This window comes from Acomys russatus, chromosome 8 (genome assembly GCF_903995435.1).
Source record: "Acomys russatus chromosome 8, mAcoRus1.1, whole genome shotgun sequence".
NCBI classification, from domain to species: Eukaryota; Metazoa; Chordata; class Mammalia; order Rodentia; family Muridae; genus Acomys; species Acomys russatus.
Window position 1 is genome coordinate 71,044,223 of NC_067144.1, and position 71,360 is coordinate 71,115,582.

Here is a 71,360-nt window from a genome sequence, read left to right on the forward strand (position 1 = left end):
TGTTGAGACTCCTGGCCCAGAGATTCTATAACTTTTCCTTCTTTCTCATCCTGAATTTTCTTTCCCCACCTTCAGCCCCTGAACCCCTTACCACAGTACTGAGACCCAAACACAGACCATGAGTTAGAAAGTCTATCAGAGCCCGGGAGATGCCCAGATTCATAGCATCCTCAGGGGCTGGGGAAGTGAGAGACATCACCGTCTGGTGAACACCCCCCCAAAATCTCCAGTAAGAGCTCACCTGGTTCCTTTTGCTCTCATCCTTATGCTTCTGAAACCCCCAGAAGTGGGAAGGCATCGGGATCACCTTCCCCCACCCCGATTCTTCCCTTTAGGGTTTATACCTTTTCTGTTGAACCAAAGGCACAGGTGAGTCTATTCTACCCAGTACCAGAGGTGCTTCATTTGTCGTCTCCAAGGTGAAGTAAGGTAAGGCGGGAATTTGATACCGACCTGTGTGACTGTGATTTAAATGGCCCTGAAACTTGAAGCTGTTCCAGAAAACGCCAAAGTGGCCAGGAAAATCAGTCTTTTCATTAAAATCCACCAAAACCACAGAAAGGCTATCATTGGCTAGGTTCCCAGGCCACCTAAACTGGCTGGGAGGTGGGGAGACAAACTCCGCCCAAGCTCTGAGTGGCTAGATTTGCCTCTGGGATCTTCTGGTCAACCCCCGAGTCCGCAAAGGATTCAAGAGGCAAGCTGCGTTCCTTAGCCCTACACCCTACACGGGATTGGGGTCCCGGTGCGAAGCACAAAGGCTAGAGTCCAAAGACTTTAAGCTAGGTAGAAGGGACATAGAGTCTTGGGGCCCGCTGGACTTCGCATCAATCAAAACCTTCGCGTCCAGAGCCGGGAGTCGGGGGTCCTCTCGCAGGGGCCACTGCAGCCCCTGCTCCTCGCCCCTGAGCAGCGTCGAAGAAGCGTGTTTCACCATGGCTGAAGCCACGGAGCCCCAAGAGGTCGCTCCGGGTCTCCAGGGACACCCCGAAGGTGCGGCGATTGAGGGACCAGGAGAACCTGAGGCTGCGGACCTGGAGGGGAGGGAAATAAGCGAGGGAGCCGCAGAAGCGCCCGGGGACCAGGGGGCGGGCGCAGAGGCCACAGCCTCCGGGAAGGAGGAAGGAGGCTGTACGCAGGACGGAGGGACCGGGGGAGCGCAGGCGCCGGACCCGCAGGCCAGCCCGGGGGCAGAGACGCCGAGCGCCCTGGGAGCTCAGGGTGAAGCTGAGGCTGCGGAGCGCGACTCTGAGGGCGCTACGGTCTCGCCAGGAGCAGAGGAGGCTCCAGGCGCCCAGCAGGTGCCAGAGATGAACTCGGGGCTAGATTCTCAGCACGAGACCCCCGAGGTCCCCGGGGGCGATCACAGGGAGCCGGAGGACCCCACGGCCTCAGAGGCGGGGGAAGGGGCAGAATCGGGTCTGGAAGCGCAGGGAGGCAGCGCACTAGGGTCGCAGATCATTACAGAAGCCCAGGGACCTGCAGGGGACAGTGTGGACACAGAGGCACCCGCAGGAGGGGCACAGGAGTCAGAAGGTGAGCCCCAGGGTGGAAGGGAAAGCAACCCTCAGCCCCAGGCTGAGGTGATTGAAGTCGCAGCCGCCGAGATAGGTGGGCACGATCCCGGGGAGCTAGCGGACGCTCCGGCCCCAAATGCCATGGGGGAAGCGGGACCCCCGGGAAAAGACGGGTCCCAGGAAGCAGCTACCGAGGAAGTGAGGGTAGATGCGGGCGAGAATGGGGACCAGGGCGGGCTCCAGGAGGAGACAGGAGAGGAAGAAGTGAGGCCAGAACCTCGGTTAGAGGGATCCTGTGAGGAGGAGGTCCAGGAGAAGCCTCTCGCCGGCAGCCTCGACGAAGAGGAAGCCAAATCCACCCGGCACGAGGAGTCCCTGTCGGAGCTCAGCAACCACGCAGCTGAGGAGCCCAGCGCCCAGGGTGGAGAAGAGCTGGAAAGAGTGAATGGGCGCAGGGAGAATGGCCCAGCATTGGAGGAGGGAGACCCGGGACAGGAGCACGACATTACCCTCTTTGTCAAGGTAAGTCTCGCCTGCACAGTCCTAGGACTGCCTTGTTATTTTAGGTCTAGGCCAATGCAGAACCAGCCAGAAGCAACAGCTAGATTTCAGAAGAATTAGGGCTGTGAACGCAGTTCAGTGGCAGGGCGGTTGCCCAGCACGTGGGAGAAGTCCACCCTCTTTACCGCAAAAAGTCTACACCATGCACCTGCCCTGTAAGGTTTGGAAGCCAGAGGTTGCTGGTGACACTCCTCTGTCCCTTGTTCTGAGCATCCTAACTGGCCCTTCTAGTCCCAAGGTTATTAAAGAATTAGGAGGAAAACAAAAAGTGACCAGCCTTACTGGTGTTCCCAAAAGATTTCTGCCAAAGGAGGCTTTAATCCTTGAAGTGAAAAAAATGTGAACAGGTAGGTTCAGTGTGAGAATCCCGAACTTAACTCCCAGAGGCCCAGTGTGGTCCAACATTTTCAGCTGGAGCTGAGAATGTGCGTTCAGGAGGACTAGAAGATCTTATGTGCTGCCCTATTTATTGAACGTTTTAAGATTTACTTAGGAAGAATTCAAGATGCTGGAGGCTCAGGAGCCATTTGTCTGTGTAGGTGTTCCTGGCCTCCCTTAGTCAAGAAGAAAGCCACGGTTTCATTTTTGAAAGACTCCTTAGACACACGAGGAGGAAGTTTTGAGTGTAAACAGGCGTTTTTACAAGGCTTACAAAAAAAAAAAAAAAAAAAAAAAAAAAAAAAAAAAAAGTGGACAAAGTCCAGCAGTGGCTCACACCAAGGCTTTGTTTTAAAAAAAGGGGGGGGGGAGTTCTTCCTGGGGACCTTTGGTCAGACCCCAGGAGGCTAGAGATAATTAGATGAAGAATGTGTTATGTGTTGGACCCTAATCCTTCAGAAATACTTCCAAGCTTATAGGAGCCACTTAGGTCTAAACCCCCTTGGCTGAGATTTTAATAAGCAAAAAGAAAAATGTTCCCAGGAGATTAACATCAGGATTTAAGCAAGTGTCTGGGTGGCTAGGACCTCCCTGTGTTTAACAGTGAGATGGTTCTCCGCTCTGGCACTTTTTAAGGACCCTATGAGAATACGAAAAGATAATGGAGTCCAGCTTCAAGCAGGCACAGCCCTAGGCTCCTCCTGCAGGAGCTGGGTGGCTCTGGGCTCTTCTCATGGGGGGTGGGGGGCGGGTTTGCACTGCTGTAGTCACAAGGCTGTGTGAGTCCAGCCAACCTGCTTGGCTTGCAGTTAAGAAGTGAACTGCAGCTTTCTGACTGTTCCCCTGCCCCATGCCTGACCCTCTTTAGTCTGTTTATTAAAGAGTTGCAGGTAAATCCAACTTCCTGGCCCAGGCACGAGCCAGGGAAATGATGAGACTTTTGAGTGAGACACTGGCCGCGGGGGTCTGGATCAAACCCTGGCGTTGCCACTTTGTTGCCACTAATTGTTTAATTTCACAATAGCATGGCCTTCTCCTGGAGGATTTTATGAAATCTCAAGACTAGATCATGTCAAGCCCCTGGAGTTATAGAGTCAGTTAGGGTGCTCTCTGCCGCCTCTGGCCCCTCCTTCTCCTTCAAGATAACAAACAGATCTCCCAACAGTGAGGTCAGGCAGCTTCTTAGGGCCACTTAAGGCCCGCCTCACTTTGATAAGGCATCTTGGTTTCTGCTGATTCAACTACCCATTCTCTGTGAAAAACAAAGAAGGAACAAAGACCCAGAAGCAGCAAACACGCAACAAGAAAGCTAAAACCCGCTGTTTCACCACGTCTTCTAGATTTGGAACATTGTGTTGGGAAAGCCGGGATGTTAGGTCAGATTTCCATCTTGTTACTGGTTCAGCCTCACCTGGGTTCTTCCGGGGCCTGCTTGCAGGTGGACTCTAGCCCACGTGCCCACACACTGACCAGCTGAAAGGCACGTGCTCGTGGTGGTTTTCCCGGCGCCCAGCTGACCTGTTGAGTCCCTGGACTTGTTATTTGAAGTCTGGCTTTCAGCAACCATCACGTTCTTCCAAGCCCTTTTCCCTTTTACTGTTTTTCTTATTTTCAACAAATAAATAAATTAGCTATACTATTTTACATATTTCTACATAAATTTATTTATTTATTATAATATGCTTTATATTATAACATAAGGTATCATGGATGCCAAATGGCATGCATGAATAGTAACCATAGCCTTAATTCAGCTTGTGATTTGGGCCATTTGGTAGATTGTGTCACTCATAATTATGAGATTCATCATGTTATTAATTTGTCATTTGTCTTAGTCTATGAATCTACAGAGATTTTTTTTTTCTTGTAAAGGAGCTAGGTCCATGTGCAGCAGGTCAAGGAAGACCCCCTTGAGTTTTGTGTCTCAACTTAATGGCTAATCATTAACTGATCATCTTTATTTTTCTTCCCTTAAAGAAGTATTAAGTAGATCACCAGATTATAGGCTGATCCCCAAATATATTTAGTAAGAGAGATGTTTTTCTTCTTTACTCAGGACTGGGAAAGGTAGCTTCACAATGGCACATGGTGGGGGTGGAGGTTAGGCAACAAGCAACTTAATACCCACAGTGGTTTAATTACCAGGGGAGTCTGGATCACAACACTGTTTCCTCAAATGCAGCCTGTGTTCTCTGAGGCAAGGTTAAGGCTAGGGGAGTCTGAGATATGCCTTTTCTGACAAATTTTACATGATTTAAAAAATCCTCCACCTGACCAGTGACTGACTCTTGGCTGGAGCCTAAGGATTTTAAGTTGTAACAGTTCACATTTAACTAGAGCATACAGGTATAACTGAGCCTGTGGGCTTGCATAGGCTATCAGATCTGGATTTTATTTTTTAAGTGAATCAAATTCAATGGAATAAAGAAAAACTCAAAGAAGACATGACTTTTTGGCTATGTCATCAGAAGTACCCAAAAATAAATAAGTTAATTAGAAGGCTGTAAAGTGTGGGTATATTACACAGCTGGACAGGACTATGCCAGGACCTGCTTCTTAAGAGACTACTGGTCGACCAGTAGGCTGTTGCTCCCTGAGCACATTCTCCCTGGAGAGAACATGTTGAGACCTGTTCTGTGGGGCTTTGTCTCTAGGGAGCCTCCAGGGGAGATGTTATTTTTCCAACAGTGTGAGTACTATGTGCTCTGAAGAGAAATGAGCAAGGATGCGCCCATATAATTTCAGTGCCCCCAAACAATGGTTTTCCCTGTTTGTTTTCTGATTATCTTATAAAACTGTATTGAAAAGGACAGACATAAAATCAGCAGTGTTGCTTAGCTGAGTGATAAAGAGGACGTGAGATTTTGCTCCCCTCCTGCAACTAGACACAGTGTGCATATGCGTACAGTGGTGGGCTGCAGGAGATGGCCAGCCACGCCCCTCACTAATCTGAACGAAGACAGGGACTACTTGTTTTGACCCTCCAACCTTGCCCTGCAGTGGGTTCAACCCCTCACCCCTCCCCCATTAAGTTCCTGCTCTCAGTGACAACGGGTAAATGCTCAGGTTGATAATGGCTGATGGTTTCAAGGTGACTAAGAGTGAGAAGCAAGCTCTACACACAATCCTACCCCCTAGGCCCCAGTCCAGCATTCCTTGGAAGAGAAATAAAGCTGTATTCCTCCTTGAGGGCATCTTGGCATTAGGGCTATGGATGCTGGGACTTGAGGTTCAGGCATACATTTTTTTTTCTACACCACCCGGTGCGCACATGCTGATGCTCTTGTCCCAAAGCCTTATGGGAGGAGTTGTGTCTCCTGCCCTTCAGCATGAGTCCTCCTCCTCACTTGAGGTCTCCTAGGGCCCAGATTTCACACATACACCCTTTCGCAGTGAGGCATGCTCAGCTGCCCCATCTCTGGGAGCCTCTGAAGACAAGAGACACATGCCACACTAAATCTTCTTAGTGTTTCTCCCTTTCATTCTAGTTGCACAGACAAGACCTAAGGATTGAAAGACCATATAAATCCCAAACTGTGGTCAAGCTGTGGGTGCAGGTGATGCGCTGGACCCCAGGAAAGTCGCTTAACTTGGGGTGCACAAAGTACTGTATTTGGGCACCGGGCTAGAATCAGAGAACATGCCAGTGCATGTTTTAGAAGCTCTAAGAGAAAGACATGAAGTCACTCTAACAAAATACTAGATGCTGTGCTATTTATAAAGCATAAAGGTTTATTTGGTTCATGGTTCTTGTGGCTGGGAGGTCCGAAAGCATGGTATTTGCTTCTGTTTGGCTGTCATAACACGTCAGAGGTGTCGCTGCACGGTCAAGAACCGATCTAGCTAAAGTCTCTCTCTACTTCACCAGTGTTGTCATGACTACCCCACCCTCATTTAACCCTCACTGCTTCGAAGGTTCCCTTCTCCACCTACTACCAACATGTGAATCTGGAGACTAAAAACTCAGCACTTGAAATTTGGGGGTCACGTTGATATGTAGAAAACAGCAAGTCCAAGACGGTCCTTGTCCTCTCAGAACTTATTATATAACATGGAGGACAGATACCCAGCAAGGCTATACACTATGCAGGCGATGTAGCTTGGAGGACAGGCACTAAACAGGTGCTAGACGCTATGATGCAGCATGGGGGTTGGGTACTAAGGCTATATGTTATGCAGATGATATAGCTTGGAGGGCGGATACTAAGCACCGCTATATACTATCCAGATGGCACATCGCCCCTGGGCTGGAGGCTGACATGTAAAAGACTTGTTAGTTGTTGCTTTCCCTCTCTCAGCCCTTAGCACATCACTAAGCACATGATGACACACAGGGAATGCTGGTGTGAGGGGAAGGAGGTGCGAGGCTGGAAGGAGAGGTGCAGGACCGGAAGACACAGCTGTCCCTACTAAACAGCTACCTATTTCATTATGTTTGGATAGACACGACCATTTCTGCTCCACAGGTAACAGGCACCCTGGTAATCCCCAGGACAAATTCCTCAAGTTTTTCTAAAGTGAGCAGCTGGGTCGATCCTGCAAAATTGGGGCAGAGCTGACCGTGGCCACTGATGTTGACGCTCCAAGAGGAGTGTCATCCGTTGCAGCTATAAGGGGCTAAAAACAGGCTCCTTTTTTTCCTTATACACGAAATGGGATGCGGCAGTTGCCACTGTCACCAAAGAGTCTGATACTCCATGTCCCTTCTCCCTTTGTTGTAGAAAGATGGCCTCTTCCACCTGCATCAGACCTTCACCAGAGAGGTCAGACACAAGGTTGGCAGCCTTCTCCTCAGGCCCATTCCTTATTTCTTTTACCCGGAAGCAGATTTCCCCTCTGTCCTGTTGGCTAAAGCTATCTAATGGGCCCCTCCCGCTCCAGACCTTACCGAGGAGGCTCAGGGCCGTGAGGTAACAAGTTGGTTTAGTATCTGTACATCTGAAACCTAAGACTAGCTGATTCACTTCTAGGTGGTTGAAAATATCAAAAGAAGAAGATATTCTAGGGCCTGTGAGAAGCAGGTGAAGGAGGGGTTCAGCACCCATAAAGGTTTCCAGAGCTGGCTATCATATTCCCACATTCCCTGTTTATAGCTAGTACTTAGTGAGAACAGAATTGCGTAGATCTCAAAGCCTAAAATATTAACTGTTGTGTCCTTTAAGAAGACATTTGCTGGCTCCTAGCAACACCAACTCTGGGACAGTGCCTGAGGCAGACACGTTGCTGTCTACACAAAGCTGGGCTTTGGTTCAGACAGAGAAAATAGACTAGCCTGTGCATAATAAAGGACCCCAGTTTCTACCAGAGTGAGCAGGAAATGCTTAAGACACCAAGCATCTTCTGTAGTGTTAGAAATTCATTTTCTGTGCAGAGTCCATAGTTTTGATTTCAGTAACATCGAAATAAAATGGTAGTCTATGTGTATCGTCCATGAAATGTGCTCTGCATTTTTTGGAAAGATAAACATTAGTATAAGGATAAGTAAACATTAAATATGTAATATAATGAAAAACAAGCATGAGAATGAGCTTTCAAGCTTTTCACCCTAGGGATAACCATTACAGAGCATCCAGAGACAACTGTGCATACCAAATGTGCATGCAAAGCCTCTCAGTGTATTTGTTATTAATTGGTTCGTAGAATTATGCGAAGACTTAGAACTTTTAAGCTTAGAGTTTAAGTTCAGAGTTACTTGGGCACAGGAATTTTTGATGGAGGCAGAGAATCTCCTTCCAAGATGGTTGATCCACTTCCTCCTTCCAAGATGGCTGACTCACTTCCTCCTTCCAAGATGGCTGGCCCACTTCCTCCTTCCAAGATGGCTAACCCCACTGGCTTCTCCATGGGAGGTTCAGCTCTTCACCATGTGGGATTCTGTTGTTCCCTGTTAGTGTCTTCCAGCCTGGTGTGTGTAGATTTCTAGAACAGGAATCTCAGGATAATCAAAGAAAAGGCCACTGTGTTGTGGCTGAGGATGTAGCTCGTTAGGCATGCTCACAGCCCTGGCTTTGATCGGTATCCCCACGTAAAGTAAATTGTGTGTGGTGACATACGCTTGTAATTCCAGTACTTGGGAGGCAGAGGCAGAGGACAGAAGTTCAAGGTCATCCTCCATTTTATACCAAGTTCCAGACCAGCTGGTGATATACCAAGAGTAACTTTTACGTTATTTTACTCATCGTCCTAGAGTTGGCAAGTTCACTTTTCAGAGAGAGTGGTGCTAGGCATCACCTTTTAAAGGGAAAGTTACAGTATTTGTGGATCTATGTTACAAATGTCAACTCTAGCCTTATTGTCTCTTACAAAAACTTGTCACCAGAAATAAATTGTTCACTTTGTTTTCATGTGCTAACATTTTCTTAGAAATCATTCTTTATGCTTAGTGCTCTGGTGGTGGTGTCCTCTAGAATCAATCCTTCATGCACGGATATGTAGAATGTAATAGCCCTTAATAATGTTCCTCCTCACAGATGCCCTGTGTCCCGTGGGCACTCTGCTTTCCCCAAGGCCTTCCCCACTCAGGTCCGGAGTTATCAAACACTTTGCATCTGAAAGGTGGAAAATGATGGCATTGCCGTTTAACCAAGGCTCTCTTTTGGATGCAGATGGCTGCGGATGTCTGCGGGCGCTTTCCTGTCTGAAACCTCCAGCCTCCTGCTTCCTGGGGCTGATTCTTATAGGTCCTTTGTCTGATTTTGGTCTTATTCTTTCTGATTTTTGTCCTAAAGGAATTAGACCTTTGTCTGTCTCCTATGTTCTTTTGAGGGGTTGTGTTGGCTGTGGTGCTGGGGTGACTCATTCTCTTGGTAATTTCTTGTCATTGGTGCTTAGTAATCAGAGTGTAGGCTGGGGCTGTACGCTGGCTTGCTGTCTCTCACTTCATTTGCTGTGATATTTAAATGGCCTCTGGTGTGTTGTGTTCATAACTTCCTAAAAGCCGATGTGTTCCCTCTTGCACCCCTGCATTCCCCTTTTGGCTTTAATTATTGGAAACTTTTGACAAGCAGAGGGGGAGGGGTTGGGGCGGTGGGTGTGGGGAAGCAGGGTCATCCTGCTGAGGGCTTGAGGTTTGCGCTTTGCTGTCCTTCTTCTGGACAGCGGACTGCAGCTCAGCAGGAAGAGTTCACTGTGTCTTTTCACCGGGGTCCTGAGCCTTGTCCCCAGCAGGACTGCTATGGCATCTCAGGCTGCAGAAGGGCGAAGGGATGGGATGAGGAATCAGAGCAGGACAACTGTCGTTCCCATCCTGGCCTGAGGCACGCACAGTGTTCTGTCTGATGTGACCCTGGAGAAATGGGCAGGGTACTGGGTGCGTCACAGCCATCGTGTGCAGGGACAAAGGTGTTATTGGTCTGCAGATGTGGAAAAGTAATCCTTTTTCTGGTGCCTTTGGTGTCAGGACCTCAGCGGTGAGTTCAAAGAAAGCTGGGAAGATGTAATCTCTCCCTCAGCTTTGTTTTCTTTGTTTGAGTTCCCAGCTGAAGGCCTTTCTTCTATTCTGAGTAATCAGTCGGGATTAAGTGTTAGGTTGCGGTCAATGGCTTCTTGGCATCATTTGGCCCTCCAAACAGAACTCAATCCTTAAGGAAACTCAAAAGTGGTAGCGATCAGATACAAGGGGCCAGTTTTTGTTCACGGACATTGTAACCTATCTATTATGAGTTGTAAGTGGCAGCCGTGATGGAAGATTTGCTGTAGCTACTGGGGTTGCTAAGGTGGCTATGTAGCTCTTCCTGCCACTAGACTTAAGGACCCGACTCTACCGCTCTCAGGCACGGCTGACTGTGTCTGGTTTGTTCAAGCTCGTCAAGGACAGAGTCAAGGACTCTCATAGTATGGTGGACTAAATGTGACTCTGGATTCTGTGACGTGCAGGCCATGGACAAATAGGATTTGGTTTTCCTCCCTCTGAATTGGATTTGACCTTTATGACCCACATGATGACTGGTAGAATGTGATGCCTACCATGCTTGTGGTCCAGGTGCAGGCTTTGTTGTTTGTTTGTTTGTTTTTGGTTTCTTATTCAAGGAATTGAAACAAATGCTTGAACAGATTGCAAAAGTAGCAATGAAACTTTGTCACAGCAGACCACATAAGTGAGGGTACTCAAGGGCCACACTTACTGTTGGGGCTTCCCTTTATGGGGTTTAAGAGAAGCAGGAATTTGGTTGCTAAGGGGCATATTATGGGTAGTTCTGTAATTTGATTCATGGTCTTGGATTATGTAAACCTTTGCTTACGATACACGTGTCTTCCCAAGATGAGTCTGGTTTTAATCATATGCATGTCCAATTATGCATTAGCATAAGACAAATCAGCATAAAGCAAATAGGAGACCCCCCCAAAGGTTCACCCAGGTAGCGTAGTCTGCCTTGTTACACACACGCACACACACACACACACACACACACACACACACACACACACACACACCTCCAAGCCAGTCCAGGTTAGGTCAGCCCATTGTCTGTAGTTCCCATGGCTGTTTTAACAATGTTTTGAATAGAAACGGAGCATTACTGAGGGCCTGCCAAGGGAGCAACTTACTTCCAAAGTTAAAGCAAACATACATGTAGCTCGGTGCAGGTGTAGCTCAATTCAGGTGGGGAATCCTAGGTGGCTAACAGGCTTCCGGGCACATTCTTCACAGAGAGGTGTGTGCATTATGTACAGGCAAGGATCTAAGCCTGCTGCGTGCACATTACCGGGAGACGGCTGTATAATAGCCCAAGCCGAGTCCAGCCCCAGGTTGCTGTCTCCATGTTTGTTTTTCCCGTATGTGCCACATCCCTTCTGCTCAGTCACTGATGACATTGAGGTCACCAGGCTGGAGGCCCCCCATCAAGTTTTCCACCTGATGGTCCCAGCTGAGCCCAGCCTCACGACCATGTCCACAAGATGCCGGGCCCCCGTGTGACACTATGTTTCCATTCCCACAACTAGCCCATGCACCACTGAACACAGAGTGGCTTTATCACTGCTGCGTGGTGTGCGAGCATCAGCTGGAAAAGATGTGTGTAATTGACCTGAGAGGGCTGGGGAGAAGGCTGTGCAAGGCTGGCTACCCGAGTTGAACGTCTGGGTCCCACAAGGGGGCAGGAGAGAGCAGACTCCAGGGAACTGCGCATGCGCGCGCGTAGACACACACACACACACACACACACACACACACACACACACACACACACACACACACACACACACACACACACTATTTCTAAAATATCACAACATATAACAGAGCAATCACTTTAGATTGCTAATTCTGGGATAGTCAATCACGTGGCAATTGGCAATCGGTACATGTAAGCTCATATCGTTTTTTTTTAGGCTGGCTAAACATAGGCAGCTCAGAGGGAGGCCCAGATGTGTGTGTGTGTGTGTGTGTGTGTGTGTGTGTGTGTGTGTGTATGCACGTGCGCGCAGGGGATGGAGTGGGCAAGGGCAGTAGCAGGCAGGTGTGCTGGGAGGTGGCTCACTGTCACTCTCAGCCTTTCTGTTTGGTTTCTGCATATTTTCCCCCTGGAGTCAGTTTAGGGGTTGAAATACCCTGTCAGTCAAGAACGCAGAGCACAGGGTGTGTACCAGTGGGCTGGGGTGTTAAGCAGGCTTTTGGAACAAGGTGTTCCTTTGTTGTAATAATTCCTTGTGAGAATTTACAAGGAAATAAGCTCTTCATCTCCATGTAAAAGCTCCGGCTGGTCTTGGGCCATATTATTAACTAAGGATTAAAAATAGCCCTGCATTTTTCCAAGCTTAATTCATATAAGGGGGGAAATGTCATGGGACATTTGACTTGTTCATGGACTTCTCAGGACTTGATCTTCCTTACACACCAGCATCACCAAGCACTTGAAAGCTGAAAGCTGTGTGGTTAGGTAATTAAGCTATGTGGGTCAGCACCTTGATCTCGCTAATAATAAATTAATTGTTACAACAGTTGACAAGAATACATGCTGTAAACAGCTTTGAATATGTTTAGGATTAGGAGGCTGTTTGAAAAGGTCTGAGTTTCACAGTCTTGAAGTCTAAAGTGTATTTAGGAGTGTGGCAGGGGGAGCAGTGGTGAGTTCCGAATTAGAGAGAAGGGGGCTTTCGTCCTAATAGAGCAGAATTCCCAGGGAACCTGTGGATACATCTGACCAACAGTGAACAGACAATACACATGGCTCCCACCCTACAGGGCTGACAGCCTTGTTAACAGCTCACTGGGCAGACTTTTATTTGAGAGGGAAAACATAACACTCCATTTTTTTTTTTTCCTAAAATAAAATCATTTCACTTAGGATAGTTTCTTTTCCCTTTATGGTCTTGAGAGAAATCTGACCCATAATATTGGTGTGGTGGGATTGTCAAACAGGATGGCAAACAGTACGGAGGGTGTGGACTCAGACCACCACAGCCTGCCCCCTCAGGGTGGCCTGTGCCCACCCAGCTAGCTACTAGCTTTTTACTCTGCAAGGAGCCTCATCTCTGCCTCTGGGTTTGGTTGTTCCTTGCCATCCTAGTTGGTTTTCTTTTGCTGCACTAGAGGGACCCAGAGCTAACTGGTTTCTGTTAGTGCCCCTCCCCCAACAATCCCTCTTCCTAAAGAAGCCAGAGGCTTTCCAAGGTGCTCTGCAGACATCTTTCTGTGTCACACCTGTCCTCTCCTTTCTCAACTTCAGGGTGGCCTCCTCGGGTCACCCCAATGGTCTCATGCTGTCCCAGACTGAGAAGGGGCTAAGGCAGGGAACTCCTCATTTGCTGGCACAAACCGTGAAGGATGATGGGAGATGGATTATGCTGAAGCAAGCAAAGCTATAGTGGAGGGTCCAGGGAGGGAGAGGAGGGGGCTGGGTGGTGGGCCTGTCAACAATAATGCCACGGAGCCTGTCACCATCACTCTGCAAGAGAGAATCAGAGACAGATTCTGAGGTCCATGATGCCGGCGTCTCTCCAGAGCCCTTTACTTATGTCATGGCCCCTGCAATGGTGTCCTTGTCCCGTCCAGCAGTGGTGACTTTGGTTGGTGAATATTCTAGCTGGGCTCCCATGCTTCTACCTCACGTTGCCTGGTCCCCTCTTCAGAGGTTTACGCGAGTTGGACTACCTAGGCTCGGTAGGACCTCCTTGACCAATTCTGGGCATTGATGCAAAAGTTGTTTCTTTGGACCTTGTCAAAGAAAACCACTCTCTATAGGATTGCCTCCATGGAAATGGCCAATCTGTGAGCTCCACTCACTGCACTCATATTGGGTTACAGAGCCTTTGCTAGGGGCTTGTCTCCTCCTCCGGGGCATCCGTGGCTATTTCAGTGTGGGAGTGCTGAAGCCTTCAGGACTATAAACCTAGGGCACACCTTGCATTGGGTGATTAGCTTTTGGGTTTGAACTAGGGTCTTCGTGCTTGAGTCTTCAGTGCTTGGCTGACCGAACTGTCTCCCCATATCTCATATTTTCTGAGTATATTTGCTTTCCTTGAACCAACTTATGGATGAGATAGGGCAAAGCCATGCCCACTTCAGTTCTCTCTTCTTGTGACGCCCTATGAGGGCAGGCAGAGCTACCCGGAGGCTCCTGGAGACGGCAACCATGGGTTGGACACATGGGTGAGCAGAGTCCTGCTTGGGTGTGCTTCCCAGCTTCTGCGGTAAGAGCACAGCACTGTGGGATAACTGCCTGTGCAGCAGCCTCCTGAGTAAGATGCCATCCAATCACAGCCAGGTGTCCACCATATCCCATTTCCCTCTTGGAAAAGACTCCATGTCTTTCCCTGTGAGAATATCTGCTGTTAGTGTATTTCAAAATATTTGCAAGTTACTCTGTACATGAAGGGAGGTCTTCCCACTTTCTCCAAATTCCAGTTTTCTAAGACTTTTTAAAGAATAAAAATAAGTGGAAATAATGTCAATTCTTGGGAAGTAGACTCACCTAGGTTGGAGTCAGGATAGGAGACAGGTTTAGAAAACACCAGGCCTCTCACTGCATGGTGTCATGTCTGTTTGCATGTGGAAGTCAAGGTGACTCACTGCCCTGACACTAGGCAGCTATGATGGTTGTGTAGTGTGCAAGAAATTAGGGATCTGGATCTCTGGACACCAATCATGCTAGCTTGCTTTGAAGATGTGAGTCTTTGTATGGTTGTCTTCATGGCTGGGTTTTGGGCAATGGCGCCAAGCTGATCCCAGGCTGGGTAAAGGCTGGGGAATCCTGAGAGAGGGCCAACCCTTCTCCTCTTTTCCCAAGGATGAGGTGGGAAGGGGTCCAGTATCAGCCAAAGAAAGCATGTGACATCAAGACGACTTCCTTTTAGCTCAGCCAGTGTGTTGGCCTTGGCCAGCCGGTTGTGTTTCTCTTTGAGTAGCAAGCAGCTGATCCCACTGGGCCTTGGGCCAAGGCCTTTCTCCTTGTGTCCGTCAGGCAAGGCCAAAGTTGGAAATGGGGGAGGATTAAAGCTTCCAGATAATTCTGTATCATCTGAAGTATCCTGAAATGCTCCATTTGAACTGTCAACACCTATAGGGTGGTGCTGTCTTGGCTGACAAAGGACTCTGAAGTTTTGTGTATTGATCTGTCTGGCCCAGAACCCTTGAGATGTGCAAGGATTTAACTATTGAAAGATGTCAAGTGACACTTGACTGTTAATAGTGGAAGAACACCCCTTTGGGATGGAGTTCTAACAACATTTTGTAAAAATCATGACTGTAACTTCCTGCTTTGAAAGCCTACTGTCACCTTCTGGTATATTCTATATGACTTGACCTTACACGCACCTGTTTAGCCTGTCCCCTCTCACCACAGAGCTACAGCCTGGTTTGCTCCTCTTGGTTTAGTCAAACAGGCTTATTTTAAAGTCTCTGAATGTCAGGAGACCTGAGGAGGTTGACAGAGCCTGGGGTTCTGAAGCATGAAGCTAAGGTAGGCTTGACAAATTTGCACTGACTAGAACCCCACCTCACACTGACACTGACCAAGCTTGTGGTCCCATTGTGTCTTATGCTGTGACTTCTGACTTCTTTATAAATATTTTGTTGACACTCAGAGATGTTGTTGTTGTTGTTATTTTGCTGTTGTTGTTGTTGCTGTTGTTATCATCATCATCATCAAAGTTCTTCCACCAAGAAAGCCAAGTTCGGGATAAACTAATTACCCAATTGACTTGACATAGCTCTTGTTCTATCTGTTAAAACGAAACGAGACTAGTCAAAGAGCACAGCACTCATGAACCTCACCAAGAACTTCAATTTGGGAACAGACAAGCTTCACCTCTGGGGCTGCTGTGCCTGGTGTTGAATTGGTACATGGTCTCAAAATGCCACCGCACGATTTGAACAGAGATCTGACAAGTGTGTCTAGTGAGTGGAGCTTATAAAGAAGGGTCAAAAGTGTTCGCTGGGTTTCCCCGCTCCTCAGCATCTGTGAAGAGGGGCTGCCTGTATGAAGGTGCAGAGGGGTTCCTCAAATGGACCTGTTTGCTGTACGTATGAAGAAACCCACAGAGAGAGTCCCCCTCACAGGGCCACCAGCGTTCTCTAAGTCAGACCTGTGGAGAGCTGCCACTCTGAAGGACCATCAACTTTTTTTTTCTAGATAGTTCTCTGAGAGTTGGGCTTGCAAGCCAGGTTATAGACACATGTTTTAGGAAGACTTTTGAATCTTCTCACACATTTCATCATGTGAGTGGCCAATGCTTCCTACACAGACAGTTAACCACAGAGCACTGGTTTCTGCCATCTTTTCATATTAAAAAGAAAGTGACAGGGAACCTGCACTGGCCCCAGCCTCTATCACAGGATTCTTCTTTTAAGAGCCCTTAAGAGATTTCCGCCGGGCGTGGTGGCACACGCCTTTAATCCCAGCACTCAGGAGGCACAGTTGTGAGTTCGAGGCCAGCCTGGTCTACAAAGTGAGTCCAGGATGGCCAAGGCTACACAGAGAAACCCTGTCTCGAAAAACCAAAAAAATAAATAAAGAAAGGAAGAAAGAAAGAAAAAAGAGATTTCTGGTTTACAGAGGAACAAAAGTTGCTACAGAGTTGCCAGCTCCCAGCAGCAAAGAGCCTCATACATTGGCTGCTACCATCAACCTGAGCGAGCATCTTTTCCGGCTCCTGGACCCTTCCCCTTCGTTAATAAGTAGCTCTAGCCTCTAGTCTCTGTAGCACTTACAAACCTCACGAGGGAAATGAAGAGAGAGCAGGCATCCCCACCCCACCTCCACCCCCACCCCTACCCCGCCACCCAGGAAGCTAGTTGCCTCTGAAGAACTTGGGAAGGAGCAAGGAAATTCTGAGCAAATGGAGAAAGCTGGATCTGAAGGCACTCGGGGTTTCTTTTGCACATGGTTTGCTCTGCCCAGCAATATGGGGCTGTCCCTACTGTGCCCCTCACTTTATGCTTTCCCGGTCTCCAGCCTCTAATTTCAATGAGAGTTGAGAAATAACGGACAAACCGGAAATTGATGTTTTCATAATACATTGTGCATAATCTACCTGCTGGCTTCAAGTTAAGACCCATTTTTAATGCCCAGGTGTGTCTGGGATGGTGCTAGCACAGAGGACAGAAAGACGATGGTCTATTGGTAGCTTTCCGTAGAATATAGAAGGGTTGTTGGGTAAGGAGAGCATTTGTTCTAGTATTTCTAGACTTTATGGGTTTATTTAGTATCTTCTTATTCCCATTTTTCTGTGGTATGTGTATGCGTGCAGGTGTGCATGTGTGCGCATGCATGCATGTGTGTGTGTGTGTGTGTGTATGTGTGTGCCCTTGCCCACATTGTCTTGTGTGGAGGCTGGAGGTGGTCACCAGCTGTCTTCCTCCCTCCTCTCCACCTTAAGTTTTGAGAAGTCTATGTGCTCACTGAACTTAGAGGTCAATGACCCAGCTAGCCAGCAAGCAGCAGGGATGCGTCCAGCTCTGCCCCGTCTGCTGGGGACCTGAACTCAGGTCCTCATGCTCCCATAGCAAGCTGTTTACAGACTGATCCATCTCCCCAGCCATAGGATTCATTGTTTAACACTGAAATCCTATGTAGGAGGACACCTCTCAAGTTCTGGGGGGCATCTGGGTGCTTTAGCTACCTACAGGGGTTAAAACTTAGCTAAATTTTCATTCAGAACCTATTTCTTCAGAGCTGTGTTAAGATGTGATACACTTGAAAATATAGCATCTAGCCACTAGAGGACACCAATGCCCTCCTGAAGCTGTTTCTCAGGCTAGGTCTCCGAGGGCAGGCTGTGACTGCAGCTGGAAAACTTCATTTGCTTCCAGAGGCGTCATGGAGGAGAGAATCGGCCTCCTGTGCTGACACCAAAGCAGTTTGGAGCACTCTGGAGTTCACACAGAAGACCTGTCCTCTCAGCCTGGGACAAAGGGAGCTTTGCCTGCTTTCCCCTGCCCCCTGCAGCTGGTCCACACATCACTGGAATGGTTCCACAAAGGAAGTTTCTAGAAATAGGCTAAGCACCCGCTGTGTCACAGGTTGTCTCTTTCTGACTTACTTGTAGCTCAGCTGCCAAACTGTCACGGGCAATGGTTGAGCATTTCCTACTGGAAGCTCAGCTGAAGCTTCCTTTTGGTTCTATTATAACAGATCACCAGAGACAGAACACGATTCTGGTTTCGTATCTTACAGTCTCCTTGGCACTGAGGCTCCAGGGGACAGTCCAAATTCGTTCATTCTCAGCTGCTGGAGGCCACCTGCTCTTCTGGGCCCATGTTCCCCTCCTTCGGCATTAGAGCTGATCAACTTTGCAGGGTCAAAGCTTTCTAGAGCACAGCTAGGGGAAGGTGTCACTGTGGGAATGCGTATGAGTAGAGCCTTAGACCTCCATCTCATAAGGTATAACTTGGGTATCATTCATACAGACCTCTCTGCCTTGTAAGGTAATGTGCCCTGGGTGTCGGTTATTAAAATGTTGGCGCCTTCAAAAAGTGTCATTTTCCCCCCTGTCTATTGTACCAGAAAATAGTCTCCAGGCTTGTTTTCCCATGTTGTCAGTCAATGGTAGTGGGGCTGTGGCCAAGGGTAGACCTGTTTCAAAAGCCAGTTGGGGAGTATTTCCAAAGCTTCTTTTGGAATTGAGGATAGCAACCCACAGTTTCCTCGGATATAAAATGGAAAAGGCAGCCCGAAAAGTCTGGGGTTAAGAAATGACTTAGTTTAGTATCCAGCTTCCGTTGAAAACTCTTTATGGCCAAAGGGGATGCTCACCAGCTTTATCTGCCATTAAAAAAAAAAAAAAATGTGGCTGGCCACATGAAGTGTGCAGCACGGAGCTGTGGTGGTGTGGAAGGGAGCAGACTCCACAGGAATCTCCTTAGGAAACCTTGTCCCTGTCTGCCCTGTCAAGGCCACAGCCCACAGCTTTGTGGGTCTCCCTTCTCTTTGCTTGTGATTGCAGTCAGAGAGTGTGGGGGCTGTTAATCAAACAGGATTCCTTGCACTCTGGGTGGGGCTGCCCTCTTTCTGGCTTGTGGAAGTTTCCCATTGATGGCAAAGAGGTTATGAGTGGCAAAGGTGCCCAGCGGGGCAGCCAAGTGTCTCCCCCTCTTGGCTTCAGCACACAGGACGTGCCCAGCTAAGAGCCCCAACCCAGCTCCACCTTCCTTTCTAACCACACGGTCCTGTGCACTTCTCGCCTGCTTCTGATATTTTCTCATGCTCAAATCTGTGGTTCTTGCACACCACCTACAACCTTGTACAGGAGGGATGAGGAGAAGGATCTAGAAAGCTCTGCTCTTCACTGGAAGGCCTCCGATGACAGTGGAGGAAGGGGAGGGGGGCAGGAGCCTTCCCCATAGGAACTGGATACACACTAGCCTGGTCCACAGGTTCAAATCCTGCTGTGCGACCCTGGGCAGGTTCCTCTCTACTTGTCTGTGTCTTAACTCTCTCCCCTGTAAATGGAGATAGTAAAAGGATAGCTACACACCAAGGTCCTTGTGAAGATCAGTTGTAGTGATTTAAGCAACATATTTTGGACAGTGAACGGGACCGAATAAATGCTAAGTTACTCTCATGGTCATGGTCACATGATCATCACCATCGAAACAGTGTGACTGTTTTTTTTTTGGGGGGGGGTTCATAATCTCACCTGTGAAAGACAAGGGTGGCATGTGGGCTTCTTGGGACCTCAGGCTTACTGTCTTGAAAGAGGTATCTAACTATGCACCCTCTTGGAGGTGGGGCTGCAGCGCAGGTAATCTGTGTGGCTGATATAGACCCTGTTGAGCCTCAATTTCCTCAGAGGAGACACCCACCAGGGCCGCCTGTTTCTCACCTATTGCCGTCAGCATAGGGGACTCCTGGAAGCCAGTTCTACTCAGCCGAGACAGAGATTTATTTCTGGTTTGAATTCAGAGAGTTCCCCCCCACCCCCCGCCCCGTAGTGGTCCTCCTCTTCCCTAGGGGTGCTGTTGGCCACTACCCCACCAGGGCAGGAGGAGCAGAGGGTTAGGTGCGGAACTAGGAAGGCCATGAGCAGGGCAGAGATCACACACTCAGGGAACCACTCCAAGGAGCTAGGAGCTAGTTCAGCTTTAACTCTGGGAGACAAAGGCTACATAGCTCTTGGGGAGTGGGAGGGGCTTCCAGGACAGGTGTACATAATTGGTTGAAACCAGGCACTTTAAGGATGCTTGTTTTGCATTTGGCAGCGAGGTGGGGTGGGGGTGGGGGGGTGGGAGTGGGAGAACACAGCACCTAATTATCCTATAGGTGCAGGAAGGGGGCGAGCTAAGAGGGAGCTGTGTCAAGGGCCATATATGAAATGTGGTTAGGGGCATCTATGCCTAAAGGTACTCTCCAGATGGAGTCAGACAGAGAGGCTGATGCCTGGCAGGGGAGAGGCACCTAACGCTGAGCCCAGAGGGGCTATCCAGACCAAGAGGACTGCAGCCCAAACACTGCAGCCCAAACAGCACGGTCCTTCCAACACCCTGTGGAGGAGTGAAGAGAAATGGAGGCCTTTGTTGAGAGAGACTTTGGGCTTTGAGAGTTGGGAGGGCCTCGGTCCTAGCCTGCCTGGGCAATTGGCCAGGTGTTCTGAGATGGTGGGCTGTGACCACGCTGCGGGTGTGTCTGTTGTGTTCCGAGATGGGCTTTGGCCACCTGATGCCCGGCTGTGTTGGTCTAGCTCAGCAGAAGACTGGCCCAGAGCGAGATGGGCATGCATGGAGAGATGACTTTGGGTTAGCGTCTGTGCAGACTTGGGCTGTTTTCCAGGTCGCTAAGGTCCTGCACCCCATGTAGGTCTATACATCAGTCTGCTCACCCTCCATGGCTGCTGACGGGTTCCCTGCTGTGGGTCTGGGGCCACCTTCTCAGCATTCATTCTCAGCGGCGGAGATGTTCTGTGGGGGAGTTGGAGGCCTGCTCCTGCATGACCCAGAAGGACTTTGGTAACGCCTTCCCCTCTTCTAAAAATGACAGTCTGCCTAGGTGGTAGGGTGAGCCATTGTCTCCCGGCTTGCTTGGAACTTACAGGGGTGAGAGGCTAGCTTTAAGCTCACGATGGTCCCGGGGGGGTGGGGTGGGGGGCAAACTTGATGAGCTGACTCCTGTTTGGGTTGCTCTAGAACTAACCTAAGCCAGGAAATAGAGAAGTCTTTTAGGAGCATGCTCTTATGTCTCCTCATCATCCTTCCATGGTCAAGGTGTGCACATCTCTGCACGTGTCCCCACTGGACCCTTCATAAAAGGCCATGGTGGCTCTCAGACTTGATGCCGGCCCAGAGTCTTGTCTCTTTGCTTCCTGACTGAAGGTCTGCTTGTTTTGCTGTTAAGGACATTTGAATTTTCCCTCAGAGTAGGTTTAGGATGGGTGACTTGTTGAGAGAGAGAAAAATCCGTTTCCCTGAGGAGGACGTGGGCTGGCATGAAAATCACACTAATTGAGGCTTGTTAAAAAGTACCCTAAATTCCATAATTGTCTGTTCTGATGGGCTCGTGTTTGGGAGAGTAATGCTGCTGCTGCTGATAATGACAATAATAGCTCCCTTTATTGGGCGCCCAGGATGTTTAAGCATATCAGTCATTTTATCCCTGCACTCTCCCTCCCCCCTTTCTCCCCCTCTCTCCCTCCCCCTCTCCCTTCCCTCTCTCTCTCTCTCTCTCTCTCTCTCTCTCTCTCTCTCTGTGTTCCGGTACATGTATGTAGGTGAGCACATGTGTACATCTGTATGTAAGCTGCTATAGCTCAGGTGCTGCCCACATTGTGTTTTTCAAGTTCATTGGCCTGGAACTTTCCAAGTAGGCTGTTAGCCTGCCAGGGAGTCATAGGGGCCTCCATGTCTCCACTCCACGGCACTGGGATTAGAAGCATGTGCCGCCATGCCTGCTTTAAAAATACGTGGATTATAGAGGATCAGACTATATGGTCCCTGCACTCGCAAAACAAGCACTTCATACATTGAGAAAACAATGCTCAAAGTGCACAAATGAATTGACAAATCATTCAACAGAAGAGCGAGAGCCTTTCATTGCCCCCACCCCACCACCTCTTCCGACTCCTGTTATCATAGCTCAGAGAAACTTGCTTAGGAGCGGAAGTGTCAGACAAGGCAGACAGACAGCTCAGTGGCTGAAGTGCCTGGGATGCAAGCATGAGGACCTGACTTTGGATTCCCAGCATCCATGCAAAAATCTGGGCGAGTGGTCCACATCTGGAACATCGGCACTGTGGGATGGGGACAGAATAGTCCGGCATGCTCCGGATATTGGAGGTCCTGGGGCACAGAGGAGCTGGTCACCGCTGTGTTGCTGGCCACACCCTTCCCACTCACACCTTGGGGGGTCCCCTCAGCAGGTGCAGACCAGGGGCCAGCAGTGCTACCACATCCCCAAGGCCAGGACAGATACATTCAAAGGGAGGTATGCCTGCTTGGCTCTTGAGAGAGACCTGCCATCTAAGATAGCCCCAAATGCAACCCAAAAGGCAAACAGGAGACTGCTCTGGCTTTTCACGGTGTCCAGGTCTTTGTCAAAAATGAAAAACAAAACAAGATTAAAAAAAAAAAAACAAAAAAAAAAAACTCCAATTTCTCAAGCTGCTTAACTTGATTTAATCAGAAATGTGGACCTACAAAAACTTCCCCTGCAGGCTGAGAACCCTGCTAAGAAATTCCAGCCCAGAGTGCAATTAGCCAGAGAGAATTACCAACATTGGGAAATAAAACTCCGCATGGTGGAGCTTCCCAATTATGGGGACAGTGTCAGTTATTCACTCTGAATATATAGTTACTTATCCCTTCATCTTGCCTGGCTGATGATACAGGCAAGGCGGTCCACTCCCATTATTGCTCAATAATGGACCACGGAGATGGCGCATCTTCCCCTTTATTTTTGCTGGCACATCCTAGCACTGAAGCGCATTAAAGTAATAAAATTAAGCAAGGCGTCCCCGTCCCTCCCACCATGTTCCCGTAACCCCCTCATTTACAGCAGACTGAGATAGAAAGAAAGTTTTAGAGCAATTTAAGATGAGGCAATGCTGGGTATGTAAATCTTGTTTTATTGGCAGTTGGGGCAGCAAGCTGAGGTGCCCAGCAGCCTTTGGTTTCTGGCTGGGTTGGGATAGTCAGTGTCAAGGCCACATGGGGGAACGTGGGTAGTTAACCACGTCTTCATTGTCTTTACACTGTGAGCTCTGCGGCCGTGGCGGCCATTCTCTCATCTTCAGACCAGCTGCCTCAACAGCTGCAGATCTGTTAAGGAGCCTGATGCGCTTGAGGGGTTTTCAGAAGGATTTGGCCTGTGTCTGTGTGTGCATATGTTTAGGTGTATGCATGCACGCACAAGTGTGCTCGTGCATGAGTGCCCATGGAAGCCAGAGGTTGATGTGGTGTCCATTGGTTATCTTCTCGCCTTATCTTTTCCAAGCAGGGAGCTTCCTATGAGTGCTGGGGATCGCTCTCTGTCTCCATCTCTTCAGAGTGGGGCTACAAACATGGCCCACCATGTCCTGGGTTTCTTTTATCTGATTTTGGAGGTCAAACTCGGGTCTTCACAGATGTACAGCAGGCATTCTACTACCTGAACTATCTCCATGATAGTTAAACCCACATTTTTATAGGAGTGGAATGACAATTCCCATGCTGTTCCTAGATTCTTATCTCCACCAAAGGAAGCAACTGCCAGAGTTGAGGAAGTGATGAGGATAATTTTGAGGGAAAATGTGGGTGCGAGTGTAGGAGCATCAGAGAGACAGCAGGGCAGATCTGCCTGCGTAATCCAGTTCTCCAGATGCCGTAGTGGGAGGCAGTGAAGGCCAGAGACACTCCAGCGATGGAATGCATCGTCAGGGTTGTTATGAGAGCTCTGTCAGCGGACACACAATTATGGAACAGGAGACCCAAGGCTCCGAGGGTCTTTGTACCCAGCACAGTGAGCTATCACCAGACTCCAAAGGCCCAAGAGGCAACGGGAGAGAAGAGGGAACCATCACCCCACTCCATGGAACTTCTAGGCTTTGTTGTGCTTAGTGGAGCTATTATAAAAACAAGAGGTTTGAGCAAGTCAGGGCTGGCCAGATGGCACATCCCTCCCTGCACTCTGCTCTCCCTCATCCTCCTTTGCTAGGCCTGACTATGCCCAAACCTGCACCAGGTAAGACAGCATAGGACAGGGCTTATTAGGCAGGCAGCAGGGGCTTGGGGACTCTGTATAGCTCCTCTTTATACTATGGAACAGAAAGCAGGAGACCACGGCAGCAGGTGTGTGTGGGGGGGGGGGGCAGAGTGGTGTTTCAGGACCCACATGCCATGGAATTGTGACGAATACTACGATAGCTGTGTCACAACTGTTGCCCTTGTCAGCCACTGGGCCATCAGAAAACGTCACTGTTCTACCTTGGGTAGTTCCCAGATGTTTGCTTCCAGTAGGCAGAGTAGTACGTGAATGTGAGCACCAGGAAAGCAAGGCCTGGGCACGGGAGGGTTAGAGGCCCAGCCACTGAGCCCAGGCAGCTCTTTCTGCAAATCTGCCCCAACTAGTATGGCTAGTGCTTTTAGACACTGAGCCATCATTTCTCCTTGTAATCTACTCATGGCCTGTTGCTCACTTACTTTCCGTTAACAAGGCCTCCAGGTGACTCACCTCCAGCATACTCTTTGCCTTGTTCAGTTATTTTGCACCACCTTTTATTGTCTTCTGCCACACTAGATGCTTTCTGCCTCACTCCCTCCCTATACACGACAGCACTTTCTCCTCAATTTTCTTACGACTACACTTGGTATAGACCTCATGGGTGGAACGCGGCTGTGTTTTAGTCAGTAAAGAGTAATTGGATGGTCATGAGTGCTGGGGTGTGCATCAGTCTGTTGTCTGCTGCTATAACAAAGTGCCTGAGGCTGGAGAGAATCTAAAGGTTTGATTTAACTCACAGTATCAGAGGCTCACATGCATGACATTGGCTTAACGCTCAGCTTTGGCGGTGCTGGTCTGATAGCGGGCAGCATCACAGGACAGGGCCTTGGGCAGGAGGAATTACACAGCCAGGGGCTTGCAGGTAGTGCACATACCTGCAGTCCCAGCCCTGGAGAGATGGAAATGGCAGGACCAAGAGTTCAAGGTCATGTTTAAACTATGGATGAGTTTGAGACCAGCCTGAGCCACATGAGGTTCTGTCTCAAGACAACACACACACACACACACACACACACACACACACACACACACACACACTAGTGCTGATAATGGAACCTAGGCCCTGTGCAAGAGCAGCCAGTGCTCTTAACCACTGAGCCATCTCTCCAGCCCCAATGACCATTTTTTTCATTTAGTGTGTTTGTGTGCATGTGCATCACCCTGCATCACACCCATCTCTAACCTCTCATAGCCTCAGAGGGCCATCCTACAGTAACCCGGCCATTCGTGAAAACTCATAATGATGGTATGTGCGTGCACCATGACTGAAGACATGTGTGTGTGCACTGGGACTGATGACATGTGTGTGTGCACCATGACTGAAGACATGTGTGCATGTACCATGACTGATGACATCTACCACTTCCAGGCTGGGTCAGACGAAGATCTCTCTTTTTTTTTCTTCCTACTCTCAGGCTGGCTATGATGGCGAGAGCATTGGAAACTGCCCATTTTCTCAGCGTCTTTTTATGATCCTCTGGCTAAAGGGAGTTATATTCAATGTGACAACAGTGGACCTGAAAAGGTAAGACGAGGCTTCTGTGCCATTGCAATAACTGGGTCAAAGTCTCTGGACTCGGCAACACACCCTTTCATGTATAAAAGCATGCACGTGTATGCGGTCATGTGCACACGCGCGCGCACACACGCGCACACACACACACACACACACACATACATTGCTAGGAACCATGGGAGTATAATGGCCTGCCCATCCTCAGGAGGGATCCTAGAATGAAGTCAAAGGGCTGGACACGGAGCATGGTTCATCTAGAGCTCAGGGCTCCAGTGAGGAAGGAGTGGGAGTTGAGGCCAGGGAGAGCCTACCTTCCCTTCCAGAAGCCTGCCTACCTGAGCACTGCTCCCGGCTGATAACACTGGAGAGCTCCCAGCTCTGCTGCCAGCCACCCATCATTGGCTAGTGCATCTCTTGGCTTTAGTCTCCAGCAAGCCACCTTATTCATTCAAGAACATGCTGGAATTCTCGAGAATTGAAATTCCTTAGCCATGGCAAAGGCATGGCTAAACCTGGGCCATGACGACAAATCCCAAGACCACCCACGCAGACTGCTCTTCCCTCCTGTATAGGAAGCCTGCAGACCTTCAGAACTTGGCTCCTGGGACGAACCCTCCTTTCATGACGTTTGACGGTGAAGTCAAGACGGACGTGAATAAAATTGAGGAGTTCTTAGAGGAGATGTTAGTCCCCCCAAGGTAGGACTTCTAAAACCGATACTCAAAGTTTGGGGGTGCTTTTCTCCTTGGTCATGTATGGTGTGTCACAGAAAACAGCCAGGTTAGACACCTTGGGCTAAGATGGACTCTGCTTCGGGTCTGGCTTTCATTTCTGTTGCTGTGATAAAAAACATCCTGACCAAAAAAAAAAAAAGCAACTTAGAGGAGAAAAATGGTTATTTATCTCAGAGTTCCAAGTTGTGGTGCATGATTGCAGGGAATCATGTAAGACAGATTCTTATGTGTGGGGTAGGAATGTAAGGCAGACAGCCACACCACATCCCAACCAAGAACGGAAAGAAATGTGTGATGACACTTGCTACTGTTATCTCTGTCCTGCATAGTGCTGGACCCACTTCCTAAGGAATGGTAGCACCCACAGTGGACTGGATGTTCCTGTATCAATTAACAATCAAGTCACACCCATGGGCCGATTTGATCTAGACAGTTCCTCAATTTGGTCTCTTCTCTCAGATTATTCTAGGCTGTGGCAAGTTGACGGTTAAAACCAACCATCACAGCGTCTCTTCTTTGTATCATAGCTTGACAATGAGGGTGGTATGGCAGGAGGGATGGAGGAGGCTTCATTGCCCCTTGGGATAACTGTTTCTCATGTCTGCCCTGGAAGAACCTCCAGGAACCTTCTAGTCAAACACCTTCATTGAATTAGGGAAGGAATTAGGTCAGGGACATCTGGTTGACCTGCCTTGCCAGTACTAGATCCAATGCAGTTCTCCCAAATCATATTTTCACTCAACCTTGAGATTCATTGATTACTAAACCAGTCTAGAGGAGCCCCTCATCTTAATATCTGCCCAGACAAAGACCTTTTCCTCTACTGCATTATCCTAACCAGCCACTGCTTTTTTTGTGACCCTCTAATTTTGAACTCTTCAAGGTACCCTAAGCTGGGAACCCAACACCCAGAATCCAACTCAGCAGGAAATGATGTTTTTGCCAAATTCTCAGCATTTATTAAAAACACCAAGAAGGATTCAAATGAGAGTAAGTACTCCTGTTTTAGGTTCTCTTCCCACCGGGTCATCCCTATGGCTGCGGGGAGATGCTGGGCATCTGGGCTCATTTCACAGAGGGTACAGCTGGGAGTCTGGGGACAAGAATAAATACTCGCAGCCGGGCGTGGTGGTGCATGCCTTTAATCCCAGCACACGGGAGGCAGAGGCAGGCGGATTGCTGTGAGTTCGAGGCCAGCCTGGTCTACAAAGTGAGTCCAGGATGGCCAAGACTACACAGAGAAACCTTGTCTCAAAAAACCAAAAACCAAAACAAAACAAAACAAACAAAAAAAGAATAAATACTCGTGCCTTTGGCTTTCCACGTGACTTTGGAGAGATTGCTTCTAGAGTTTGGGAATCCGAAGTACAGCACTATTAAGGGGAAACATCCAGCTGTTTCCACCTGCAACGTGGGGGGTTGTTTAAATGGTGCCGCTGTCACTCTCTAACCTATCCTAGGATTCTCATAAATGCTTAGAAGAGTGGGTGAGTTTGGGCTGCATGGGTGGCTCAGCACTTAAGAGCACACACCGCTCTTGCAGAGGAGGACTGGAGTTTGGTTCTCATTCTCTATACTAGGTCTCTGAGGGCACATGTGCTACGCATATACACAGACACAAGTAAAAAGTAAATGAAAAACATCCTTAAAAACCTGATGAGTCCTAGAAGTCGCACATAGCTGTGTAGACGGCACTGGGAGGCCGAGTCCCATCTGCAACTGCGTCTTTCTGGCCTTTCTCCTGCTCCCTGGCTGTGTCTCAGCGAGGAAGCGCATCGGGTCCTCCCCTCAGCGAGGAAGCGCGTCGGGTTCTCCCCTTCCAAGGCAGCCACTTGCGTGGCTTACCTCAGGCTTCTCCTGCCTTTGTGTTTTAGTTTATGAAAAGAACCTGCTACGGGCCCTGAAGAAGCTGGACAGTTATTTAAACAGCCCACTGCCAGATGAAATAGATGCCTACAGCACGGAGGACATCACGGTCTCCCGGAGGAAGTTCCTGGATGGGGATGAGCTCACCCTGGCCGACTGTAACCTCTTACCCAAGCTCCACATCATCAAGGTTTGCCCTGCTCCCGACACCTAGGCTGGATGCACAACGGAGGCTTTGTGGGGGTCTGTTCTCACACTGGGGGGCCAGACAGTGGAACAGGGCCGGGACATAGACTGGAACTCAGGACAGCTGAGCTGCAGTGTCAGACAGGGAACCACGCTCCGGGTGTTCTCATGAAATACCCACGGACGTGCTCGTGGTCCTGCGTCTTCAGACATGTTCTCATCCTAGAGAAAAGTTATGTGCAACAGCCCAGGGTGTCCTCGGCACTGACCACATGTAGCTTGAAGATGACACCTGTGATAATCCCAGGGACAAACAAGGATGTTCTAGGGACAATAAAGGAGTGTCCTATCAACTCTTAATATGGCTACCCCACCCCTGCCTCTGCCACCTCCCGACAGCTAAGAACAGCCGATGTAGCTCCTTGACCTTTTTTTGGTGGCTGGTGCCCTATTTTCCTAGGTGGCTACCTGTAGTAGAAGGGTCGTGGTCACATACAGCTAGAACCGTTGCAGGGAGTATGGTTTTTTTTTTTTTTTTAAATGTTTTAATTTCAATTTTTAAATTTCAGTTTTCTGATTGGTCACCTGACCTAGTAAAATCAGAACTTGTAGTGGCAGCCCTAAGGATCGCAGGCAGCTGGCCCCACACTTGGATGGCTGAGTTGCTTCTCTCTCTTTCCACCTCTCTGTCACTTATGGATGTCAGTTGCTACTGTCACAGCTATGCCTGTGACCCTCAGATGTCTAAAGAAGAAGCCTATCCTTGCACTGGGGCATCTTGATTGTTATTAAATTCTCACTAGGTCTAGAGCTGGTGTAGGAGGGTAGGGGTGGGAACAAAGGGGAAACATATGGAAATATAAGTCTATGCCATGTTCCAAGTTCATCCCCTATCTGGTTCTAACAGTCCACAGTGGGCCACCTGCCACTCTTGGTCACTCACCTGCCACTCTTGGTCACCTCATGTTATAACCTCACCTTGCTCTTCCTAAACACCTTCTTCCTGTTTTCTCTCCATCAGGCTTTACCAGAACCCTCTCTCTTCTCTGTTGTACTTCAGGGAGGCCTACTTAGGGCGGGCATTGACAATTCTTTGAGTGAACATCCTTTCAATGGCGTTGCTAAAGTCCCCAAATCCAGTCTAAGGAAAGCTTTTCAACTCCTCAAAAGCTGCTGACTCCAGGAGTCACTATCCAGTGGGATATTTATGCCACTGTGTTGCGCTTTAGTCTCCCTGACTCTAGGGGTCACTCTCTGGTGAGGTATTTACGCCCCTGTGTTGTGTTTTAGTCCCTTCCAGGGACGAGACTTTCACTTTCCCTGTGAATGACACAGCGCCAGATAGGTATGTGCAGGCTAAAGAAGAGATTGTAGTTACTGTGACAAAATGCTCGAGAAAATCAGTGTTAGAGCAGAAAGGTTTATTTTGGCCTGTGGTTTCAGGGTTCTAGTTCATGATCAGCTGGCTCCATTGATGTCAGGCCTGTGATGAACACTATAGCACAGGAAAGCACCTCACCTTGTGGAAGCCAGAAGGCAGAGAGAGCAATAGGTAGCATCTGGAGATGCAATGCACCCTTCAAAGCTTCTCAGGGGTCCAGGCTCCACTTCCAGGTACCTAATCAACTATGATTAACCAGCTGATAAGCTAGTACCCTCTCAGTCCAGTCACTAGCAGCTGGGGACCAAGCCTTCATTACAAAAGTGTTTAATAGCCAATAAAGAGCCTGAGAGATATCACAGCCACACAGCACTAATCACAGTGTGCTTTATTCACTTAAAAAGGAAGGGCTGGAGAGATGGCTCAGTGGTTAGAACACTTGCTACTTTTGCAGATGACCGAGGTTTGGTTCTCAGCCCTCATATTAGATAACACGCACACCATGCAAGTACAGATCCAGGGGCCCAACACCTTCATCTGGGCTCTACTGAGCGCAACAGTAGAGAGGGTAAGCTTTGGGGTGGGGTAGGCCTAAAGCAGTCCATGTGCTAATATAAGACCTAGAAACAGGATCTTCAAAGCCACTTAGCACTTAAGATACTAAGCTGTTTAATGGTCTCGCAGAATAGAGTACTTCTGAAGGAAATGAGAATTAGGCCAAGGGAATTATGATAAAAGATGAGAGTGAAGAGATTTATCATTTATTTCTCTTCCTGAAACCCACTGAAAACAACATTAAAAATAGAGTATTGGCTTCATCTTTCGCAGGCCTACAAAAGAAAGACAGATCACCCACAAATGCAAAGACATCTCAGAGACCAGGGCTGACTGCTGTATGGTGTTCTGTATGTTAGGAATGCTCACGGCTCTTAAGAAGTGAATAATGCCGTTCTGACGTGCGTGCGGTCTTTGCTTGGGGAGGGGGCATGCGCTGGCAGTGAGGGAAAGGTTATAGCGAAAGCTGGGGTTGAGATCTCTAAAGACACAGAGTTGAAGGAGGGCTGGAACATTCTATGCAGCCTGTGCCAGCCCCTTGCCCACCTGTGCATCCTGGAGGGAGACAGGGGAAAGGAGCTGGCATTATGTTTTATGGCTGCTGAACAGAGTAAAAAGAAAAAAAAAAGTTCCCTGATTCCTGAGTGAATGCCTGATTGAGAGAATGAGTTTGCCTACCAACTGCCGGTGTCTCACTCTCACATTGCTGACAGAATTTATAGGCAAAGGTAGCTCCCATATGCCTGCCGCAACAAGCAAGCATCCACACGGGGCCGCTGTGTAGCTACAGATGATGCAAGTGGAGACAGATGATGAAGGAACACCCAAAATTGAAGAAAGGAAAAAAGGGGACAGGAAATACATATGTGATGAAGATGTATCCCAGGAAGTCAAAGAATATTCTAGACCTTTCTGCAACCTTGAAAATGGAAAATAATATGGACTTCTTTTTTCTTAAAAAAAAGCTCTAAGACAAGACCCAGAATGTCATACACACACACACACACACACACACACACACACACACACACACACACATACATAGCCAGAAATGGATACAACCTAGGCCAGTAGCATTTGAGCAAGACAAGTAAAGATAATTAAAATCTTGAAGGAATATAAAATTCTGTAGAAGTCCCAAGAAGCAGAGAAAGGGACAACACAGAAAGTAGCTAGGCTGGATCTGAAAACAAATCACCTAAAACCAAATGGTCAGGTCCCAGATGTTTATCTGCAGGATGGAAGAAGAGAGAAGGAGAAAAGGAAGGAGAGGAAGGCGGGAGAGGAGGTGTAAGCAGAGCATCATTCTAACAAAGGGGATCCCAGACCTCTGCTTTATCTAAAGAAAAGCCTGGACTGACTCCATATGCTGGTCAACTCGTCTTCCACCAAGCTCACTTCTAGCCCTTGGTTTTTGAGACAGGGTCTCCCTACGTAGCTCAGGCTGTTCTCAGTCTCACTGTTCTCCAGCCTCTGCATGAGCTGCACGCACGCCTATCCCCGGAACAATCAACACAGTGAGACACCCTTGGTACTTCACTGAGCTTCCGTAATAGAAAGGACACAGTTAGGAACTGTCAGTCTGTCCCTTTTCCATTGCTGTAACAAAATGCGTGAGGCAGGGATACGCAGAAAGGCTTATTTAGCTCACGGTTTTAGACGTTAAAGAGCATGAGTCAACTCTGATGTGGACCTTAAGGCATCCCAGTGTGAGTAGGTGTGGGGAGGCGATCAGAAGTGAGACAGGAAGTGATCAGAGGTGAGACAGGAAGTGACCCATAGGTGAGACAGGAAGCATCCAGACTTCCTGTAGCCTTCCCTACAGAATTAACTAGAATCCTACAAGAACGATTTCAGACTCTCCCGAGGGTATGCCACAATAATGTCTTTTTTGAGCCCTGCTTCCTGAAGGTCCCATCACGCATTGTTCCACTGATAACTAATCTTCCAACCTGTGACCCTTCAAGGACTGTACTCAAACCACGCCAAACAGCCAGATAATAACACTTAACAGCAATGATGACACAGATGAACAAGAGAACTACCTACAGGGGTCGGGGGAGGGTTCACAGTGACCTCAAGTGTCTTCATGATATCAAAAATCAGCAAACAGGGGCATTCCCTCTACAGAGAGGAGAGGGAAAGCTGTCTGGTGTATTATGAGAGAGTTTTATATCCCTGGTTATTATCCTCCCAGACACCCAGCCCCAGCAAAATAAGCACTCCTGCGCCGTGAAATTGCTGCATGACGAAATACTCAAATGATCATGAGAATAGGAACTGGAGACAGATTAGGTGTGCGTTAGGAAGGGCTGTGAAGAAACAGGGAACCTATCTTGCCCCAACTTAGAGCAGAGGTTTGGTCAAAGGATGCTGGCTTGCTCAGGGACTCTCCGAGGAGCGAGACACCTGGGCTCAGGAGCAACCTGACTAGCCCATTCCAACGCATATAGTGCTGCTGCCATTTCCCTGTTTGGTTTCTTTGTCGCTTACGTGTTTGCTAAACATGTGCCCCAAGGGCTTGGAGAGAGGAAGTGACGTAATTATATTTTAATTAAAAAGAAAATAAACTTATAAAAGCAGTCTGCAGCTGGACATTCAGTAAGAAGGGGACAAGTCCTTTTCATGAGCTTCTTAGCTCGGAGTTGCAGCCCTTTCAATGGGAACCCTAGCTGAACCCCAATGCAGAGACCAAACAGCAGGTCCGGGGACAGAGTAGAGCCAGAAAGAAGTGGAGTCACAAACATTCCCTCCTCCGTCATCACCAGGAAGTCAAACGGGATAGGTAATATTAGGGGACTCTCAGAGTTAAACCGCAGCCTCCAGGCATCTGGAGGAGAGTGTGTGTGTGTGACTGTGCACATACACACAGGAAATCAAGTGTTATGTCCAGAAATCACTGGGAGGGTGGGGAGATGACTCAGCTGCTAAAGAACTCGCCCCACAAGCAAGAGGGCCTGAGTGTGACCCCCCAGAACCCTGGCAGAACAAGGCAGATGTGACACATGGTGGCCTGTGCTTGGGTCCCATGGCCGCAAGGCAGTAGAGACCTGAGAATCGCTGGCCTTGCTGGCCACACAGTTTCCTCACATCTTTGAGTTCCAGGCTCAACAAGAGATCTTGTCTCAAAAGTGAGGTAGAAGGAAGGGGTTGGGGTGACTGAGGGGGTTGGGGTGGCTGAGGGGGTTGGGGTAGCTAAGGGGGTTGGGGTAACTGAGGGGGTTGGGGTGACTGAGGGGGTTGGGGTGACTGAGGGGGTTGGGGTGACTGAGGGGGTTGGGGTGACTGAGGGGGTTGGGGTGACTGAGGGGGTTGGGGTAACTGGCTCAGCAGTTAAGACAACTGTGTTCTTGGCAGAGGCCTTGAGAGACTGCGGTTCCCGCAGGGGCCAGCCACCTCTAAGTCCAGCATCAGGGACTGGGATGCCCTCTTCTGGCCTCTAGGGGCATCCGTACACATGTGTGCACACACACATAAGAACTGAATCTTTAAAACAATCAGGTGGGGCAGGAGGGATGTATCAGTGGTTAAGATCAGTTGCTACTCTTCCAGAGGAGCTGACGGACAGCTCATAGCTGCCTGTAACTCTGGGTCTGTGGGACCTGGTACGCTCTTAGGGCCTTCCCCGGCACCTGGTCTCACAGGCACAGACCACTCTACTCCTGATCCCCCTTACCCGCATACATGTAATTTAAAAAGTAAATCTAGAATAAAGTGTAAAATGTAGTTAGCAATCAAGAAAGTCACTCAGTGTCAGCCTTACCTCCACACAGTGTGTACACATACTTGCACACCATTCTGTGAAGGTTGGCACACAGGCACATGGAGATACAGACGGGGGGGGGGGGGGGGGGGGATGGTGGTGGGGGGGGGGGATAGAGAGGGAGACGGAGAACACAGAGTCCATGTATGAGAGGAAGGCATTTAGCAAATATTCTTATTAGTATTAAAATATCCAGGTCTGACAGTGCAGGGCTGTAACACCAACCACCCATAAGGCTGATGGAAGTGGACAGACTGCAAGCTCAGCCCTGCCTCCATTACAGACGGAGTTCAAGGCCTGCCTGGGCAAAATAGTAAGACCCTGTCTCTAAATAAAAAGATAGATACAATAACTTCTTGTTCAAGTATGGGGCACTAACAAAGCCATACGTTCTCATTACTGGACACTGTCCTTGGCGACTGATTCCCACCTGCAGACCAGAAAACACCTCACACACTGCTGAGTTTCTTAGTGCACCCACCCCTACTTGTCATTTTTTTGCTCCCGCTGTCTCCATGACAATGAGGAGCATGCTGCTTTGTTCATACACCCGACCTTTGCACACGGTCAGCTCATGGTTGAGCAATCTGCTTAGGTCAGAGTGAGGGACTTCTGCAGAAACACCATACACAGACATTAGGGACGCTGAGACTGAGCAACTGGAAGAGACAGCCCCTTAAAAGATCCCAGTGACATCCACACTGAAGACTCATCACGTGTCTTCACGCACCACGCAACACATTAGCTGCCACTGACAAGGCTTTGCCGCAGACACAGGGAGAAAGCCGCTGGCATGTTCCACACACATGGTGGATCCGAAGGATCCTCTCTGATAACTGGATGGGCAGGTTAAAGGTCACAGGGCAGAGGAGCCCAGATGGCCATAGGATGACATCAGGACCTGATCACCCATGTGTGAGTGGATTTTCCTCTTTCATCATTTCCTCTTGATTTTCAGATTGTGGCTAAAAAATACAGAGATTTTGAGTTCCCTTCCGAAATGACTGGCATTTGGCGGTACCTGAACAACGCCTACGCCCGGGATGAGTTCACTAACACGTGTCCAGCTGACCAGGAGATTGAACACGCGTATTCAGATGCAGCAAAAAGGATGAAGTGATCACAGGCTGCTGTCCTTTTCTCGGATGAGTGAGCGAGTCTTCCAGGAGAGCCTTCCGTGCATCTTTCCCTGCAAAATAACACTGACTCTCTAAATGCCACCCAGGAGGCATGGCCTTGAAATTTGTCTACTCGTCTCTGCTGTGCTAATTTATGTCTTTGAGATTTGGTACATTTGTAATCCATGTTTAGGGTGATAGTGTTTTGTAGCTTGTTTCGAAGCAAATTGGATTTGACTTAAGTCCTCTTCCACTTAAAGAGTAGTCTTTCTTTGATAGTTTTAGTAATCACCTATAACTTGGTTTTCTCTTCTTAAATATTGGTTATAATGAAAATGCTGTCTTTTATAAAATACTTTAGAACAGTGTTGGAGGGTATGCAGAAGAAAGCAAAAATCACCTAAAATTTATTCCATGTAATTTCTGATAACTGGTGAATACTTCTAGAGTTGTCAGTCTTTCGTGTGTGCCTGCGTGCATACACGTGCGTACATTGACATCACATATAATTTTATTAATCCACACTATGGCATTTGTGTAACTGGTTGATGAAGGGATTTCTTGGTGCCTTAATGGTCATCACAGAAGACGTCAAACAAAGGGTTTTTGGCCCTGCTGAGCCACACCAGGATTATAGAGGCTCGTGCAGAGCCAGGGGACAGCAAGAACTAGGGTGATGGGATCAGAGTGTCTTGCTTCTGCCCCAATGATGCTGTCTTCTCTGAGTCCAGGAAAGGCGTGGAGGAGAAGCTCCCATGTGCCTTTGTTTCTAGCTCCTTTTCTGGCCCCCTCTCTTTTCACTCCTGCAGAGGGACTGTGCTCTCATGGGCTCTTCTACCTGCCTTAGGCCACAAGGTGAGCCTGTGATTCCTGCTCATAGCACTTCTTCAAGCGAAGATGATGTACCTGAGGGTAGGTCACTCATGCCTACTTTCTGGCTCATTCCTGCTCTTTCTGTCTCATTCTGAGGCCAAGCAGGACAACTGAATTCCAGGCTGAAACCCAGAAAGTTCGACCATGAAGCAGTTCTCGAAAATAGCCCTTGATGAAGAGTCGAGGCGTTTCTGGTCTGCCTGTGGATTCCCCCCACCATCCCTGTAGCCACTCTGGGTCATGGCTACGCCCAGGGGCAGGTTCTGGGCTCCAGACTAATGACGAATGAGGAAAATGTGAGGCTGCTCAGATGTTCCACCGGACTTCTCAGGCTCGTCCTTTACAGGAAGTGTGTCTCGTACACTTGGCGGGAGTGGTGGGCACTGGAACCCGTATGCATATGTCTGCTCCATATGCAATTTGGGGGAGAGTAAGGTGCACTAACATAAGATCCTGAGATTGGGTAAAAAAAAAAAAAAAAAAAAAAAAGGCTCATAAGGAAATAAAGTCCCATAAGGTGGCAGCGTCATTTTCTTGTCTCTTGGAAGCTGTGGCTTCAGACCAGCAGTTGCGCAAAGGAGGTTTTCGGGCTCATGTCCAGCCCGTGTCATGATGGCCCACATATTCCACATCTCTTTAGGAACCAGCTTTTAAAACTGCTTTTACGACACACGACATTCATACTTGGCAAATGAGCCAATGATCAGGTGTGAGTCCTGCTAATTTTGTTCTTTTAGATTTTAAAATGATCGTAAACTGTGTGCCTTACAAATTAAACATTTTCAATCAGCTTTGTTGATTTTCTTTAGTTTGCATACGTTTGCGTGATGTTACAGTGTGTGTGTATTTGTGTTTCAGTGGGAGGGGGGGGAAACGTGCATATGTGATGAGTGCCTGGGCTGCTCGTGGTGGCAGATTCTTCCTTGATTACTCTTCCACCGTATTCTTTTGAGGCAGCGTCTCTCACTCAAGCCCAAAACTATGTGGCAAGTCTCACCAGCCAGCTTGCTCCAGGGATCCTGTCTCTGCCTCTGGGACAGAACTGCACCTGGCTACATGGCCACCAGGCTTTTGCCTGTGTTCTAGAGAGCAGAACCCTGGTGCAGCAAGCATTTTAACTGCCGAACCATGCAGGCCCAATAAAAATGTAAGCGGACACCCCCGCAGTCCCATTCCTCCTTCTGTCTCTCACTTTGCCTTTTCCATTTAGATTTAAAGGAATAAAGCGAAGTCTGTCCATGTCTTTTTAAAAAGTCAGAGCAAATATGAGCCAGAGGTTGCACGTGTTTGACTGAGAAAGTCCATGTGAGCTACGAACCACAGTCATTTTAGTGGAACCTCAAAGAGGTCCAAACAGATGTGGGCAACCTTCGCCCAGGTAGCTGAAATAGAGACATGTAGGCCATGTCATTTACACTGGCGGCTATAGGAAAATGTGGTCCCCAGTCCTTGCCCTGGGCCCAGCCTTACTCCCTCCCTGCTTTGCCTCTAGCCCCACCCCCACCTCCACTCTACCCCCCTGCTCCCCCCTCAGCGGGGAAACCCCTCCACAGATGCAACATTTGTGTACAACATTTGGGATGGTGCAATTTATTCTCACTTTTAGTTGTCAATGAGGCCTGAGGATTAGAAAATAACTAATGTTCTTATGAGAAAGCCGCTTTCCCAGGACTACAGACCCTCCCACTACAGCCAGGTGAGAGCTCCTGGAGGTTACCCTTTTTAATCCTCTCAACAAACAGAGGTAGAATAGTAGAAGTCAGCCTGAGGAAGAATTCTTATCAAACAGATGTGGGATCTCCACAGATGTGGAAATTAAAGGCCTTTCCTCCCCACATGCAGACCCACTGCACGCATGTACACTCACATGCACATGAGTATTACATATGTTCACCATACTGTCACAAATACACACGCATGTGTACTTAACACTCTCACACGTTCCCACACACACTTGCATGAATATGCACACACTCATGTGTGCGCACATGCACGCACACACACACACACACACACACACACACACACACACACACACACACACAGAGAGAGCCAGTGGCACTCGGGGCTCCCCTTCAACATTGGCCATCATGGCTGGTGAGTCACCCCCACCCTCAGCCCTCACTTCCAGTAGTTCAAAGTTACTCTTGGAAATCATTGCTTTTAAAGGGTCAGAGTACGCCCCCCACCCCCAGTCCTTTGCTTTTAAAGTTAAAATAGAAAAAATAAGTTTTGCTTTGAGAATGTGTAATACACAGCCCTACAAAATGGACAGATTAAGTAAAAACATTACAAAATGACGATGGTTTAGCATTTCCTCTTAAGTCAATTACCTCTCAAAGTTTGAATTTTCGCTCAATCCACCCGTTTTACAAGGCTAGGTGGAGAGTTGTGGTCCCTGGCCACAGGGACAGGCTCACCTGGGACTTGCAGGTCCAGTCTGCCCTCTGCTGCCTCCATGAGTTTAGGAGGCCACTAGGGCAGTGCCTGCTGCTGTATGTAGCCTGGCCTGGGCAAAGTCACCGCTCTCAATGCACAGGGTTCAGCCTGAGGTTTGGACAGCTCTTGGCTGAATGAGTCTACGTAGTCAGGAAGAGCGCAAAGCTGCCATTATTTGGCCCAAACCAGTACAGGTTACTTGGCTAGGCCGTGGTCCAAGGGAAATTATGTTCGGAAGCATGGAGCTGCACGTGTGGACGGCACGAGGAGTCATCCGTCCAGAGAGTAAAGCCTCAGGTCAGACCACTAGTAGGGTCTCACCCTACACACTGTTCATTTCATCTATAACCACGCCTCCCGGTCCTCGCTCACTCTTGGTGGCCCCGGGACTCCCAGCTCTTCAGTGGATTTGACAACCGTCTTGGAGAGAAGCCACTTTCCCCTGCGTGTAATGCCTGCCTTGACCCTCCCTATAGGAACTTCTCACACTACCCTTGGCTATGGGACAAGGAGAGTGGCACCAAGGGATGGCTTACAGTGGCCCACAGTCCATCAGCTCAGCTGGCTCTGTCACCCTGGAAGGCTGTCTTTCCAAGTGGCTGCTATGTGTGAGTCTGAGTTAGCTGCCTTTCTGAAGCGCTGAGCCTCTGCGTGCCTACACCTACGAGAGCCCCGCAAGGCTCTCCCGAGCCGCCGATGCCCATGGGCCCCCAGAATGATCTTGTGATAGCTCTAAGTCCTAGAAGCAGGCTAGTCCTTTCTGAGAAGGCTCTTTGCTTTGAGAACAGGAAATGTTTTCAAATGACGTTAAGGTTTTCACTTGCTTATTTGATTTTCCCATTCAGGGATCAAGCAGTAAGACGTTGACCGTGTTTTCAGCCTCTTCCCCAGGAGGATTTGTGAGGCAGGACTGAGAAACAAAACAAAACAAACAAAGGTAGCCAAAGCCTGAGCAGACGCAAGATCCTCACTATGAGGCTATTATGACATTCTCTCCAAAGCGATGGGTGTGGTGCCCCACACCTGTAACCCCAGCTCGGGAAAGCTGAGGAGAATGGGTCCATTGAGTTTGACTCTAACCTAGGCCACAGATTCAGGTTTTGTCTAAAAATTATCTATATAATACACATATATAATCTCCATAATCTACAACATATCTGGCTGTGTGAATTATTATTATTATTATTATTATTATTATTATTATTATTATTATTATTATTATTTTATTTGTTTTTGGTTTTTACTCTTCTGATCTGTTATTGTAGAAGTTGTCGGAATGGCTGAAATCTTTTGGCTAAAATAGATATTGTCAGAATGGGTGGGACATGAATTTGATCCTTTGTCACATGGGTGGGAAGCATTCATACTCTGAATTCTTGGCTCCCTACAGCACAGGGATGTTGGGATGGTGGTCACCTGAGTCTCAGCTGTCCCCTTCGGTAGATCTCTGGGGTGACTGGGTGTGCAGAGCTAGCCTAGGGCTTTGTCAGGCACACTGAGCTGGGAGGCTCCACATGTGACTGACAGCGTCATGGGAAGCCATATCTTTTGGCTTGGGCACACTATTCAACTGTCTGATACCTTCATGAGACTCAAAGACGTGTAAAAGGTTATAATCAAGATTTGTTTAGCCAAAGCCAGTCCTAGACCCTTGCAAGACAGTCTCCCTTTCTCACCACTAGGTGGCACTTCCTCCCACCCCCTGAACCTTCCTCGACCTTCTGTGAAGGTGGGGGGGGGGGGAGATGAGGAGGGGTTGTGGGGTGGGGAGGTCAGGGTGGACGTGAAGTACTGACTGTGTTGACCATTCTGGCCCGAGGCAGACAGATTTAAGACTTCATCCAAATGCGGCCCAGGCCTCTGGGTGACTTCCCAGGGGACTAATCTGTCAAAAGGTGGGCCAGTCAGGGCCAGAGAACAAAGGGTTCACTCTGTTGGTCCCCGGAAGCGCACCTCAAACACTCGGTTGTTTTCTCTGAGGTGCTGACTGACCCAAGGGAGGGCTCGGTTTGCTCAGTCCTGCAGTTGCCTGCCTTGTTGCAGAAGTGCCAGGGACAGGAAGCCCCCCTTATACCTGACACCAATACAAGTGGGACAGTGGTGTGATGAAATCAAATGCATGGATGGGTGACTGGTTGTTTGGCAATAGATTTGGAGACATTTAAATCAATCTTAGGGACTCAGAGAGCCAGCTTTAGACCCATGAGTGTCCAATATGAGACCTTAATGATCCCACTGGCAGAAGGGGCCTCATTCCCCCACAGTGTGCAGTCTCTCATGGTGCAGGGATGTCCCAGAGTGCCTGTAGACCCACTCCATTCCCTCATCTCCACCGACGAAGGCAGATAGGCTATATCTCTTATGCAGCTGGGAGCTGGGGTCATTGTCAGGCATTGGCTAAATGTCCCTTAATGTTATCTTCAACTGATTTCTGAGCCCTGGGTTATAGCGACATGTGTAATGATGAAGGACATTGCTGGGGGCCTGCACAGACAAGAAAAGTGGCTGTGCTGCACTCTGAGTACACACAGGCATGCTCTCGCACAAACACACACGCACACACAAGTGAATATATGTTAATGTATATGAATATATAATATATAAGACATATATGCCAATATGAAATTACACACACACACACACACACACACACACACACTAATGTAGTATGTTGTAAAGTGTTCTTTCAAAATTCACAGTGGCTGGGAACTGCAAACTATGTCCTTATTTCAAAAGAGAATCTTTGTAGATGAAATTACATAAATTCTGATGAGGCCCTATTGAGTGAAGCTGGTCTCTAATTCCAATGTCATTGATGCTATCTACACAGACACACACACAGGGAGGGGCCATGTTCAGACACCAGAAGCTGACCGCACTAGGCTCTGCTGACCCCTGAATTGAGAGTTCCGGTTTCTGGGCCAGTGAGAGGGTAAAGCAGTGCTGTTTAAGCTCCACCCACTTCCTGGGACTTTGTTACTGAATTGCCAGGAAACTAATACAGCAAGGAGAGGGTGGATGTCAGACCAGCCCAGTCAGGATTGGGTGGCTGTGGGAGAGAGCTGTGCTACTCTGTTTATTGCTGCAACATAACCCCTGGCAGAGACAAGCGGAGGGGAAGGGTTATGCAGGGTCATGCTTTAGGCAATACTGCAGCCCATCACTGTGGTGGGAAGGCCTGCGGCCAGGAGCCACCTCAGCCTGTGGCAGTGGAAATATGAGGCAGCGGGTTATGTTGCTGTGGCAATCAGGAAACAGCTCAGACCAGAAGTGGGAGCCAGCCTCTAACCCTCAGGTCCTACTCAGAGAGCCTACATCTGCCATTCAATCCCCATGCACAGAAGGTTCCAAAAACAGTTCCACCAATTAGGAACCAACTGTATAAACACATGAGCCTGTGGGGGACACTTTGCATCTGATATAAGAACAGTGGACCCTCCCGAGCCTCTGTTTCCTCTCAAGAGTGGGGATTGCATTGCATTATTGTCTACGCCTTTTCAACCTGTTCAGTGTGCAGCCCTGATTGGGACTGACAGGCTCAGGCCCAGTGATAATATTTGAGGACAGTTTCCAAGCAGAGAAGCAAATTCTGTGTCTACTAGCCACCGCCTCGTTGCTGTGACGATGTGTTTGACAAAACCAACTCAGTGGCATGGGTTTGTTTTGGCTTACAGTCTGAATGCACTGAGAAGTCATGACAGAAGACACATGGCAGCTGGCCCTGCCGTCAGGGAGCAACACAAGAGAGATGAACGCTAGTGCTCAGTTCTCAGTGCAGGACCACAGCCCATTGGGCGGTGCCACTCACAGTGAGAGCAGGTCTTCTTGCCTCAGTCATACCTTCTGGAAACATCCTCATAGGCATCCCCAGAGCCGTGCTTGCACGGCAAGGCTAAGCCCGGGCGAGTGGGCAGTCACGACGTTTGTCCTATCATTCACACCAATGCTAGTTCTTAGTTTAGATATGGCTTACCAACTGTTTTAGCAATCTTTGGTAGACATTCTGTTTTCTGAAGGGGCCACTCCCACACTTAGGCCATGTATGACACTTGTATGACATGTGTCTTCTCACCTGATTACTCTCAGGAGGTCAGTGTTGATCATCCCAAGTGGGTGCAATGGGTTTCCTTTTGACAGAACACCTCCCGCGCCATCATCATGGCTTTTGATGATGTAAGCAGCTAGGAGAGAAGATTGCAGGAGCCTTTCTTAGCATCCCACCGCTCCCTTCATCCAAGCCCAGCCTGCTTCACCAATGAATAACCCAGATGCCTTGAGAAGAAGTGTGCCAGAAAACATGGATGTGGAGAAACACAGGCATGTTTTTCCCTCTGTGGTCCCTAAATGAGATATTTGTTTTTGATGAAGATAATCATGGATATGATTTTGTGTGTGTGTGTGCGCGCGCGCGTGTGTGTGTGTGTGTGTGCGTGTGTGTGTGTGTGCGCGCGCACGCGCGTGTGTGTCTGTGTGTGTGTGCGTGTGTGTGTTACATGTTTGTAGGTATACACCTGCATACAGAGGCCAGAGAAGGACATCAGAGACCCTCCCCTTATTGCTCTCTAGCTCAAGTACTGAGGAGGAGATCACTCACTGAACTGAAGCCTGCTGTTCTGTGAGCTGCTGAGCTGCCTGTCTCTGCCTTCCCCACCACCCCAACACTAGGTTTGCAGCTACATGTCACCATGCCCGGTTTTTATGTAGTGCTAGAGATTCAGAGTCAGGTCCTCATGTTCACATAATCAGCTCTCAGGTCCCCATCCTCACATAGTCAGCTCTCAGGTCCCCATGCTCACATAGTCAGCACTCAGGTCCCCATGTTCACGTAGTCAGCTCTCAGGTCCTCATCCTCACATAGTCAGCACTCGGGTCCCCATGTTCACATAGTCAGCTCTCAGGTCCTCATCCTCACATAGTCAGCTCTCAGGTCCCCATCCTCACATACTCAGCTCTCAGGTCCCCATGCTCACGTAATCAGCTCTCAGGTCCCCATCCTCACATAGTCAGCTCTCAGGTCCCCATCCTCACATAGTCAGCTCTCAGGTCCTCATCCTCACATAGTCAGCTCTCAGGTCCCCATCCTCACATAGTCAGCACTCAGGTCCCCATCCTCACATACTCAGCTCTCAGGTCCCCATGCTCACGTAATCAGCTCTCAGGTCCCCATCCTCACATAGTCAGCTCTCAGGTCCCCATCCTCACATAGTCAGCTCTCAGGTCCCCATGCTCACGTAGTCAGCTCTCAGGTCCCCATGCTCATGTAGCTCACTTCTGTTTGGGAGCCTCCTCCCTAGCCCTTAAGTAGTTGTCTTTTACACATTATGAGCCTAACACACATAGCATGTGCTCATTATTTCACAGGCTCCAGGGGTCAGGAATATTATGGTTTGGATCTAAAATGTCCTCCAAAGACCACGTGGTGGTGGGAGTTGGTTGCTAGCTTATGGTGTTAATGGGATGCATTGGAAAGTTAGGGAAGGTAGACTTAGATGGAAGCAACTAGGGGTGTGTCTTTTAAGGGTGTACCTTATGCACACCCCTTCTTTTCTCTTTTTGCTTTCTCAGCACTGTGAGGTGAGCAGCTTTGCTTCCCCACGTGTTCCCAGCCACTGTGCTCTCCCTCACACAGGTCCACAGTGACGAGACAACTGGCCATAGACCTAAACCTCTGAAGCCACAGGCTCTAAATCTTTCCTGATAATCTGATTTTTTTTTTTCAGGTGTTTTGTGGCAACAACAGTAATCTGATTAGAGGTTGATGTGTTCCATATATGGTTATCTTGCTCAGGGTCACAGAGGTAAAAGAAAGGTCTTGATTGGATGATGCTGAATTCTCATACAAGGTTAGAGGTCAGCTCTGGTGTCTAAACTGCTTCACTTTTTTCTGACCTCCCTCATCTCTGACTTATGGTTTTCTTTTTACACTCTCATCTGATTAGTCCATGCCCATCCGAGGGACTCTCCTTTTCAATCAGCTGATCAGATCAAAGATTTATAGAATGGAGTCCCTACACTCAAGTCAACTGATTAGGGACTTTCATCGCATATTCCAAACCTCTTCCCCTAGTCACAACAACGATACTGTGTTTCTTCACAAGTCCTACCCGAGCTCAACGGTAAGGCATGCACCATTGGGCCGGGGTCTATCAAGGGCAGCTTAGCTACAAGGTGTGTGATGAGTGTTCTGGAGGAAGGTTCCACCAGCAGTGCACAAACCCTGGGTGAAGTCAACAGAGGTTGTGTTGCCAACCTCTGAGGCGTTGCCAAGCCAAGTTGTGGCATCAGGTGTCTGCTGCATATCTTCTTGGCAAAGCGTCCTCCGGACTTTCTTACTGCTAATCCTCAGGCTCAAATACTGCGGGGCCGGGCAGGTCTGCTGTTCCCTGAAGTCCACTTGACCCGATTCCCAGGTTCCTCTGACAAAGCAAGAGTGTGTTGACCTCTACATCTTGGCACCAACTGTACCTATTTACTCAGGTTGTTTTTTTTTTTTTTCCAAAGGGTGTGGAGAGAGGGTGAGGCAAGGATTGCCGCAGTTGGTCAGTGAAGAGCTTTGTTGCTCCTTCTCTTTGCATTGAACAGGTGGTTAAGTGTCGCAGTGCAAGGTAGGTGTGTTTCTCCTTTACTCCTCCTTGAGTTCAGCTCAAAGGCAGTTCAGCAGCAGCAGCAACAACAAAAACAAAGTCAACAGCAGCCAAGCCAAGGCCACTCCTCTAGTAGAAAAGGCCATGGTACTAAGGAGTCTGAAAGGGGCTGCCTACAAACAGGAAGATGCACCCTCTGCTCCTTTTTCCTTCAGTTCCAGTTACACGATGGCTAGCTTTGATTGTCTACTTGTCACAGTCTAGAACCTTCGTGGAAGAGTGATTGCCCAGCCCAGGCTGACCTATTCCTAGGATATTCATTGTCTTGATCACAAAGAGACCCAGGTGAAAAGTGGGCAGCACCTTCCCTTGGATTTGGGTCCTGGATTGTCGAAGGTGAGCTGAGGAGCAGGCATGCACGCATCCATGCCTGGCTGCTCGTCATGTGACTAGCTGCTTCAAGCTCCTGCCTTGAACTCCCCACAACGATGAGGCTTGAACTGTGAGCGGATTAAACCTTTTTTCCCCTAAAAGTTGCTTCTGCCAGGGTGTTTTGTCACAGCAACAGAAACAAAAGCAGGGCGCCTCCTCCCTGGGCACAGTCTGTAGTCTTATACTATGTATGGTTTTTAATTGTTGGATTATGGTTCAAACCAGCCACAGTCCTTCAAGTGGCGAGAGCTGTAAAGGCTCCAAAGTGGGTGCTTTCAGTTGTGTTCTGGAGTATGGTGAAGTCAGAGGCCTTCGGAGCTGTCCCAAAGGCAGGGAGAATCTGTCACAAATAAGACCAGTAAGGTGCCAACCAGGTTCCCGTGGATATGAGAGCAAGCAAGGCCTGCTTGTACCACGGCAGGTCACCAGGGCACACAGGACACCAACGGAAACCCAGTGCTGAGGAACTCAGTGTATGTCATCTCTGAGGTTTGTTTGAACAGTACCCTACCTGGTTCTGTGTGACAACCAATTGTCTGTGTAGCCTGAGTAACTATGTCACCACTCCCCAACTTTTGAGAGAGGCCCCTTCCAAGGAAACGATGAACTCTTTTCCTTGGCAAGGACTGGAAGGTGTCCTGCCTTAAGGTTTGGTTGACTTGGTTGCCCTGGGAAATCACTCTCTAGAGAGAGATACCATAATTTGTTTAATTGACTAATGTTTTCAACGGCACTGCCTACTCTTCTGACTCTTAGGTTTTTATGTCCTGGGAGCACAACGAAAATTTGGTTTTGTAATACAGTTCAGGCAGGTTGGTTCTGTTCTCAGGCACAATTTTTTTTTTAGTCATGTTGGACAAGACAGCAGTCTCCTTGGTGAGAAAAGAAAGTATAGACGGTCTTAACAGATAATGAGATTGTCACCCTTCCCGGGAAGCACGTTTTCTGGGGACTCCTATCTTGTTCTGAACGTCAGACCCAAAGAAATGCTCCTGTGAGTTGAGGAGTTAACTTGGTCTCATAAGAACTTTCTAGAAAATGGCAGTGGCTTGACCTGAACCAGCTGAGGTCAGGGAGGTGTGGTGTTACCTCCAGGACATCTTGATAAGGAGAGTGTCTCATCTTTCAGAGACATCTTGGGGTTGCCCTGTCGGGCCCTGTTGAGTAGATCACCTGGGGCTTTGGTAGCACCATCGCTTTTCTGAGAAAAAGATTCTTCCTTCCTGGTACTTCAGAGATGTCTGAAGAGCCATTTCACCTTTCTGAGAGAAGTGTGGTGACAGGGACACCCATGGGTAAAAGCTGAACCATGCTCTTACCAGGGTCACCACCCTGATGCCATAGCAGAACCTTCAACACCCTGTCCCTGTGCCACCTCTGTGCTTCCTACCCTATAGTTGGGGGCTCCGTGTCACCATGGTGATTCTCCACTGTAGAAAGTGTGACCCTCACTGTCTGGGATGCAAAAAGTCTTCCCAGAGTGCTCAATGGCGGCCGGCCAGTCTTGGCTGCCTTCCAAGCCAACAACAACCAAGTCCTTTAATTCTTACCTAAAACTCAGAGCAACATTAATAGTTAATGCCTGAAGCTAATTTTTGTGGAACCATGCATCCCAGACAAGATCAGGAGAATGACGGTTCCCAGCAACCCCGCCTTCTCTTTGCCCCTCCCCCCATTGCGCCCTGAGACTTTCTGGGGTTTTCCTCTTGTCCAGGCGTTATCAGTGTGTATGGCAAGATCAGTGACATCAAACAGATGCGGGTTCAGATCCACTCGCCATGAGAGGGATGGAGAAGGAAGTTAAAGTTGATGACAATCAGGGGACGGGGGAGGGGCGAACGCGGCCTGGAACAGTGCGATTACTCAACACTTGGATTTTTAATCAAGGGATCTTAGTAATGAACAATATATCCTTTGTTGGGCACAGAAAAAAAAAAAAAAAAAAAGAAAGAAAGAAAAGAAAAGAGAAAAATGCAAACCAGAAGCCAGTAGAGATTTAGTAAACAGAGCCATCCATAGGGCCCTGGAGGGGCATGTGTGCACAATGGCTGTTTTAAACTCTGTCAGAGACAGGCTTTGGTCCAATGGTCAATGCCAGTCTCCTTGGCAGTGTCTGGGATTGACCCAGGAGTCAACACAGAACATTTTGGATTAACTTAGACTATTAATGCTCACAAACAGCAGGCTCACAGTGTATATCGTGTCCACTGAGCGTTAGGGTAACAAAAGGCTTATTTGAGATAAAGCCTTTCGTCCTTTTAAGCACTCCCAGACTTATGATTATTTTGAGGTACCTAGGTGTGGTCACTCCGGGTGCAGAGACTCCCAGGCAGCTGTGCCCGTCTTTAAGAACAGTCAGCTCTAGACGGTGGTTCATTTCCCACCAGCACGTTGCTGGGCTGCAATCTCTTTCTCTCTGGGATCCAGACAGTTAATTATGACTCACGATGACTGGGCAGAGAGAGCTGCGTGGCCTCCGGCAAGTTATTTAATTTTGTTGAATCTCAATTTGCTCATCTGAGAAAGACTTTTCTCACTCAGCTCTTGGAACTCTGATAAGGGTGTCCATGAAAATGCATGAAAACAGGCCAAACGGCTAACAGCACAGTCACTGGGCTTTCTCCCACGGCACCGGGCTAGGTTTTTGTAAATTGAATTTTCTCATAATACAAAAAAATAGACACCCAATACAGGGGAAAGGGGTGGTGGTGGTATTATTTGGACAACTCTTGAAATATAAAGATTTGGGCCACAGGAATCTGACCAGGGCCTTGTAGGCCAGGGGCTAGACAGGAAGGAAGGTCACGGATGGTTGAACATGCCACCTTTCCCTTCCAGGTCACACACCTGCTGCTTTGACGTCGCAAGAAGAAATGGAGGTGAAATTGCTTTGACTGTCAATGAGCAGTACTGTGGAGAGCTACACAACTGCCACATGATTTTAAGGTTATCTGTCGAGCTCTGTCCCAGATGCTTGGCATCCCTTTCCTTTGACCTGGGAGTCTGACACGAGGTCCCATCCAGATCCCTTCAGAAGCCACAACTGACTGGGCGCTCACATCCAGTCTGAGTCACTTCCTCTGGAACACACGTGATGAGCCAGACGAGGCATGGGCCATATTTCTGCCTTCTCTGTTTCAGCTGCTCCCTGGCTTATCTTCTGAATAGTGAGCCACCATTAAAAATGACCACAATCTCAAGAGGAATCCATTTCCTCAAAGTAACCAGAATTCTGGGAGACTCAGAGGGGGAAGGACAGAGGAAATGCCCATTATGTTGATGTTTGTCTCCTTAGCCACTGACCTTCTAAATGACTTCAACTGAGAAACTTTTAAAAGACCCAGAAAAAAAAAAAAAAAGATGAGAAATGCCTAAGAGACTGAATGATCCCACCCACCCCTGCTTTGTAGCCAGCCACTCCCCTTAGGGATGCGTCTTACAAAAAAACAAAAAAAACAAAAAAAACAAAAAACAAAAAAAACAAAACAAAACAAAAACAACAACAAAAAAAACCCCTGTGTTTTAGGTTCTTTGCCTGTCAATGTCCCTATAGATGCCAAGGCTTGGTGGCTGACAGAGCTGGAGGGCGGGCAAGGGGCTAGCACCTGAAACTGTTGACTCAACTGTAAAGTAACAAACGAGGCTTCTATGAAACACACCGAGTGTCAATTCCAAAAGTGTTGAAGTTCCACTTTTAAAATTTTATTTCTAATTGAGACACAATTGTACATGTCTTTATGGGCATAGTATGAGGCTTCAATACATGTATATATTACATAATAATCAAAGTAGCGTAGTTCACTTATTTATCATATAGCTGTGTATTTCTTGTTGATGAGAATATTCAAATATTTTCTCAGGTATTCGGTGTTCGTTGAGATGCTGTCTATCAGACACCCTTGCTGTGCATCAAAAGGACCTAGACGTCACTTCCAATTCTAACTACGGACTGGTTGTCACCCTCTCCCTCCTCTCTCCTCTGCCTCTGCTGTCTACTGTTCTAGTCTTGTCTTCTGTGACATCCGTGCAGGAAGGAGCTCATGAGGCATTTGTCTTCCTGTGCCGGGCTTGCTCCAGAAGATTACCACAGGAAGCACCACGGTTCTCTCCACCACCATCTCTGAAGGGAGGCATTCCTTTGAGACTCAGTAAATCTTCCCACTGGGAGATACCTGGGAACGGATGCCTCCTCTCGTGCTTGCGGCGGGTGGAGGTCCCTTTATGGAGGGACACCTCCTGCTTTGGGATGCCAGGTGGAGGTCCCTTTATGGAGGGACACCTCCTGCTTTGGGATGCCAGGTGGAGGTCCCTTTATGGAGGGACACCTCCTGCTTTGGGATGCCACTGAACAAGAGAGGCATCCTCTCTGGGAAAGTGTCGTCGAAGGCATCCCAGAGGCAGGACAAGGCTGTGTGGCATTGAGATGGATCTAATGCTGGGATGTATGGATGGTGACACTGCTAGTGTCCCTGGGGGGCTGGAACTCAGGAAGTCATGCCAGTTCAGGGCAGGCTCTGGGTCTCCATGGCCACCTTGGCCTGGCTTTCTTTAAATCAGCTTTTTGTATTGGTGTGCTGTCTGGTCACCTTCTTCCTTGGGCCCTTAGCCCTTCCCTGGGGCCCAGCATCTACAGTTGGCCTTCACGAGTCTAGGTGCAGAAGTGACCACAGTTCTGAGCAGTCCCCTCATCACCTGCAATTCCCAACTGATGATTACACAGGGTTGGGTTTTTTTTTGTTTTGTTTTGTTCTGATTTCTTTTTTCTTTTTTCTTTTTCTTTTTTTTTGAGACAGGGTTTCTCTGTGTAACCGTGGCTGTCCTGGGACTCACTTTATAGACCAGGCTGGTATTGAATTCAGAGATCTGCCTGCCTCTGCCTCCAGAGTGCTGGGATTTAAAGGTGTGTGCCACTACCAGCCAGTGGATACAAGGGTCTTTTAAGGGCTTGAATTACTTGGCCCTAATCCTTTATCCTGTCATAGTTTATGTCTATGGGGTATGGCAGGTATCTCAAAATGTACTCCTTGGTAGGCAGTGGAGGCACCACACTGACGTGTTGGAAACGTCCATTACCAAGGTGCATTGCGCATTATTGACCCAGTTATAAGCTGCCTCCTTACGTACTTCAGCCCCTGGAGCGTTCAAGCACTTGATAAAGCTTGGGAAGCACCGTCTGGGCACATCAGGTGCTTTCATTGTTCACAGAAGAACTGGACACCGAGAAGCAGTTCTCTCATGGTGGCTTATTTTACCAGTTCACACAGTTCTTCCTGAGCACCCACTCTCATAGCAGGCGTAGCTGGGAATGGAAAGACGCGCTAGGTTTGGGCTTTCCTTCAAGGAGCTATCAGGGAACCCTGACAGGGCAGGGGACCTCCTGCTGGGCGATGGAAGCTGGTTTGGGATTGGCTCCCTGAATGATGTGCTCAGGAAGGGCGGCGCGTGTTTGAGGGCACTGCAGGAGGCAGCGATGAGGTTGAGAATGTCAGCAGTAGAGCTTAGTTAGCAAGTCAATGGTAGAATAAGACTAGAAAGTTCTAGAAAGAGTCAGAGACAAGTTGGGTCAGAGTCGTAAGTGCTTCTCGTATGAGACCCATGAGAACTTGAGAGATCTGTTTGCTCCAAAAAGTAGTGGCCTTGGAGATGGAAAGCAATGTGTGGCTGTGCCCTGTCCCCAGACCTACCACTCGGTTATTGATGTTGAAAGCTTTTATCTGATTGGGGGTGGGGGTGGGGGTGGGGGTATTTTCAGGCTGCACTACAGTACAAGCCTCAAGCAATTTGGCATGACTCAGGCTGTTGGGAAACAATTGTGCTCCCGGGACAGCCTGACATGTCACTCCAGCAGCCTGCTAGGGCCAAGCTGTTCTTTTAAAGGAAAAGCTCTGAGCAGATTCTGAACTTGGAAGAGAGTCCAGCAAACAGCAAGTGGCAACAGAAGGTTGAGTCACAAGTGTATTTCTCATCACGGTCAGTCTCTGCTCCAAAGTGTGAGGGCCTTGGATGGGCATCTGCACACTGCAGCACAGTCCTCCTTGGCCCATCCACACCAACACCCTGGGTTCTGTGCACAAATGCCCAGGTGCCTGGAAGCTAAGGTATAGATTCATGGCAATTTGGCCCCAAAGCACTTCTGGATCATTCAGGAAAATTATCTCTCTTGAGGATTCAGCCTTAGGGCATTTTACTGCAGTTCAATGTTTGAAACAGAATAAAGTGCGGTATGCGAGAGAAAGCTGGTTGTTGGGAATTTGTTATCAACCACAGAGAGCCTCCTGCAGTATAGCAACTGCTATATTTGAAAGCAGTACAGGCTAGCATGGACTGAGGACAGTCTTGGGCACTGTGCTGTGGTTTTCAACATGTTGTCTGCGCCACTCTCATAGGATCCTACAGGGAAAGCGTATTACTGTCTCCATCTTACCTCTGAGCTGACTGAACCGCAGAGGGTGTGATTGACACCTTCCAAGCCACACAAGAAAAGGTAAATATGAAACCAGACAACACAGAGACACGGAGACACAGACACACACACAGACACAAAAACACATACACACACACACACAGAGAGAGAGAGAGAGAGAGAGAGAGAGAGAGAGAGAGAGAGAGAGAGAGAGAGAGAGAGAGAGAGACAGAGACAGAGACAGAGAGAGAGACAGAGCGGTGTCCTGGAAGAAGATGGAATGATACACTAAGCTCTACTGATGGGGTTCTGTGGACTAAGAAACTTCTAGAAAATCTGTTTCCTCATGGAGAACAGGAAGGAATGCCTTCTTCATAGCATGCTGGTGAGGAATACATGAGAGGATTTGCTGAGAAGCTTTGCCTCGCACCTAACTGCTTTGCTCCCCATAGCCAGTGTCAAGTGTGGCTGTGAGCCGCTGGCCTCAGGCCCATCCTCAGAACTTCCAATGCAACCCATTTGTCGGACCCATGGGCTGACTCTGCTCTGAGCCCATCAATCAGCTTAGTTAACATTCGTTATCTGCCTGGCTAGGTGACTTGGTAACTAGTTACTGAAAAACTCCAGTTTTGCATGAAGCCGTGCGGAAAGATAGTTTGCTGGCTCAGCCTTGGGCCACTCAGCCACTCTGACAGATGAATACTGGGAACCCTAAAAATAAAGGTGTGCCGTCTTCCACTTGTGTTTGGTTGCCTGGGTGCTGTTGCATGTGGCAGAGGCCACATTTTCCTTTGTCTTTCCCACAGCCCTTGTAGCAGAGGTCTAGGGTCCCTGAGGATGCAGACCTTCCTTCAGCACCTGGTACCTCAGGAACCTGCAGGCTGCACCGCTCTACCTGTAACTCCGAGGCTGCAACCCCTCACTCTCTGGGGCTTTGCTTTAAGTAAATTAGGCAGAGTGGGTTCTTGGGAGCCTGACCTTCGAGGTCCATGGAGAAGCTTCCTGCCGGAAGCAGATTTAATATTTTTACCCATTCCTTGGCTTTCTAGAATGAGCAGGAGAGTGGGCCATCCCTGCGTGACTCCCATCTGAACCAGGAACATCCTCCAGAGGACAGAATCTCTGAGTGACCCATGAGAGCTGGTGCAGCCGGAAGTGTGGGGTAACCCACACATTGGGAAACAGATACATTCTTTCTCTCACTGTGGCAAAAACATACATCACAAAAAGTTTACTACTATGGGTCTCCTTCAGTTCATTCAAGACCCATGTGACCATGGCCACTTCTCAGGGCCATCATACTCCGAAAGGGTCTGCTCCCACTGAGCGGTCACTCTCCATGTCCGCATCCTCCCAAGCCCTGGAAACCATGCATCTGTCTCTATAGACCTGTCTATCACGGACATTTTCATATGACACTGATGTGTTTGTGTTAGTGTGAACTTTCCATCATCCAGAGCAGCCCGCTGCCCCCACATCAGCACAGCTCCCGGCATGCCCACAGACGCCATCTCTGTCTGTAGACTCTCCTGTAACTTATAGATCCCTTCTCCAGGACACCTGGCGTATTCATATCTACTCTCTATTTCACCAACAATGATGTTCTACACACGATGTGCTATTCCTTGTTTTTCAGTCCCTTACCAAAACATCCTGGAACTGTGCTCACATCAGCACCAGACAGCTTCCTCATTCTTCCTCAGAGCTGTACTGGGGTTTGTTGTTCAGCTGTCCTGTGCTTTATTTAACTAAGCTTTGCTTGATGGACATCTGGGTTTGTTTCCAACTTTCAGGCCCTGCCAGTGAAACTGCGAGGAGTCATCTTGCACCCATGTCACTCGCAGAGTATCTGGTGGCACAGACGCCCAGAAAGTGACAGAAGGGGTCAAAGGGCATATGTATTGGTCTTTGTGACCCTCCATGTATACTTGTGTCGACCCCACTGAACGCCACCAGTCAGCATCTTGCCAAAGCTCATTCCTCCTCTAGGTGGACAAGGCTCCCCTTTGTCAATCCCTCCCTCCAGCCCTTGGCGACTTTATTTTCTGTTCTCAGAACAGATTTCTTCCTTCCCACCTCTGGGCACAGCTCTCAGGAAAACGCTGTCTCAGACAGGTTTCTATTGCTGTGATAAACACCATAAGCAAACTTGTGCAGGGAAAGCCTTGCTTCTTCTTACAACTCTCGGGTCACAGTTCATCCTGGTGGAAAGCCAGGCCAGGAACTCAAGTCAGAAACCTGAAGGCAGGAACTGAAGCGGAGCCCGGAGCCCTCAGGAGGGACCATGCTTGCTGGTTTGCCCCCATTGACTTGCTTAGCAACCCAGGGGTGGTACAACCCTCAGTGGGCGGGGCCATCCCACATCAATCATTAACCAAGAAAATGCTCTATAGAATTAAAAGGAGAGGGAGGGATTTATTTGGGGAGAAGGGAAACAGAGAGCAGTAGGGACCTGAGTGGGCCAAGAGTGTGGGGAGAGACAGAGACAGGAAGAGAGGGGGGAAGGGCCCTTAGAGAAAGTGCAGAAGTAAGAGACAAAGTAAGAGAGTGAGAGTTGGCGGTTGGTTCTTTTAACCTGAGCCCCTGGCACATACCTAGTGGCAGGCAGGTGGTGATGTCAGAGGCTGCTAAGCAACCTAGGCTGCTTATATGCCAATAGACTTTCCTACAGGCCAATCTGATGGAGGCGTTTTCTCAGTTGAGATTTAGCTTCCCAGTCAGCTCTAGACTGTCAAGTTGTCAGAAGAGCTCAACCCGGGCAGACTGTGAGGACCGACTCCATAACTCTTCTCACACTGTGGGCACTACTCCACCCTTCATGCAGTTCCCGCCAAGTACCAGGCCTAGGCGCTCGTAGTTGATTTTAAATTATTATGGAAACTGGGATTAAAAGGTGTCCAGGGAGCAGAGCAGAGTGTGGGCTCAAAATCCCATTGTTCTTTGCATCAGAGTTTGAGGACTGTCTCTGTACCCCAAGCTTACTTCTTCTTTTGCTTTTGTTTTTGTTTTTGGTTTTTGGTTTTTCGAGACAGGGTTTCTCTGTGTAGTCTTGGCCATCCTGGACTCACTTTGTAGACCAGGCTGGCCTTGAACTCACAGCGATCCGCCTGCCTCTGCCTCCCGAGTGCTGGGATTAAAGGTGTGCGCCACCATGCCTGGCTCCAAGCTTACTTCTTGTTGGCACCGTGGCATCAACTGGCAAGTGCCACACTCTTGCCTTTTGGTTGTTCCCTTTAAAACCTCAACAGTCTCTGGGAAAAGAAAAGTTGTCCCAGTCTCTGAAAGATTTCATTCCACCTTAGCTGAGGATCAGTTGATCCACTGAAAACTCCCCCACCTTTCCCCATTTGACAGAATGGCTTTCTCTGTGTGCGCGCGCGCGCACACACACACACACACACACACCAGGCACAGGTTAGTAAGAGCTTAGAGAACAAGTTGACATCACTCAGGAGAGAGGATAAGCATTCATCTACCTAGGTTTGAACACATGTGTGTGACACTCCCATGTGTGTCACACTCCCGTCTATCATCTCAAATTTAGGAAAATAGCTTTACCTCTCAGGTAGGATACAACACAAGACAAAGGCGAGCCCCCCGGAGGCTGCCACCTCTAATATCCAACAATAGCTGCTTGGAGCCCCTGCTGCTTCCCACCATGGGAAGGAAGTCTGAGTGACACTCTGGATGGTTCTTGAATCAAGAGTAGGTGGAGGGTGGTTCACACAAGGTGGATAGGTGCCCCAGTTTTCTGCATCTGCTGGTAAGTGTATCCCTTTTATCTTATAACCCCCCCCCAAAGTAATACCCAGCATCTCCTCCCCTTCTACCTTGGATATGACACTCTGACATCACATCATCTCCCCAGTCTGACCTTGGTCTTCTCTGCAGCCGGAAACTGTGGAGTGAAGACGCCAGACGGCTGCTGTCCACGGTGAACCCTCCGCGACTGGTTCTCGTGCTTTGAATAGGGACGGTCACAGGGAAGCACAGCAGGTCAGTGCCAGGGACAGTCATAGCTCTTGCTGATGTTTTGCCACAAGCCCCCTTTTAGCAGTGGGTGTGCCCCCAGCACGTGCCCATAGATCCTGGCGGGCAGGTTTGCTGGTTTGAGCATGCTACCGGAAGCCAAGTCCAATAGTGAGCCTCCAGGTATCCCCTGAGCTCCAGGTCTCACTCAGCCCAGCCTAAGACAGTCCCAGCTCTTCCGTCTCTCACAACCCGATCCACTTCAAAGCTCCCTGAGTAATCAATTTTGATTTTGCTGTAAGGTCGTGACAAGTCACCACGTCTCTAGGAGCCTCAGCCATGGAACGTGCAGAGTGGTCATGATAGCGCCGGACAGACAAGACCCGACGTGTGGCAACGGTTTGTTTATAGCTTTCTGAACTCACCGTTTCCATGGACTCCTGCCACAGCACTTCTTCCGGAACTTTCCAAGGCATGGAGACTGATCTGGGGTCCCAGTGGGGCTAGGGATCTCACCCCTGGGAAGTGGTAGTCAGGACTTTTTTTTGGGGGGGGGGGTCCCATCTAAAACATAGTTCCTGAGTCCACCTTCCCTTGGGAAAGAGCTCTGAGAGCTGACAGCTCCCTGACACAGCAACATCATTTTAGGAAAGACGTGTGTACTTGGAATCTAGTCTTCTTAACACCCATGGGAGACGGCATAAGGTGAACCCTCATCTTATAGAAGAGACCAGAAAGGAGCCTTTTTAGCAGCACAGCAGCAGAAACTCCATTATAAATGAACCTAGGCCAGGCACACGGGGTGTGAAGACTTTGTAACTTTCTCAGCTCTAGTACCCTGGTTGTCACCCCCGACCCCATGCTGTGGTCACAAGCCTAGATGTGCTTGTGGAGGTTAATGTTGCCACAGTCACGTTTGTATCTCCAAGTTTCTCCTCCCCAGCAGCCAAATCTGAGTGTTTGCCGGGCCTGGTTTCCTGCAGTGGCCAACACTGTCGGCCTCACAGGGTCTGGGGTCAGCGGGGCTCCTGGACTGAGTCTGAAGGAGATGGTGAGCCGAGCACCAGGATCCATCACTTCCTGCTTCCTGAGTGTGTACAACATGACCAGCTGCCCCTGCGCCCACCCCCAGGAGGGACTGAACCCCCATACCTGTAAACCAGAATAAACACTGTCCCCTTGAATTGCTTCTTGCCCAGTATTTTGTTACAGCAGCAAGAGTTTAAATCATTAAATTAGTCTCTTAAAATTGCACCCGATAAACGCCTTGTATGATTGATTCATCTTACAGCGGAAAAATAACTGGGCAGAAGAGTAAAAACTTTTCAATCAAAGAACACTGGAGCCATGTGGCACAGCCAAGAGACCTCTGTGTCCCCCTCCATGATCAGCTGTGATAATCCTGCATCAGGTGATTGTTAGGTGTTCAGGGCAATGGAGCTCGCCTTAGACGTGAGCAGGGTCAAACATGAAGTAGAGTGAAAAGGCCACGCTAAAAGACGCCGGCATCAGAAAGAAGCAGCCTTCCTTCCATGGTGCAACGCTAACCCAGACAACCACGGCTGGTGTCTGCAAGGCGTGTGGTTCCTCAACTCCACGCCTCCCTCCCCAGCCTAGGTCTACACCAGAGGAAGAAAGTGGATGGGCGGTCACTGGGGTGGGGAGGGGCTCCAGCAAGAAGTGCCCTGAATTAGGAGACTGTCTCCTCATGGCTATTTGCACCCTCGCTGGCTTCTGAAGGGCCATCTTCTTTCTTATGGTGTGGCCATATTGCCTGGACCCAAGCCTGGTGTTCCTTCCCCAGCCTGAGTTCCCTTCCACAGTGCTCTCCTGACCAGCTGCGGATGCACTCCTATCGTCCTAGCTCTTAGTGGGTGCTCTCTGCAGGGCTGAGCACAGTGGGACTAGGCTATGAGCTCAATGAACACTTGTTCTCGGCTTATAAAAAAAAAAAAATGTTGATGCAAATAAAAATTTTAAAGACGCACATTATATTTGCCTCAAGCTTTAGCCTCTTTAGCTGACTTATATGGACATGTCTACCTGACGAAGCCTGGAGTCAGAAAACAAGAACATGCTGTGAGTGGATCTGCAGTGCCTTCTGGCTTAGAGACCCCAGCTCTGTGGGGTGTGGGAACACTGCCTCATCCCCAACACTCCGTCCTCCCAGGGTGACCATCACTTCTTTGTGACGGTCATTTCCCATCCAATTCAAGAGGGTGTTTCTGGCCATTCTGGCTTCTGTCCCAGTTAGGACCCCTCCATGTAGAGATGGGGAGACAGGCAAGTAGGTTCAGACCTGCGCCTCTAGCACACTGGGAGCTTAGGCAGCCACCTGACTGTGCGGTATCTCGGTTTTCTCACCTGTGAGGCAAACACTATAATGGCATCATTCTGTAGTTGTGCAAAAAAGTAAACTTTGATCTGAAAAGAGTTGGAGCAGCAGCTGGCTGTGCCCCTGTCACTATCCTCCCAAGCTGGTTGGGGACCTAGCCATGTTCCCTGATGACAATGTCTTTGTTGTGTCAGTTGCTGCTAAGTCATGTCCTGAGTTTACCTTGGCTGGCCTTGTTTCCATTTTCAGTAGAAAGCTGAATTTGGGTAGACGGCAGCCAGACTCGGCTGCTCTCTGGGTCTTGGCCAGTGAGCTCTGAGTAATTGCAGACAGGGTGGGGCCACTGGGATTTGGTTATTGTATGCCACTCCCCCATGGTTTGGGGGTAGGCCTCTTTCTCAAGACAGCCTGATGGACCATCTTAAATGTGGACTTTCTGGGAGAGTGCTTGGGTCACTCTGGGTGTCAGCTGGAAAAAACTGCTCTCAGGGGCAGTGTCGTCTGTCTGTATTAGTTAGCTGGCTTTCTTGGGCAGCTTGGCTGATCCACGTCTGGGTGACACCCAGCTCCGGTATCCACTGTTTCACCGGGCACCTGGCAGTGGTGCTCCCACCTGGTAGGTCTTGACCCCTTCTGTACCATCTTCTATATCTCCAGCCTCAAGTCTCACTAACCTGAGCCCCTGGGGAGCAGAGGCAGACCTCCAGCCCCGACGGTTGGCTCAGACCGGATCTAGCCCATTACCATGTGCACCCTTCCACCAGCTGGGCCTTAGCCAGCGCAGCCAGTGTGCCTGCTTCTTGGCTGTTTTCCCCCACCTTTGTTGGAGTACTGCTGACTGACTCAAAGCCTAGGGATCTACTGCAGATCCCTTTCATTCTCCACGACTCCGGGCTTGGCTGGTACCTGTACCTCTACAAGTCAAATGGGATTACAGACAGCCTGAGTTATGGGTGCCCTTTAAACATTTGTTGGCTTATTTACTTGTTTATTTGTCAAGATCAAGAAGTCCCTAGACACACCAGCCCAGATCAATAAATCATTAGGACAGGCAAGATGTCAAAGTGGACCCCAGACTGCTCATAGGCTCGAGATGCCAGTATTGGGGGTCACTAGGCTGCGACCAGTGGGGGCACCCCACATTTTACCAACGATGTACGAGTGACACCCCCATCCTGAGCCCTTTGTACCATGCTGGGCCATTGGCATCAGATGCAAAGGGAGTCTATAACGCTGGAAAAATCTGCCAGACAATTTATCCCATTGGCACAGAGCCTAGAATTATAATCAGATCTTGACTTCTTCAAAGACTCTTGCTTTGGATTTTTCCAAATCAAAAATAAATATTGAGGGCAATTACCTTTCTTTCGCCCTCTGATGTATGGAGGGAAGTTTTCATCCATTAATTCAGGAGCGCTCTGAGTTCACTCTGAAGGCATTAGCCCATGGAACTTGTTAACTCGGCACCAACACCGCTTTTCTAGGCTGTGGATGAGAAGAGAGAGGAGTTATTATACCACGGGTTAATATTTTCCCCCTTTTTAAAAGGCTCTGGCCGGCCAGACACTCCTTTGCAGACAGAAACAGCTGTTTTCTTCCTATTACTGGAGGCATTGTTTATGCGGGTCCATTTGCTTGCTGTTTTCAGGACACCCGCCAGGGGGAAGCAGACCACAGCCTCTGCCTGGCTTTACCCAGTTTAAACTGGTGTAAAGTGGAGGTCTGAGGGGCTGGACCCTGGATGTTTTCTCAGAGCTTGCCCAGGCTCCACGTGAGAGTGTGTCTCCTGGAAGAAAAGCAAAGCCCCAGCTAGCCTTATTTTGGGAGCGCTGTGGACATGACCAGACCTATTAATTACTTAATTGAGGCACAGAGCTTTGAAGATGAAAAGTACCGGGTAAATAAGTGGAGAAATCGGTGGCTTCCAGCCCAGGAGCGTCTTTTCAAGGTATTGTGTTCACTGGTGACCTTTGCCTGCAAGCACAGACACCCCTACCTCCACTCCCCCCCCCTCCCGCTGGGGACTAAGTGGTGTCTTCTAGGAGAACCATCAGCAATGTTTCTTTGATCTCAAGCCACACTCCCCTCCCCAGCGCCAGGAACTGATTCTGTCTTCCCTACATGTGGTACTCACACATGCTCTGACTCTGTCACAGGTCCCCAAGGTGATGGGGCCAATATAAAGTGGGTACTCAGTAACCTCTGTGGCTCAGGCATTGCTCACTAATGTCCGCCCCCGCCTTCTAAGGCCCCAGTAACAAACCCAACTCCCCAATTCAACCTGGGGAATCAGTGCGTTTATTGGGGTTACTTATAGAGCACGGGGTGGGGGGTGGGGGGGTAGGGGTTGTTAGCTGCTCAGGACAAGTCTTCGCTCTGCATGGGTGATGGAGATCCCTCAGTTAATGTCCTCTGGCACCTCTTGGGGAATCACATACAGTCAGGGCAGAATTGCATACAGATGGCTGGGATCTCAGGTGAGTGTCCAGTGACCCTCCCCACTGCTACCCTCTTCCTCTGAGGGAACATGGGGGCCAATCCTGCTGGGGACAGTCTCTCACAAGCAGGCAAGTCTGTTCTGATGGTGGCTTCTTTGCTCTGAGGATTGGGTTGGACAAGACCAACTCTTCCCGGGTGGAGCCTACAGCACATCGTTGTCTTGGAGAATAAAGGATATGAGGAGGTGAGGTGTGGTGGTCACACGTGCAATCCAGAACCAGGTAATAAAGGGAACCCATCAAACACAGGGTGGATGTTTTAGGTTACAAAGAACATTCCCTCCTGTATAATCTCCAGTTCACTCCAGGAGCCCGAGGGTGTGGAAGGAACGGGCACCGGGTGGAGAGGGCAGGAGATGGGATGGAGTCGGGTGGGGACCAGCAGGGCCAGGGACCTACCCAAAAGCCTAGTGTCAGTGGTTCCTCCATCACTGGGTTGGGAGTGGCTAAAAAGGCAAAACCCTTGGATCTCTGTGAGTTCGAGGCCAGCCTGGTCTACAGAGTGAGCGTCAGGCAGCCAGGACTGCACAGAGAAACCCTGTCTCAAAAAACCAAAACAAAAGAAACACCTGGAGGCCAGAAACTCCAGACAGTAGTCCAGCCTACAGTCTGAGTAGCTGTCCCTAGCTTTAACTGTTAGCCTCATGGCTTGATCTCTACCATGGAAAAGAGAAAGGAGATACAAGGTAAGGCCAGGCTTTGGGTATGTCTGCTCACATAAGGCAATCTCAGCATAATTACATCTCCTGAGCATCTAGGCTGACTAGAAGGACCCAGTGAAGAAACTCAAGAGTTCAGACTCACTGTAAAAGGCTCTGAGGGAAAACTTGCCCCAGCCACTGGGGCATATTCCTCTTTTACACTCAGGACATGTGAGGGGTGTGTGTGTGTGTGTGTGTGTGTGTGTGTGTGTGTGTGTGTGTGTGTGTGTGTGTTCGTGTGCATGTGTGTGCATGTGGAAGCCAGAGGACAACCTCAGCTATTGTTTTTCAGGTGCCGCCCACCTTGTTTTTAAGATCATTAGCCTGGAATGTTCCCAGTAGGCTAGGCTGGCCAACCAGCAGGCTCTACATTCCTGTCATCTCTGTCTCCTCAGCACTAACAGTGTGAGAACATGCCACCAAACCTAGCTTTGTAAAATCTATTTATTTATTTTAAAGATTTTAGTATTTATTTTATGTACACAGTGCTCTGCGTGCATGTACACCTGCAGGTCAGAAGAGGATGTCAGATCACATTATAGATGGTTGTGAGCCACCATGTGGTTGTTGGGAATTGAACTCAGGACCTCTGGAAGAGCAGCCAGTGCTCTAACCACTGAGCCATCTCTCCAACTCCTAAACCTAGCTTTTTTTAAAAAATGAGTTTTAAGATCAAACTCAGGTCTCATGCCTGCATCACTTTGCCAGCTGAGCCTGCAGTTCCTAGCCACAGCGTGCCCAGCTCAGGCGTATGGACCAATTTCTTTCCTTTAGTTTAGACCACAAGGGTAAGACCTTGATTTGTTTTCTTTGAAAGTCCCCCCAAGTCCCAAATGCAATGTTTTCTGCCTTCAGCACCCACCCACACTTACGGAGAGGGACACGCTGGGGAAGGAGAAGACGGGCCAAGTTCATCACACAGCTGGGCAGCCCGAGGAGCTTTTGTGTGCATATGTGAGTGTAGGCTCCACCTCATGGGTCTGGTAGTTAAAACTGGGAGAGTTGGGGAAGCCTGGGCTTTCACAGGCTCAGGGGTGGCATAGGCGCTGTTGCCTTTCTGTGTCCTGCTGTCCCTGAGCAGCTCATCTATCCCATACTGCTCGCTCTCTCTTTCACGCATCTTCCACACACATGGTGGCCACAGGCCTTTACCCCAGTCCAAACAGACGAGGCCACTCACCCTTAGACTGCCAGCCTTCAAAACTGTAATCTAAATATATTCCCTTACTTTTTTTTTGGGGGGGGGGGGGTTTCTAGACAGGGTCTCTCTGTGTAGCCTTGGCTGCCCTAGACTCACTTTGTAGACCAGGCTGGCCTCGAACTCATAGTGATCCGCCTGCCTCTGCTTCCCGAGTGCTGGGATTAAAGGCGTGCACCACCATGCCCGGCTATCCCTTACTTTAAACAGCACCCAGAGTCGGTTATTTTACAATAAAAAGCAAAGACATTGCCATGAAGCCGGGCGTGGTGGCGCACGCCTTTAATCCCAGCACTCGGGAGGCAGAGACAGGCGGATCGCTGTGAGTTCGAGGCCAGCCTGGTCTACAAAGTGAGTCCAGGATGGCCAAGGCTACACAGAGAAACCCTGTCTCAAAAAACCAAAAAAAAAAAAAAAGACATTGCCATGATCAGCCATTCAAAGAGAGGATGATTAGCATTAGTTGATGCCCTTCTGCATCTGTCTGTCCAGCCCTTCTGTCCATCCACGCATCCATCTATACCCACCTTTTATGAAAATGTGATTATAAGGAGCATTCTGTTTTATGCTTTTTATGTTTTATGTCTTTTGCTATTTGCTATTCTATTAAACTTTTTTACTTTAAAGATCTTATTTTTACTTTACTTTATGTGTGTGGGTGTTTTTCCTACATGTATGTCTGTGTACCACGAATATGTCTGATGCCTGAAGAGGCTAAAAGAGGCACTGGATCCCCGGGACTGGATTTACAGATGGCTGTGAGCTGCCATGTGGGTGCTGAGAACCAAACCCCAGTCCTCTGCAAGAACAAGTCTCCTAACCGCCGAGCCTCGTCTCCAGCCCCTCTAGCATTGTGTTGAATGGTGTTAATGCACTCTGTCTCACACATGTGGCAAATTTATTTAGTCATTCCCCCATGTGCTCCACTGTCCTTACTGTTATAAGCAACAGGAGTTACGCATCTTTGGAGAAGTATTTTTATCTGTCTGTTGGCTTGCTTCACAGGCTATGTTTCTGCAGATAAAGGTGCCAGTGTAGGGACAGGCGATGTCTGAGTTGGGACAGGCGATGTCTGAGTTGTTTGGAATGTTCCTCTGAAATGTCATTAGAAATGGCTCCCACCTGCCACAAATAACAGAGTAACACTTACATGTATTTACAAATTATTTTCCTGTTATTGTGGGATAAGTGACATTTCATTACTGGCTTGATATTTTAAAGTTTTAAAAAATGTTTACCTTTTGAGCCCAGGACAGGCAAGGCTACACATAGAGAAATCCTATCCTGGAAAAAAAAAAAAAAACCAAAAAAAGTTTTTTTGTTTTGTTTTGTTTTTTGATACAGGGTTTTGTGACACACTGCAGAGTGCCCTCCTGCATCTCTTTAGTGCAGGAACTATAGGCATAAACTTACTTTGTATTGGGTTTAACTCATACAAAGTGATCTCATTATGAGTGTACCACTTAGTGAATTTTAATGTATAGAAATGTCCATATAACTACCACTCTGAACCAAATATACAATTTCAACTCTTCCAGAAAGTTCTTTGTGCCTCTCACAGTTAAGTCCCCCACATTCTCTCTTAACAGTTTTGCTTGTCCATGACCCAGTACCTATGCTATACCTGGCTTTCTCTCTCCTTCCTTCCTTCCTTCCTTCCTTCCTTCCTTCCTTCCTTCCTTCCTTCTCTCCCTCCCTCCCTCCCTCCCTCCCTTCCTCCCTCCCCCCCTACTTCCTTATTTTTATTTTTCAAGACAGGGTTTCTCTGTGTAGCCCTGGCTGTCCTGGAACTCACTTTGTAGACCAGCTGGCCTCAAACTCCCAGAGATCTGCCTGCCCCTGCCTCCCGAGTGCTGGGGTTACAGGCCCACGCCACCACCTCCTGGCCTGAGCCTGGTTTCTTACACTCATCTCCACGTCTGTCAGATTCCCCCACACTGGCATGGCCCTTTATAGCTCGCGCCCTCTGGTTGTGTGTATAAGCACGTATGATCAAACCACTGTTCACTTACTCACTCTTCTGTGGAATGGTTTCTTGATTGCTTCCCGTTCATGCTTTGGGGAGGTAGACTCACACCCCGGGCATGGAAGGAGGCGTGGTCACTCAGTATATTTAGCTGTAGTGGATACTTCCAAATAGTTTTCTGAGGAGCTGTATCAACTTACCCCGCAGAAACACTCGAGAAGTGCAGTTGCCCCATAACCTTGCCAGGCAGGTGGTATTTTTAGTTCTTTGAATCCAGTGGTTTTGTTTGTATTTTTATTTATATTCCTATTATTATAAAGGCAGTTGCTTAAGGTTGCACAGGCTTTATCGTTTGGATTTCTTTGTTTCCTTTCCCCCTTCTTCCCTTCTTCCTGGTTGCTTTTTGGGATGCGGGTTGAGACGGGGTCTTGCTATGTGGTCCACCCCAATCACCCCCTTTCTGGAATCGCATGCTTGAGAAGCCTTCTGCTTTTCTTTTGTAGCAGGGTGAGTGTATTTCTTATTGTTTTTCGGAGCTGTTATTATAACCCTTGGTTTTGCATGTTGCCTTCACACCTGCTTATCCTTAAACAAAACGAGACTGAGTGCCCATAAACACTGAAGCTTTCCCGTGGGCTGGGAGCTGCCGTGAGGCCTTTCTAAGCATCTCACAGTCCTGAGCGAACCTAAGAACACATAGAAAAGACCTCACCACGAGTCTCCTTGTTAGCGGTCGTCAGAGTGAAATCCAGACCTTGGTGGTTGGACACCAGAGTGCAGGCTTTCAGCCTCAGAGGTTTGCCGTCTGAGGATGTCCTGGCGGAGATGCTTCTTTTCAGGGCTGTTGGCACAGATTGTGGAATCTTTTCTGGAAATGTTTTTGAAGTGGTGGTTTCTGTGTGGGGCAGGTGAGAGTTCCCATCATAGTTCTCCACAGATGGGGACATTTTGTGACCAAGATTCCTGATCACCGGATGGTGACCAGCGGAGACACCTTTGGTGGCCACTCACCAGTCCTCACCCAGGCCCGTAGGCCGCCTTCACCCAGTGTAGAATCTTCAGTGCCTCCTTCCTCCCCCCGTAACAGCCTCATCACCTGGCAGGCTCCACTGGTGCTGTTTCCCGCCCTTGGCTTGAGTCTGGAAGGCTCTGCCAGCTCAGTTCTGTATCTGCTAGGGTACACTGGCCCTGGGAACTGGACGGTGATCAATTTTTTCAGTGCCATCTTCCTTTCAGGCCCACTTAAAGCAACCCAATTTATCTGAGAATTTTGTGTGTACATAGTTTACTTTCAGGTCACTCACACTCATCTCCTGCCCCCTGCCCCCACCCCCCCCCCACTGCCCCCCACCCCCATCCCCACCCTCCATCCACTTCCGTCCTCTTACCAAGGAGTTCCCATCTCACGTTCATGCCCTTTGGTCTTGCTTTTATTTTAAGCTGTTTCCTACTGGGGTTAACAAGGGGCACCTGCGTGGGCCTGGGTGCCACGCGGTCCCACAGAGAGTGAGTAACTCACACGAAAGACACTCCTAAAAACAATGGCTTCCGGTCCACCAGCAGCCATCAGCTCCCGCTAGTGCCCCTGGGCAGGGCTGAACCCCACAAGCAACCCTAAAAACCACCCAAGGCAGGAGGAGCCATTGCCATTTCAGTTTGCAGATGAGTACACTGACTCACAGATAGATGACCTCCCAAGGCCTTAGGGCTCAATCCCAGGCTCAGCCTGAGCCACTCCCCTCCCCCCCACCCTCTGCCTTGCTGCTAAGGGAATGAGGAATCAGCAGCCCAGGCCACTGACGTCACACAGCCATGGCCAAGGTCAAGGGTCTCCGGTTTTTCTAATGCTGTGCCTATCTCCTTCCCCTTCCTCTTCCCCTCCCATTGTTTCCTGTTCCTGTTTCCCTTCCCCTGCTCCATCCTTGCTTTTTTGTCTGGAGAAGTGGCTATCCTCAGGTGTGGGTGGTGAGCTGGGGTGGGATGGGGAGCCAGCTTGACCCTGTTTTCCTATCAGCACACGTACTTCCTTTGAAATAAATTACCGCTCACCCTGGGTGAGTTTGCAACAGCTGCTGTAACAAACTGCCACGAGCTGGGTAGCTGAAAACAGCAGGAAGTTATCTTCCCATAGTTCTGGAGGCCAGATGTCTGGAGTTGCCTGTCACTTGACAGCATGTGGGCTGGTCTCTTATCTCAGCACTTGGGAGGCAGAGGCAGGCAGATTTCTGTGAGTTCAAGGCCAGCCTGGTCCACAAAGAGATTCCTGGACAGCCAAGGCCACCCAGAGAAATCCTGTCTCGAAACAAACAAACATTAAACAAACAAGTAACACAGATTGAATCCACACCAGGCTGCTTTCCCGCACTTGGTGGCAGCTAGAATCCGCTGCTGTCTTGTGGCTCAGGGTGCATCACTGTGTCTGTCCCTGTCTTCACGTCACCTCCCTGCTGGGGCAGATCTCTTCCTTCTCCTTTTAGGACATTAGTCACTGGGCATAGGATCCACCATAAATCTAGGGTGACCCCTTGTCCAAATAAGGTCATTTCACAGAATAGACACAGTTGGGGAAAATGAGGACATTTGTGGTGACACGTGTGCATATATGTGTGTAGTGAGAAAGCTATTTTGAGGAGGTTAAATCTCACCAGGACTTGCTTTTGTGCCTTCCTAGTCATGCAGCATTGCTTTGCCCAAATGACAGTACTATAATCCAAATAAGAGTGTGATCTTAATTTGCTTTACCCTATAGGGGGCTGGCATGCTTGTACACACTCATGTCCCCTCCCTTCAGAAGGAGTTGGTGCTTGTCACCTGGAGAGGGGCAACCTCATTCCTTCTCTGGGCCCAGGATGCTGAAGCCTCTCTTGGCAGGGTACTCTGTCCTCTGATTCCTCAGGCCCTCGTGTGGCTGCCTGTCTTCCTTGTAGTCGGCTGGCAGCCCCTCCTTCTGTGCCTCCTGTCACTCTCCCCATCCAAGGGTCCCTCCATCAGTGACCCCTCAGCTGTTCTCACTGCTTCTCTGAGTTGGAACCCTCCCCTCAAGCCGCTTCTACGTTCATCTTGAAGTACCCGAATCAACATGTTACTCCTCAGAAACTCGCTGTAAAGAAACAGCATGGGCTGGAGAGGTGGCTCAGTGGATAAAGCACTTGCCTTGCACACACAAGGACCTGAGTTTGAATCCCAAGAATGCATGTGCGGCAGCCTGCGTCTGTAAGCCTGCCGCTCCCACAGCAAGACGGGAGGTGGAGGCGGGAAAATCTACAGAAGCTTCTGGGCCAGTTTGGTGAACACGGTGGCAATCAACAGACATACCCTCTCTCAGTCAGGGTGCTTCCACACATGGGAACACATGCGAGCATACACATCCATATAACACATACATAACACACATAAATGCACAGAGATGTCATACAGACAAAAAGATCTGAAAATAGTCTATATTGACACATAGGCAAGTATAAACGTGCACACACATATGCTAGTGTATGTGCATGGGTGTTACACGGGCACACTGAAACAGACCAGCAAGTTACAAACCGATGCTGGCTTTGCTGGGGCCTCCTCTGTGTGTCACCTCCTTTCTCTCCTCTGTCTTCCATTCCAAATGGTGGGAATTAATCCAGAGCATGTCTTGACTGCGCTCAGGGAACACCCAGAGTGTTCTATTATCCACCCTCACTCCTGCCCCTGGTCTCTACCGTCCCCCTCCCCCTCCCCCACCCCCATTCCCACCCTCACTCCTGCCCCTGGCCTCTACCATCCCCCTCCCCCCTCCCCCCCATTCCCACCTTCACTCCTGCCCCTGGCCTCTACCCTCCCCCTCCCCCCTCCCCCACCCCCATTCCCACCCTCACTCCTGCCCCTGGCCTCTACCCTCCCTCTCACCCAGTTTCCACCCTCATCCTCCTGCCCTTGGCCTCCAATATTTTTCCCAGTGCATCTTTGACAAAGATCCATCCCTCCCTCCCTCTGTCTTCTTTCCTTCCTTCCTCCCTCCTTCCCTCCCTCCCTCCCTTCCTTCCTTCCTTCCTTCCTTCCTCCCTTCCTTCTGTCTCACACACATGGCATTGAGATTAGGAGGGGTGTGTTCCGTGTCCATAATGCCAACTTTACCTGCAAGTTACTAGGATTGTGTCTCTCTCTGTTCAAACCATCTGGAGGATACTCAGCTTAGAGTGGTGTGGTCTCAGATGGTGGCTTGGCAAACAAGGAGGTGACTATTGGCTGTTACTACTAATACCTTCTCTCCTTTGCCCAGATCCTTTGCCTCCAACGGCGGGGACCTGAGATTGTTTCCTTAGGTGCTAGAACTGGAAGTCATTGCTACTGTTGTGGTGAACAATGTTACATTTGAAAGGTTCTGCAACTTCTACACTCTAAGCACATCTGGCAAAGCTGCCTCTTCCGAGCCACACAAACACTCTGCCCTCCGCTCACATCTTATTTGTATAGGAAAACACACTGCATTGTGAACCAGCTCTAAACTACTGGCATACAGATGACCCTAGGACCCTGCCTGCCTGATAGAATGCTGATTGTTTCCTGTCCTAAGGCGTCTGGTCTCTTCACGCGAGCATGGCTTATCTCCAACCCCCCAACTCGATTGTGGTTCAGGTTGCCATAGGGCTGGGGATGGTTCTCTGTTGGTGAGCGGCTTATGACCTGTCCGTGGCAGCCCCCTTTTTCACCCTCTCTGCAGCCTGGCATCCTCAGCCCTGTGGGTATCTTGACTTGTCTAGCGTGGGTCCCTATCTATGGCTTGAAAGTCCCTAAGGCATGCTTGTGAAGACATAGAGAAAAGATAGCAGTGATAAAAGAGGAATGCGGAAAATTAAATAAAATTGAATTAAAAAAAAGAGGAATGCCGAAGAGCAAAAAGGAGAAATAGAACAAAACAAAACAAAACAAAACAAAAAACAAAAAACAAAACCCAACAACAACAAAAAAAAACCAGACTGAGGAGAGCAGAGGAGGAAAAACAGAAAGAAGAAACGTGGTAGAGGTGAACATGGTAAAATACCAGAAGAAAATAGACAAACAGAATTAAGTAACCAAGAAATGACTTCTACTGGTCTCAGCAGAAGCTGTTTTTCAGCCCAAGGGAGCAGGAAGAGGGGAGTAAGGAAGAGAATTTGGGTGCTCAGCCTGACCGAGGAGACACAAGTGATGATTTGGCAGGTTCGTCTTACAGTGAGCAGCTTCAGCAAGTACCCACTGTGCTGGGATTAAGGCGGTGGACAGACCTGAGCTGAGAAACCCCTCAGAGCACTGGGGAAGCTGGTGGTCTAGAGAGCTCCAGGGGCGGCCCCACCCACAGTGGCCTGGACCCGCCCCCATCAATCAGCAGGTCAACGCCCACAGCTGGATTTTTGTTGTTGTTGTTGTTGTTGTTGTTGTTGTTGTTGTTGTTTTTGGTTTTTGGAGACAGGGTCCTGGAATCACTTTGTAGACCAGACTGGCCTCGAACTCACAGCAATCCACCTGCCTCTGCCTCCCAAGTGCTGGGATTAAAGGCGTGAGGCACCAAGCCCAGCCCACAGCTGGATCTTAAGCAGGCACTTCCTCAACTGAGGCGCACTCCTTTCAGATGACTACACCTGTGTCAAGCTGACCTAAAACCAGCCAGTGCACTTTTGCTATGATGAGAACACCATGGCCAAAAGCACCCTGGGGAGGAAAGGGTTAATTTGACCTACTCTTTTACTTCACAGAGAGGAAGTCAGGGCAGGAACCTGGAGGCTGGAGCTGCTGCAGGCTTGCTCCCCCATGGCTTGTTCAGCCTGCTTCCTTATAGACCCCAGGACCAGCAGCCCAGTGGAGGCACCACCTACCAAGGGGCTGGGCTCTCCCCCATCAGCCACTAGTTAAGAAAACGTCTTACAGGCCTGTCCATAGCCCAGTCTCTTGGATGCATTTTCTCAACTGAGGTTCCCTCCTCTCTGAGGACTATAGCTTGTGTCAAGTTGACATGAAATTAGCCAGGACACTTTTATTTGTTTAACCAATTCTTTTTTTTTTTTTTTTTTTCCTAGACAGGGTCTCTCTGTGTAGTCTTGGCTGTCCTAGACTCGCTTTGTAGTCCAGGCTGGCCTCGAACTCACAGCAATCCACCTGCCTCTGCCTCCCGAGTGCTGGGATTAAAGGCGTGCGCCACCACGCCCGGCCTAACCAATTCTTTTTTAAGTTAGAATTTTTGGTTAGCACACGAAGTACTAGGTTTTGTTGTGGTGTTTCACACGCGCGTGTCAGCTCTGCTCCATTCTTCCCTCTTCCCCACGGCTGCCACCTCTGACCCTTCCATCTTATTTCCTTTTTACCTTCCGTGGCCCCTTCTACTTTTCTTGTCACACACATTCCATCGGCCCCCTCTCTTTGCCCCTTGAGACCTCTTTCTCCTCATACTTTTCTTCCTAGCTTTATAATACCCCATACATTTGCACACATGCACACGCATATGATTTCACATCTAGTTCCCGCAAGTGGCAGAAAACGTGGTAGTTTTTCTGGGTCGGATTTCCAGTCCCTTCCATCTTCCTGCAAAAGTTGTGATTTCATGTTTTTTCTTCATCACCTCCAACATTCTGCTGTGTACACACGCCACGTCTTCCATGTCTGTTCATCTGTTGGTGGACATGCGGGCCGGTTCCTTGTCCTGGATCCACTGGGATGCTGAGTTCTCCTGGGTACACAACCAGGAATGAGTGGTAAAGCTGGGCCATGGGGTAGTTCTTGTTGCAGGCTTTTAAAGAGCCTCTGTG

General features: G+C 49.0%; 1 protein-coding gene across 1 annotated transcript; it reads left to right on the top strand.

Annotated features, from left to right (window-relative positions):
- The first annotated feature begins 769 nt into the window (after window positions 1-769).
- On the top strand, window positions 770-35,266 carry Clic6 (chloride intracellular channel 6). Its single transcript, XM_051150271.1, has 6 exons — window positions 770-2,039; window positions 25,498-25,607; window positions 26,171-26,296; window positions 27,216-27,322; window positions 28,207-28,388; window positions 35,042-35,266. Exons 1-6 carry the CDS (start codon window positions 936-938, stop codon window positions 35,201-35,203), a joined length of 1,791 nt encoding a protein of 596 aa, XP_051006228.1. The 5' UTR covers window positions 770-935; the 3' UTR covers window positions 35,204-35,266.
- Window positions 35,267-71,360: the final 36,094 nt, after the last annotated feature.

What these genes read in the sequence shown, in the direction of transcription:
- Clic6 (XM_051150271.1), top strand. Translation starts at nt 936, where the DNA reads ATGGCTGAAGCCACGGAGCCCCAAGAGGTCGCTCCGGGTCTCCAGGGA. An exon ending in ACATTACCCTCTTTGTCAAG is followed by an intron (nt 2,040 to 25,497) that starts GTAAGTCTCGCC and finishes TCCTACTCTCAG; the next exon opens with GCTGGCTATGATGGCGAGAG. An exon ending in CCAAGCTCCACATCATCAAG is followed by an intron (nt 28,389 to 35,041) that starts GTTTGCCCTGCT and finishes CTTGATTTTCAG; the next exon opens with ATTGTGGCTAAAAAATACAG.